The sequence below is a fragment of the Vipera berus genome, assembly GCF_964194415.1.
Source record: "Vipera berus genome assembly, chromosome: 2".
NCBI lineage: Eukaryota > Metazoa > Chordata > Lepidosauria > Squamata > Viperidae > Vipera > Vipera berus.
This window is the reverse complement of record NC_138203.1, coordinates 286,444,752-286,515,304: the sequence shown is the minus strand read 5'-3', so window position 1 is coordinate 286,515,304 and position 70,553 is coordinate 286,444,752. Positions and strand designations below refer to the sequence as shown.

General features: G+C 44.2%; 4 protein-coding genes and 1 long non-coding RNA gene across 8 annotated transcripts; all 5 read right to left on the bottom strand.

Annotated features, from left to right (window-relative positions):
- Positions 1–8,949: 8,949 nt before the first annotated feature.
- LOC308661743 (uncharacterized protein) lies at positions 8,950–17,906 on the bottom strand. Its single transcript, XM_081316916.1, has 3 exons — positions 17,580–17,906; positions 17,358–17,459; positions 8,950–11,572 (listed from the first exon to the last, which is right to left on the bottom strand). Exons 2-3 carry the CDS (start codon positions 17,407–17,409, stop codon positions 10,314–10,316), a joined length of 1,311 nt encoding a protein of 436 aa, XP_081173042.1. The 5' UTR covers positions 17,410–17,459; positions 17,580–17,906; the 3' UTR covers positions 8,950–10,313.
- Positions 17,907–18,216: 310 nt separating this feature from the next.
- Positions 18,217–20,675, bottom strand: LOC308661747. Its single transcript, XR_014025012.1, has 3 exons — positions 20,603–20,675; positions 19,231–19,357; positions 18,217–18,743 (listed from the first exon to the last, which is right to left on the bottom strand). It is a non-coding gene; the product is annotated as an uncharacterized lncRNA (long non-coding RNA).
- An 82-nt stretch (positions 20,676–20,757) lies between these two features.
- LOC308663060 (uncharacterized protein) lies at positions 20,758–23,433 on the bottom strand (the record flags this gene model as incomplete). Its single annotated transcript, XM_081319204.1, has 2 exons — positions 22,313–23,433; positions 20,758–20,937 (listed from the first exon to the last, which is right to left on the bottom strand). The coding sequence occupies exons 1-2, from the start codon at positions 23,018–23,020 to the stop codon at positions 20,758–20,760; spliced, it is 888 nt and encodes a 295-aa protein (XP_081175330.1). The 5' UTR covers positions 23,021–23,433.
- Positions 23,434–27,089: 3,656 nt separating this feature from the next.
- LOC308663059 (uncharacterized protein) lies at positions 27,090–41,394 on the bottom strand (the record flags this gene model as incomplete). The annotated part of the gene is made up of 6 exons (XM_081319203.1): positions 27,090–27,452; positions 28,530–30,215; positions 31,151–31,277; positions 36,246–36,322; positions 36,442–36,577; positions 40,171–41,394. 6 exons carry the CDS (start codon positions 41,392–41,394, stop codon positions 27,340–27,342), a joined length of 3,363 nt encoding a protein of 1,120 aa, XP_081175329.1. The 3' UTR covers positions 27,090–27,339.
- A 6,657-nt stretch (positions 41,395–48,051) lies between these two features.
- Positions 48,052–61,002, bottom strand: LOC308661718 (uncharacterized protein). Of its 4 annotated transcripts, XM_081316870.1 has the most exons (6): positions 59,034–61,002; positions 58,091–58,226; positions 56,614–56,723; positions 53,580–53,706; positions 53,354–53,391; positions 48,998–49,334 (listed from the first exon to the last, which is right to left on the bottom strand). In XM_081316870.1, exons 1-6 carry the CDS (start codon positions 60,978–60,980, stop codon positions 49,140–49,142), a joined length of 2,553 nt encoding a protein of 850 aa, XP_081172996.1. In that variant the 5' UTR covers positions 60,981–61,002; the 3' UTR covers positions 48,998–49,139. The 4 variants fall into 4 exon arrangements, with proteins under 4 accessions (XP_081172994.1, XP_081172995.1, XP_081172996.1 ...); XM_081316868.1 differs by lacking the exon at positions 53,354–53,391 and having other exon boundaries at positions 48,052–49,334; XM_081316869.1 differs by lacking the exon at positions 53,354–53,391 and having other exon boundaries at positions 48,052–49,334; positions 56,653–56,723.
- Positions 61,003–70,553: the final 9,551 nt, after the last annotated feature.

Below are 70,553 nucleotides of genomic sequence, written 5' to 3'. Positions count from 1 at the left end.
CTATTCTATTCTATTCTATTCTATTCTATTCATTTCCTGCCCACCTATCAAGCAAGAATGTCAAACTTCATAAATGTCTGTGAGTTGTGCGACCATCTTCTGCGTTTGAAAATGGCAGAGGAAATGTTGGGACGATTTTTCATAATCATAAACCATGATAAAACAATAGGGAAGGGCACCTTCACCCAGAAAGTCAACACTGATTTTTTTCTTCCAAAATAGTGAGCTGTTGGTGATTCTATATTTAGCTGGGGTAAATTGCATTTGACAGTCAACAGAACTTGTCTTTGGAAAAGTTGACTTCCCGGCCGATTGTGGTACATTCCAAGATGGGATAAAAGAATAGATGGAGCTATGTTTCTCATTCTTTTTTGTTTATTACATTGTGAAGCATACATAATATATTGTATTAGTTCAACACAGTAGAATTTGTGTAGGATCGACTAAAAATGATTAACTCTCTACAGTTTAGATAACTTAGATCATTGAGGATAGAGACATTTTATCAGTATTAATCATGATTTAAAATGTGAATGACCGTAAGATTATTTAGTTTTCATCCAAAGCATAAAAAAACCCCACTGCAGCTTCAGAGTATTTGTTATATAATAAAAGTTTCTCCACTGTATTGTTACTTAATGTTGTTTATGCATGGGGGGGAAGAAAAGGATGAACAAAGCAAATTTGAGGATTAAAATCCAAAGGAAAAACAGGAAGAGGAATAAATGGATGGGGGAGAGAGAAAAAATATATTTTGTTTCTAACTTCCCTGTTTATGCTTCTGCTAATTTACAACATTTATAAAGATCTGGATCCCTTTAGAAGCCAAACTATTAATGTTGATATTTGCCATGCTGTTTAATGTATCATATATATGGGAACCATTGTTGTGTATATTTGATTAAACTTCTATTGTAAATATATGGGGTGGGTGGTTGTTTTTGCCATTCCTGCACATTCTTAAACTTCAAGTTCCCAGGCAGATATTGTAGGAATTGTATCTTTCTTCCTGCATTGACCAACTTACACTGAGCATGTACTGTATCTCTCACCTATCTACACCAGGGGTCCCCAGCCCCTGGTCCTTGGACTGACATTGGTCCGCAGCATGCCAGAAACTGGGCCGCATAAACAAGCAAAGCCCCATCCACAGGATGTAGGCAGCACACAAAACCACACCCCCTCCAGTCTGGTGCCCAAAAGATTGGGGGCCACTGATCTACACACTAGATTAAAGTCAGGCTTAACCAATCAATGGATCTTCCTCTGCTTGCGGAGAAGCAACCATTGCTACAGAATCTTTTGTGGATGGCAAAAGATTAAAAATCAAAAAAAGATTTTAAAAAATTTAAAATCAATATTTTATTTATAACTATATTTAAAATACAGCTTTGTTCCCTATGCCATCCATCTAGTAAACTTAAGATTCATTTTTCTCGCCATGTATATGTATACATTTGAACTAGACTATTGTTTCTCTGGGCACACATATGTGGATATATGCATAATTAATTTTATTTATTTAACATGTTTATGCAGTGTATATTGGTTACCCTTTGACAGCTGCATGCAACAAAATCTCATTTTAATGTAAGCTGATTAATTTAAATTTAAAGTGACAATAAAGTTATTATTCTATTCTATTCTAAAAGTATGCCTGCCAAATGGAAAACATGAGAACCAAAAGGACATGAGGCAATGGGACGTCTAGGAGGCAGTATTTTCAATATTAAGCCAAAATCAAGAACACAGAGGAGGCATAACCTCAAACTGACAGGAGAGAAGTCTGAAAGTAATGTTAGAAAGTATTACTTCACAGAAAGAGTAGGCAAATGACCCGCTGTCTGAAAGGAATATAAATCCTTCCATTCCATCCCCCATCCAAGCTTCTTGGATGAAAAAGTGAAATGTCTTCAAAGAAAAACAAGGAAGTCCAATTGCCTCATGAAAAAGCATCTTTGAGTTTTCTGTTATCAGTTTTCTATGTTTTGCTAAGTGCCTGAATTGCACACGACCAAGACCAGAATATTGAGGACCAGTTGTAACATTCCTTATTGAGCATCACTGTAAGAAGTCAGTGAATTAACAGTTGTTAAGTAAGGACTAAGTAAGTAACTCAGTGAGCTACTGCTGAGTGAGGCTGGATGACTTTGTGCCAATAACTCCCTCAGCTCAAACCACCTCAGTCTTGTGGGGAAAATATTACTATTGTTTTTCACTATTGTTCAATCTGTATACCTACCTTACTCTGTACACCGCCCCGAGTCCCTCGGGAGAAGGGCGGTTTATAAAAACAAATAAATAAATAAATAAATAATAAATAAAATAGGAGGATTCTTGCGCATGTTCGCAAACTTGAGTTAAAGATTGTTAGAATTTTTCTTTCTCTGGTTTCCTGAGCTGGATCATGAATAAACACAAATGGCAACTGTTGGAAGTAGAATAGTTTAGTAATTCAACCACATACAGTGATTAAAGGCAGCCTACATTATTAGGAGGGGGTTTACCAATACAGAACAGAACAACAGAGTTGGAAGGGACCTTGGAGGTCTTCTGGTAGAGGTTTATATAATGACAAGCAGGTTTTGTTCTTTAGATGTGCAGACTGAGGTGCTCCTGCCGTAGGCTTTGATCATGAGATGCGTGTTGGATATCTATATTTGAATACAGGTAGTCCTTGACTTACAACAGTTCATTTAGTGACCAAAGTTACAATGGCATTGAAAAAGTGACTTATGACCAGTTTTCACACTTAACGACCATTGTAGCATCCCCATGGTCATGATCAAAATTCAGACACTTGGCTATTGACTCATATTTATGACAGGAACAACAAAGCCAATGGGAAAGCCAGGATCACTTAACAATTTTTCTAATTGAACAACTATGGTCATTCACTTAACAACTGTGGCAAGAAAAGTTGCAAAATGCGGCAAACTCACTTAACAAATGTCTCACTTAGCAACTGAAACTCTGGGACAATTGTGGTCATTAAGTGGATTACCTGTATTGTCCTGAGGATGTTGAAGTCCAGGAAGATCACCTTCAGATATGTAGATTCCTTCCTAATTCTGGATTTATTATGAGGTGGTCAAATTGACAATTATTAAATATATTTATTTAATTTACTTTAAATTATTTTAATTATTTTATTGTAACTTATTTTTATATATTTTAATTTACTTCATAAATTTAAATATCCCACTTTCATTACTTTTATAAATCAATCAAGACGGTGAACATATCCAACACATTTCTCCTATTTTCCCCATAACAACCCAGCCTGTGCTGAGAGAAAAGGACTGGATTCCTCCTTCCAATTTTTACTTGAGGGGATTCCGTTGCTTTTACTGGAGTCACTGAGGTATTCTTCATTTTAGGCCAAGTTGCCAAAGGCGAATCAAGGTGATGTCCTTTGTCCGTTTCTTCTGGAAGGCACGTCATCGTCTCTTGACTTCTAACTTTTAACTTCTAAGGCTATAAAGAAAGTGGGATCTAGTCGTCGTCATCATCATCTTAAACTGGAACTATCGCAATGGCAACTCGCAATATTTCCACTGTCTTCACGGCTGAGGCGCCGTTAAGGGACATCTGAGGGGACATCTAAGTTTCCCAGCTCTTCACTTACCTCAGAGACAGCCGTTGGCGCCGTTACTGCGCGCAGGCGCCCGTGCCGCCGGGTGACGTCACGAGCAACGGTTGCTCCCGCGCGCCTCCCTAACCGCCTGGGAGCTCCCAGCGGCAACGATCTCTCGCGCATGCTCTGTTTTGTTCTCTATTAATGCCGTTGTGCTTCTCTCCGGGGATTCTGCGCAAAACGCTCGGAGGTGCTGTGAGGTTATACTGGCTGTACGCTTCCCGAGGGAGGCAGGGCCAGAAGGGACTCGGCCCCTCCTCTTTCCCCGCCCCTTTTTCTCGTCCGTAGGAAAGTTGAGAGCAGCCGGGTCTTTTTGAACAGACAGCCCCGATGGGTTTCAGGCGGTCCTAAGAGGCTGGGGGAATTGGGGAGGGGGTGGGGAATAACTTGGTCTTTTCTTGGTCTCCCCTTTTGGCAGAGATGGGGAGGGTGAGGGGGGTGGAGTCTCTTTTGGTGTGTAAGTGCCGAAGATGGAGGGCAAAGGCACTGGTGCCCCTCCCCGTGGGAAAGGAGCGGTGGATTTTCCCACGCTTAGCAGGTGCACACCTGGCTACCGCAAATTGTGCCTTAGAATTATAATTAGTAGCCTCTCCAGCTGAAGTACCTAATGATGTTCCTTTTTCACATCGGCAGGAATCCCAATGGCTCTATTCTCAGCCAGTGCCCCCAAGTTGTAAAAGGGTGACAGTTGTTACCTAACTAGAGATGGGAGGGTCTGGGGGGGGGAAACTTGAAAACTTGGAGAAAAAACGGGGGGGGGGTTCCGTGTTTTACCTTTTTTTTCCAAAACCATTTGGGGGAAAAACCTGGTTTTTCCCCAAATTTTCCAAGTTTTTTCCCCAGACTTTCCCATTTCTATACCTAACCACATCTGGAAAGCTCTGGGACACCACCACCCCCAAACTTTTTGTAAAACAAAGGGGGACTTGGGATGTGGGCAAGGGAACTGAGAGAGGCTTGCAGCACACAAAGAGCTACCCCAAAGGTAGAACTCATATTTGGGAAAAGGTAATGGAAAAGGAGCTCTTTTGGGGGCTCCAACTTTGGAGGTTCTTAAAAAGAGATTGGACAACCATTTGTCTGAAATGGTATTGGATTTCCTGCCTGAGCAGGGGGGTTGAACTAGAAGACCTCCAAGGTCTCTTCCAATTCTGTTATTCTGGAGGTGACCCATACAGGCAGAAACGGGTCCCCTTGCACTCACCTTTTTATTCTCCCTAGCATAGCACATTTTGAAGTGAACGAATATGAGTTGTTTTGCACTGTTTGGGGAGGGACATAGGAATCAGAAGTCCAGAGTCTGAAATTATCTACTGACAATATTTTTTCCCTCTAAATCAGGAAATATTTACATGAGGGCTTCAGAGTTTGTGTGGGAAATTAACCTTGTTTTGATTTCTGTGTTTCAAATTAATTCAGTCATAAGACTTAATGGAGGCATTTAATGGCTCTAGCTCATAAGGGAGCTATTAGAGGTTTGTCAAGTGCTTAGGCATTAATTAGCCACCATTGCAAGCTCTTTCATCATCACATCTTGGAAAGTCACTACGTTTGCCCCTCACCAAGAAATTTCAGAGGACTTTCAAATCACGCAACCAGGTTTTGTTTACAGGCTCAGCTTCAGCTCTGCCTCTACAGTGGAGTTGTGACAGGCTTCACTTTTCTCCCCTATAATTATGAAAACTAGGGGGATTTCTTTTCTCACTGCTTTCTCTCTGGAGAGTTGATCATCTTTTGAGGCCAATAACAAACCGAATTAGTAAGAGGTGTCCTTAGATGCACAGACTTACAAAAAAGCTTTCAGCCATGCTGTGTTCTATCTAAAACTCTCTTGAGGTAACCCTTTTGCCAAATAGCAAGGGTAATGTTAGGCTAACATCCTATACTGAACCTGACGGCCTTAGATGTAAATAGCTCTTGCCTGTTTACAGTTTAACTGAGGCATAGGCTCAGGCAGATACAGAATCAGTGCTGGAAATGGCCGTTTAGAACTTTTGAGTGCAGAATCATGTCCAGGAAACTTAAGTTTAAACTGAAGGAAAGTTTTCTTTTTTTAACTTTCCTCTATGAAAATGTAATGAGTGAACAAAATAACAGAACAATATAGAATAGAACCGGACCTTGGAGGTCTTCTAGTCTTCCTAGTAACTATCTAGTCTCTTCTTAAAAACCTCCAGTGATGGGGCGCCCACAATTTCAGGTGGCAAGCTGTTCCACTGGTTAATTGTCCTCACTGTTAGGAACTTGCTCCTTAATTCCAGGTTGCTTCTCTGTTTATCAGTTTCCAACCATTGTTTCTTGTCCTGCCCTCTAGTGCTTTGGAGAATAATTTGACCTCCTCTTCCTTGTGGCAGCCCCTCAAATACTGGAATACTGCTATCATGTCACCCCTACTGCTTTTTTTTCTTTAGACTAACCAAACCCAAGTCCTGCAGCTCTTCTTTATATGTTTTAGTTGAGGATTGCAATGCTGGCTTAGCAACATTTTAAGTGAAAGAATGGCAATGGCAAGAGCACTTAGACTTATGGACCGCTTCACAGTGCTTTACAGCCACCTCCAAGCAGTTTGCAATGTCAGCATATGGCCACCAACAATCTGGGTCCTCATTTTACCAGTCTTGGAAAGATGGAGGGCTGAGTCATCCTTGAGCTGATGGGAGTCAAACTCCTGACAGTGAGCTGAATTAGCCTGCAATACTGCATTCTAACCACTGTGCCACCACAGCTCTTAATAAATGTCAAGAGAATAAATGTTCCTATCTAAAAGCTGAAAGTGGGCAGAAAACCAAAATCAAACACTATAATTTTCCAGTAGTGACATGGTGCCAGAATTGTAGACCGGGTTTTAAGCAGTCAGGAGTTAGTTGCAATCAGAGCCTTCAAGCTCAGTGTAGGAAGGTCATTGTTTCACGTGGAGTCAGTAAATACAATGCAAGGCATCACTGTGCAGAAGCCATGTTTTGCTACAGAGAGGATGAGCATACACCAGGAAATGCAACACAGGAAAAAAATACAATAGAGATGAATGATAGCGCTGCATATAAGGTAAACATAACACCCATAACAGTCATCTCATGTCACCTAAAGCACTTACACATCAGGATGATTCTACTTTTTTTTCTCACCTTAGCAGTTTTCCTGCAAGTCAAACACAGTATCTGCTTCGTTTTTGGATCAATCACTGTCTCGCTTGACAACAGAAATTTTAGGCTCAATTGTGGTCGTAAGTCAAGGACTACCTGTAGAGCCCACTTCTAGGATGCCACCGCACAGCCTCCATATAGGAAGGATGCGAGGCAGATTGGCTGTTTGCCATATGAGATCTGTAGAAAAATTGACCAAGCCTTGATGGGGTGGAAGGAGGATGTTGGACCCAGCAGGGTGGGAAATAGGCCCAAAGCCTGGGAGGACCCAATTGGCCAGGATGAGGGGGATATGGCAGTGTCCCCGCAGTTGGTTAAAAGAATGGATGGATTCCAAACACTCAAAATTTGTTCAGATGGCTGGGTGAACACTGCAGGGGTTACAACTTGGGGCAAGGTTCTTAAGTCCCTTCACTCAACGCTGTCATAATTTTGAATAGTCCCTGAGCCAACGGTCATTGCACACTGCAGTATAAATTGAGTTATTGATAGATGCAGTACTGGAGACCAATAGGCAAAGGCCTGCAAAGGGGAGAGGTTACAAGCCATGTTTATAGGTAGTGTGGGACAAACAGAGTACAAATCGTCCTTTGCAACCAACCAGGTGTTTGTCACCTTTCTACCAGGGTTTTCACTTCCACATTTGTGTTAATTTTTGCCATTTCTCTGTAACTTGTGATTGACCACTCCATCTATCTTGGACTTGGCTTTCATATCCATATTCTTTGTTGAAAGAATATATAATCAATCAAACATTTGCTGTATTTTCAACCAACAGTGCATCCTTTACATGTTCATGTGTCCCCAAACCATACATTTTTATAGTTAGTTAGAAAAAGCAAAGGCATGTATTCAGGGAGAAGCACGAAAAGGCACTTTTCTCGGTGCACAATCCCGGGAGCGCTCAACAGATCCCAGGCCAAGAAGTTCAGAGACAGGAAAGGGGAGGGGCATATTCCTCCTGACCCCGCCTCCCTGCAGGAGACTATTTTGCCTAGATCAGTGGCCCTCAACCTTTTGGGCACCAGGGACCGGTTTTGCGGACAGATTTTTCCACGGACTGGAAGGGGCATAGTTTCACATGCTATCTGCATCCCCCAGAAAGGGCTTTGCTTATTTGTGTGGCCCAATTTCTGGAATGCCAAGGACCAGTGTCAGTCCACAAACCAGGGGCTAGGGACCCCTGGCCTAGACCCAGCATCAGGCGAAGAATCCGTTGGAGAAGCCAAACATCTCTGCAGCTTCAGAGAACAAAGAAAGCGTTTGCAAGAGAACGTTGTCCATAATACAGGCAGTCCTCAACTTATGACCACCATTGAGCCCAAAATTTCTTTTTCCTAAGCAAAATATTTGTTAAGTGAATTTTGCCCCACTTTATGATCTTTCTTGCCATGGTTGTTAAGTGAATCACTTCAGTAGTTAGTGACACAGTTGTTAAGTGAAACTGGCTTGCCCATTGATGTTGCTTGTCAAAAGGTCACAAAAGGGGAATCGTGACTCTGGGACATTGCATAACTGTCATAACTAAGTAAATTGTCACGTGTCTGAATTTTGATCATGTGACCATGGGTCATAAATATGAAAAATGGTAATAAGTCACTTTTTTCAGGGCTGTTGTAACTTTGAAGGTCACTAAATGAACTCTTGTAAGCCAAGGACTACCTGTAACTCCTGGTGGCGGGGGGGAGGACAGATTTCCTCTTTGGAGGATGTATTAAAGGAAAGGCAGAAAGCCTGTCCTCATTTTTTTAATGTGTTTTAACTTATTGTAAGAGTTGTGGGCATTTTGTTTAATCTTTTTTAATTTTTGTATTTTGTCTTTTAACAAAATACACCGCCCTGAGTCCTTCGGGAGAAGGGCGGTATACAAATAAAATTAATAATAATAATAATAATAATAATAATAATAATAATAATAATAATAATAATAATAATAATAATAATAATAATAATAATTTCACCTCTAGGACTTAAACTCTGACTTTAACCTGTACATGGCACCTATCTTTCTGCATTAACAGAGGGAGAGAATCAAGATCACGTGAAGTGTTAATACCACTTTCTTATGCCTTGGTAAGGCCACACTTGGAATGTAAAAAAGATGTTGAGACTCTAGAAAGAGTGCAGAGAAAAACAACAAAGATGATCAGGAGACTGAAGACTATAACATACAAAGAAGGGTGGCTGGAATTGGGTACAGTATGTCTAGTTTAATGAAGAGAAGAACGAGGGGTGACATAGTAGCAGCCTTTCAATATCTGAGGGGTTGCCACAAAGAAGAGGGAGTCAAGCTATTCTCCAAAGTACCTGAAGGCAGGACAAGAAGCAACAGATGGAAACTAATCAAGGAGAGAAGCAACCTAGAACTAAGAAGAAATTTCTTGACAGTTAGAACAATTAATCAGTAGCACAACTTGCCTCCAGAAGCTGTGAATGCTCCAACACTGGAAGTTTTCAAGAAGAGATTGGACAACCATTTGTCTGAAATGGTATTGGGTTTCCTGCCTGAGCAGGGGGTTGGACTAGAAGATCTCCAAGCTCCTTTCTAGCCCTGCTATTCTATTCTATGAGGACTGATAAAGGATAGCCACCTCTAAAACTATTTCCACACTCTGTGCAGCTTGCCCCGTGTGCATCCTTTGATGGGAAGTAAGTTCAATACTTTTCCTGAAGCTCTTTCCACATACTATGCATCTATATGGCTTCTCCCCTGTGTGAATCATGTTATGTTTATTATGGGTAACCTTAAGAGTAAAGCTGTTTCTGCTTTATTTTCATTGCATTTATAAGGTTTCTCCTCTTTGTGAATTTTTTTATGGGAATTGAGATTACTGCGCTGGCTGAAACTCTTTCCACATTCCATGCATTTGTGCGGTCTCTCCTTTGTGTGGATTCTTTGATGGGAAGTCAGCTGAGTGGTCCACTGGAAACCCTTTCCACATTCTGTGCATTTATATGGTTTCTCCCGTGGATCCTTTTATGGTAGGTAAGTTGAAAGTTTTGAATAAAGCTCTTTCCACGCTCTTCACATTTATACGGTTTGTCCCGTGTGAATCTTTATATGGGAATTAAGATTACCCTTCTGATTAAAGCTCTTTCCACACTTTGTGCACTTATATGCTTTCTCCCCTGTATGGATTTTTTTATGGCAATTGAGATAGCTGCGCTGGGTAAAACTCTTTCCACATTCCATTCATTGATACGGTCCCTCTCCTGCATGGATCCTTTTATGGTATGCAAAGGAACCGCTCATACTGAAGCTCTTTCCACACTCCATGCACTTATATGGTTTTTCCCCCGTGTGGATCCTATGGTGGGATGTAAGCTGACTGCTTTTGCAGAAGCTTTTTCCACACTCCATGCATGGATATGGTTTCTCTCCGGTGTGAATCATTTTATGAGAATTCAGAGTAACCTTCTGAATAAAGCTCTTTCCACATTCCGTGCATTTATATGGTTTCTCCTCTGTGTGGATTTTTTTGTGGCAATTAAGATTACCCCGCTGGCTGAAACACTTTCCACATTCCATGCATTTATGTGGTCTCTCCTTTGTGTGGGTCATTCGATGGGAAGTCAGCTGAACGCTGCACCTGAAGTGCTTTCCGCACTCCAAACATATATACGGCTTCTCCCGTGTGGATCCTTTTATGATAGGTAAGTTGAAAGTTTTGAATAAAGCTCTTTCCACACTCTTCACATTTATATGGTTTTTCCCCCGTATGACTCATTCTATGGTAATGAAGATTACACTTCTGATTAAAGCTCTTTCCACACTCCGTGCACTTATATGGTTTCTCTCCTGTGTGAATTTTCTTATGAGTATTCAGATAGCTGCACTGACTGAAACTCTTTCCACATTCCATGCACTCATACATTTCCTCAGCTGCATGGATCCTTTTATGATATGTACAGGAACTGCTCAAGCTGAAGCTCTTGCCACAGTCCATGCATTTATATGGTTTTTCCCCTGTGTGGATCCTTTGATGGGAAGTAAGTCGAGCACTCTTCCGGAAGCTCTTTCCACACTCTATACATGTATATGGTTTCTCTCCGGTGTGAATCATTTTATGGGAATTAAGAGTAACCTTTTGTGTAAAGCTCTTTCCACACTCGGTGCACTTGTACGGCTTTTCACCTCTGTGGATCTTCTGATGGGAAGTAAGCTGGGTAGTCTTCCTGAAGCTCTTACCACATTCCATACATTTATATGGTTTCTCTCCTGTATGGATCAACTGATGGGAATTAAGAGTAACCTTCTGAGTAAAGCTCTTTCCACACTCCATGCACTTATATGGTTTCTCTCCTGTGTGAATTTTTTTATGGGAAATAAGATATCTGTGCTTGCTGAAACTCTTTCCACATTCCATGCATTTATACGGTTTCTCTCTTTCATTGGAAGCAAAGGAATTGCTCTCACTTAAATGTTTTCCATTCTCTGCACCTTTATGTGGTTCATTTCCCATGTTTGTTTCACCATATAAAGAAAGATTAGAAGTCCAATAGGAGCTTTTTTTATCCTCTTGGTATACATCCTCTTTTTCAATGCTAATTGTGTGATGTTCATATAAATCTGAGCCCTCTTCAAATGTTTCCACCCTTTCCACATTTATTTTTTCATTTTGATCTTTTATGGGAATTTGAATTTCAGTGGATGGGAAAGTTGATCTCTTACTCTCATTTTTTGACAGATTTCTTTCATGTTCTTTTAGTTCCATTGAATTTGCAAATTCTTCTCTTTTCTCTTCATGCCTGAACATTTTGAAGGCTTCCTTGTTCTCTTGAATGCAATTTCCTTAAGAGAAAAAGAATGAATGAAAAATTGAGGCAAGGTAGGAGAAGCAAAATAAGAATTCATAGCACAGGAAGCGAATATAAACTTCCTAGTGAAATTCTGCAATAGATTCTCCACTATTTTGAAAGAGGTTTATTCTGCTGACCAACATTAAATACTCTGATCTAAACCTTACAAATTTGGAATTTGAGTGACAGATTGTTATAATGTTCATATGTATAAAATTATGTAGTATAGAAGTAGATTACTTCTATTTTATGAGCTTCTTAAACCGTCAAAAAATCCATTTCTTTACATAGAGGAGACATTTGCACTATGACACCATTTCATTGAATAAATTAATTCTGCTTATGGATTGTATCAAGTCTCAGAGTTCAATTTTGTGGGTGGGGCAGGCTCATGTGCATGTACATGCACAAGCACCTGTGACATTCACAGTACAGCTTGCACAAGTGGGGCCACAAATGCCTGCGACAAGGCTCACATGAGTCGGGCCACAAGTGCCTTGACAACACTCATGCAAGTGGGGCCACGAGCTGCTGCGATGAGGCTCAAACAACTGGGACTGCAAGCGCCCAAGATGAGGCTCATCTGAGCGGGACCATGCACAACTGTGATGAGGTTCATGTGAGTGGGGCCATGAACACCAACAATGCTCACACAGGTGGGGCCATGCATGCCACTGGAGCCGTGTACATGCACGTAGACACACGAGCACCAGCTGGCAACTCACACGGCCCAGGGGCAATTAGGCCAGGGGTCCCTAACGCCCCGTCCAATGACTGGTACCAGGCCACAGCATGCCAGCAACTGGTCCACACAAACAACCAAAGCCCCATCTGTGGGATGCAGGTAGCACACAAAACCACACCCCCTCCAGTCCGCAGAAAAACCTTTCTCCATGTAACTGGTCCCTGGTGCCCAAAAGGTTGGGGACCTCTGGATTAGGCCATGGCCAAGTAATGGGCTGCGGCTCACAAGTTGAGGACCCCAGAACTAGAGGCCAGGGGCCTTCAGCAATCTTAGCTACCTGCTACCATCCTGGCCTCAATGTCAGCACTAGTATCACCACTGCCACTCAGAAATGCTGCCTCGCACCATCTTGTGGAGCCTTCCTGGAACTGTTGAAAGGACCGTGTTGTATACCGTAGATATATATCCCTCCCCCTTTGTTGAGGGCTGTTCAGTTTTGACATAGGTGGGCTCTATCTTCAGTATGCAACACAGTCCTTTCAGCAGTTCCAAGAAGGCTCCACACCCATTTATACTACTCGGGTGACCCTGATGACATAGATAAGCCTCCAGGTGGCATCAATGACTCTCTAAAAGAATTAAAATGACCAACTGTCGGCAAGGAGTATAAATCCTTCCATTCTCCATCCAGAGCTGAAGAAACTTCTTGGATGAGAAGTGAAACATCGTCAAAGAGGGGGGGGGGGGAAAGAAAGTCCAATTGCCTTGTGAAAAAGCACCTTTGGGTCACCCATGACCTGGAGACTGAGAATCTCCATAGCCACAGGTAGGAGAGACATGCATTTAAAAAAGGACTAGGGGAGACATAATAGCAGTGTTCCAATATTTGAGGGACTGCCACAAAGAAGAGAAGGTCAACCTATTCTCCAAAGCACCTGAAGGCAGGACAAAAAAAGCAACAGATGGAAACTCATCAAGGTGAGAAGCAACCTGGAACTAGGGAGAAATTTCCTGACAGTAAGAACAATTAATCAGTGGAACAACCTGCCTCCAGAAGTTGTGAATGCTCAAACACTGGAAGTTTTAAAGAAGAGATTGGACAACCATTTGTCTGAAATGGTGTAGGGTTTCCTGCCTGAGCAGGGGGTTGGACTAGAAGATCTCCAAGCTCCCTTCTAGCCCTGCTATTCTATTCTATGAGGACTGATAAAGGATAGCCACCTCTAAAATTAGGAGGCCTTAATTTTCTTTTCTCTTGATGGCTCAGAGGTGCCATTGTTCTTCAGTGGGAGCAGGGAAAACATATTTCATCAGCAAAAGATTATCTTTAAAATGTCCAGTATCTGAAATTAAATACAATATTACTGCACTGTATGTAGTGTGAGAAATTAAAATAGTAGCTGTAAGCTACCTTTAGATTAGAGTTGCTACTATCAGGCTAGCCTGAGTAGGCTATTACAGGTCATCATGTTTAGATCTCCCAAACCCAAGAATTGGGATTAACAATACAAGATTCAGAACAAAGCAGTTCAGACATCTTTTTCCCTTCAACCATCTTTGATTCAGTAATCAGTTTCTGTTATCCTTCAAAGAACTGAACATTTTAAACCTTTTTATTAATTTTAATAACATATGTAACAAAAGAAAGTGCAGATATTATTATAAACATAATATTGTACTACTGTGCAAAAAATAAGGTGCAAAATCAGATTTTACAACTGCCTGCTGTATAAACATACAATAAAGCTAATTTTGACATTGGATAGGTTGGCATAGCTGGTTGACGGCTGTCAATCTGTTCCTGTATATGGAAAAGGTAGTACAGTTGAGAAAGGAGTAACTTTCCTGAATAACCCAGTAAGCGTGATTTATATTTTTTTTGTTTTTAACCCTGGTTCATGATAGCATAGGATCTCATTAATTTCCCTATGCACTTTTTCAACCCCTTGTAAATTTGGATCTCTGCTTTCTGAAAATGATAAAGCTTGGTTCATGCGAGAGAAAAAAAATCAGTCAATGCTTTTGGACGTAACTTTTTCGGCTCAATTGCTACATTTTCTCCTCCTCCTTCAAATCTTCTTCCTCATCTTCCCCCCACCCTGTCTCGTCCTTCCTATTCATCTTGCAGTTCTATTATTCATTTGAAAGCTCTCCCTCAGTCTAGGCCAGGGGTCGGCAACCTTAAAACACTTAGAGCCACTTGGACCCCTTTCCCAGAAAAGCTGCTTCCTGCGGGGACGCCGCAAAGGCAGGAGCGCCACCCAATAAGCTTGTCAGCTTCTCCAAGAACAGCGTCTCTCTCTCTCTCTCTCTCTCTCTCTCTCTCTGTGTGTGTGTGTGTGTGTGTATGTGTGTGTGTGTGTGTGTGTGTGAGAGAGAGAGAGAGAGAGAGAGAGAGAGAGAGAAGGGAAGTGCAAGTGCCTCTGTCTCTCTCTCTGCAAATGGCTGGGAGCTGCAGAAGGCTGAAAGAGCCGCATGCAACTCCAGAGCCACAGGTTGCAGACCCGTGGTCTAGGCTATCAAATGTTTCAGCATGACCTCTAAATCAAGGGATTTTGTGAGTGACAAAACATCCTGAATGATGACTTGCCAATCTTCATCATGGTCAAAACTTTCCAAAATTAGACGGGCAAGCAAAACTTTTTAAACTGCTTTTTCCAAATGCCTTATGTACATTTTACAGTGATATCCTGCCAGGCTACTGCAACATTCATGATGCAAATGGAGGTTATTGTAGGCTTCCCCAAAGTCACACAACGCTACTCCATCTATGGCAAGCGTCGCACTCAAAATTGTAGGTTTTGAATGCTGCAGTGGCTCCCTGGTATATAAGCTGAAGGAGAGAGGTGGAGTTTTTAGTGGAAATAAACTACCTATGTATGTGGGTGGAGATATTGCCAAAAGGCAGGGGTATCAACTGTCTGAACCAGTGAACTCAATATTAAAGAATTTTCAAGGCTTTGGAGTGCTATAAAACATACTGAACACACATCTTGGAACTGAAGAAACAAAACCAGCTCTGGTTTTCCCACACAAAAAATTGCCTACCTAACATTAAGCTTCCCTTACCCCCACTCATCGGGTGCTCACAGTCTAATCATAGAACTTAGCCTTGCTATGGGAATGGTCCACTTCCCCCTCGAGCACTTGCGTTAGTGAGCTTGACATCCCTGCAGGCTCTCACAGTCCACAGATGGCTTCTTGAAATCCCGTTTCTTCCCTGCGCTTTCTACCCCTCTCTTTTCTATGGCACGTTGATTAGCAATTGGAGTTAGCAGGTCTCATAGTGATTCAGTCTTGACAAGGGGATGTCCAGGGATGTTGTCCAGGAGCAGGAAAATGTTGAAAGGAATTCAGTTTTCCAAGCATTACAGTATGTCTACACTTGAACTACAAAACGACTCATAAATCTGTCCTCAAAGAGGATTTGAGTCAAACCTTTTGATTGGCTCTGTAATAAATGCAGATGTCTGCTTGCTGATGTTTTTAAACAAGCTGTTTTATTCTGCCTCTGAACACTTTATATCCAGGTGTTGCTTTGGCCTTCTTTGCGTATATAGATCCACACTGACATTTTCTTCCAAAACACCTGAGTTTCATCCATGTTGAATTTCTGTTCAGGCAGAGAATTGCCTTTTGCAATGATGTCATCAAGTTCCTCTAGAAAGTGTTGGACAGCAGCTTCTTCGCCGGTGCTTGTGGCTTCACTTGTTGTGCATAGGTTGTGATAACTGAATCTTCGCTGAAACCACATAAATCGGCTACTGCCAGCAGGGAATATCTTGACACTCTGACACTGCTGTGTGCCTCAGCCTGAATGAGAAGAAGACTAATCAGAATCCTCTTTTAGTTTTGATCCTCAATCCAAAACAGAAACGGCTTTCTGTTCCATGATTGAGCCCCATTTGGCTTCTTGCAATAATAGCATCCATTCCAGTGCTCCTTTAATCACCTGATCCTTCCTTTATCCCTCAGGATAAGGTAACAGAGATGGCAGAATGGACCAGCTCTTCTCCTTGCACTATGTTCCTTTGCTTTTCCTCGTCACGTGTGTTGATGATCTTCATCTTCAAATCCAGACCGATGCTTTTCCTTTGCTTCTTGCCTCCTTGCTTGGCTGAAGGGGAACTCAGTCCCTTTTGATTTGAAGACACGTCCAGCCAAACTAAGAGAGAATTGCAAAGTATTGTTCTGTGAAAAGAAAGAGGGAGGGAGGGAGGGAAAGAAAGAGAGGTTCAGAATAATTTATCTTCAGTGTTAGGGTGAGGGAAGGCAGTACTGTTGTACAAGGTGTTTTTGTTATCTAGCAAAAAAAAATTTTTTCCTGGACAAAAGCACATGAATGGTCACTGCTAGCAGCAACACATTTTAAAATCATTTATTCATTGTATTAAATATTTGTTTGTATGATCCAACTTTTTTCTTAACGGGTTCCCCCATCCTGCTCTTCTTGATCATTTTTTTCCCCTTATAGGCTACAGCGTGTGCAAGACTGAATCTGATTTTTGAGAACTGAAGGGAGTCAACTGTGAAGGCCAGACGCTACATGCAGTCCATTTGTGAGGAAAAGCCAGGGTTCATAGGAAAGGATAAGAACCTCATAAAAATAATTAGCAAAGTTATCCCAAAGGTGCTTTTTCAGGAGGCAACTGGACCTTCTTGTTTTTCTTTGAAGACGTTTCACTTCTCATCCAAGAAGCTTCTTTAGCTCTGACTGGATGGTGGGGAGTGGAAGGCTTTATACTCCTTGCAGACAGCTGGTTGTTTGCGTTCTTTTAGAGGGTATACCATTTCAGACAAATGGTTGTCCAATGTCTTCTTAAAAACTCTTTTTTAAAAACTTCCAGTGTTGGAGCATTCACAACTTCTGGAGGCAAGCCATTCCACTGGTTAATTGTTCTCACTATAAGGAAATTTATCCTTAGTTCTAGGTTGCTTCTCTCCTTGTTTAGTTTCCATCTGTTGCTTCTTTTCCTGCCTTCAGGTGCTTTGGAGAATAGCTTGACTCCATCTTCTTTGTGACAACCCCTGAGATGTTGGAACACTGCTATCCTGTCACCCCTAGTCCTTCTCTTCATTAAACCAGACATACCCAATTCCAGCAACCACTCCTTAAATGTTTTAGCCTCCAGTCCCCTCATCATCTTTGTTGCTCTTCTCTGTACTCTTTCTATTATTCTCTGGTTTTCTGTTGCTGTTGGAAAACACAGAGAAAGCAGATGGGAATGTGTTGAAGACTCCAAACATTTTTCACTTAAAGCACTACTACAATGTTTCTAAAGTATTAGAAACAATTAAAAAAATACTGTAATACCTTGAGAGAGTCAAGCTATTCTCCAAAGCCCCTGAGGGCAGGACAAGAAGCAATGGATGGAAACTAGTCGAGAACAACCTAGAAATAAGAAGAAATTTCCTGACAGAACAATTAATCAGTGGAACAACCTGCCTCCAGAAGTTGTAAATGCTCCAACACTGGCGGTTTTTAAGAAGAGACTGGGCAGCCATTTGTCTGAAAAGGTATAGGGCACAGGTCTGCAACCCTGCGGCTCCCAGTCCTCTGCCATGTGCAGTCCAAAAAAAAAAAAAAAGTGGGACTAAAAAAGTTCAACCAATCAATTCAAATATGCAGGGTAGGCGCATATCTCGCCTTGGCTCCACTCTTCAGTCAAACCCTGTTCTGTGCATGCGCGCATGTACACGCATGCGCACACAGTTTTTGCGGCTCCCAGTTTTTCCTTTTGTGAGGGAACCGGTTCCGAGTGGCTCTTTCACTGTTTCAGGTTGCTGACCCCTGGTATAGGGTTTCCTGCCTGAGCAGAGGATTGGACTAGCAGATCTCCACTGTCCCTTCCAACTTCCTATTCTATTTTATTCTGTTCTGTTCTATTCTACAAATGCAGTATAGTAAAAAAAAATATCCTAGATCAACAACAACCACGAAGACTAATACACTATAGTAGATAAAATGCTTACCTTACAGCAATAATACGATGATGATGATGATGATATATAAACTGTTCAGTGGTGTCCAGTTCTCGGTGATTCTGTGGGCCAGGCCTCTCTACATCTTTCAATCCTGCACTAACTGGCGTTTTTCTATGATGTGGCTGGTGCCAGCTTTGACGATAAATAATACAGAAATATGTAGTTAGCCTGGCTGCTTTCTGCTTCTAAAGGAAGGAAAATATTGGAATAAAAAAAATTAAAGAGTAAACCAGCATACAGTGTTGTTAAATATAATTGAAAATTAGGACAAAAAGAGGATGCGACATGCATGGTGTCATACAAATCTCTACAAAAACTGGGAGGGTGGGGGAGGGGATTTAAAGCCAAGCATAAGTCAATGTGTAAAAAGTACTTACCTTTCTTGTAACGGCACACACAAGCTTCACTCCACTGCTTGTGCACGCAACAGCAATTGTGCACCAGTCTTGGATGTTGATCCCTCAAGTGATTTTGGCAAGTAAAGGCATGGTGGCTGCAAAGGCCCTGGATGTCACGTGCTCATGTCAAAAAAACCATGAACTTGCTTCCCAGTCCCTGGCTGCTGTGCAATCACATGAGCCTCAATACAGAAAATCATAAAAATGGGTAACTTATGAGGTACCAAAGGGCAACAAACCCCACAGGCCTTGTAAGGGCCCAAAATATTTACCGCTTCCAAAGTGGCTGACTCTTGGCGATGTAATCGCAAAGGTCTACAGGGCTGATAATTTCAGGGCACGATCAGAAATCTAATTTGGGGGCATTGTTAATATTTCAGACAGGCGTTAAGCAACTGGTTTATAAGTTGAGAATTATTTGTAATGCCACTTAATCAATCTCTTACCAATAAGATGACACAATCCCCTCCTTTTTCTATCCAGGAGAGGTTGTTTGGAGATTTTTTTAAAAAAGAAAAGCAGCTCTTTCTTGACCATGCAGTATTTCTTCTAGGCATCAAAAGACAGAGCAGGGGGCCTTACCCAAAAAGGCCACATTTCTGGTGTTTTCCAGCATAACTTCTCTGTGTAGGGCTTTTTGATCAGGATCTAACCAGGACCATTCCTCCTCGGAAAAATACACAGCCACCTCCTCAAGCAACACAGCAACCTACAAAAAGAAGTAGTCTGATGATTAGCAGAGAAGTTTTATTTAGAAATTCTTTTATTTTCTTTCAAGACCCCGTCCCACAAAGCAGAGATTTGCAGTGGGTTACATGGGCATCTGATTCAGGATTAATGGCACCCACCCTGTTGGCATTCCAGAAAGCCTGTTTTCCCAAGTCTTCAGTTAGGACAGTCAAATTAGGGTTATCTGGACCCACCATTTATTGTTCTTATTCTTTATTGTATTCAATTTCAATTCTGTTGCTTTTATTGTTAGTTGGTTGGAAATGGCTGGTGTATCAACTATACTGAATATGCAGGACTGTCAGGGCACTTCTGTGAATGTAAATGAAGATCTTTATTATTATTATTATTATTATTGTTGTTGTTAATAATAATAATAATAATCTTTGTGGGTCAATTCAGAGATAAGCCTATCACTAGTTCTCCTCCTAACTGCAAGCCTGAGGGAGAGAAGGGGATAGGAGAGGGGAGGCTTCTGTAGAGCAAGATTGAGGGAAAGGACAGGAGGAGAGGCTTCTGTGGAGCAAGCCTGAGGGAGAGAAGGGGAGAGGAGACAGGAGGCTTCTCTGGGGCAAGCCTGAGGAAGAGAAGCAGAGAGGGGAGGGGAGGCTTCTGTGGGGCAAGCCTGAGGGAGAGAAGGGGAGAGGAGAGGGGAGGCTTCTCTGGGGCAAGCCTGAAGGAGAAAAGGGGAGAGGAGAGGGGAAGCTTCTCTGGGGCAAGCCTGAGGGAGAGAAGGGGGGAGGAGAGGGGAGGCTTCTCTGGGGCAAGCCTGAGGGAGAGAAGGGGGGAGGAGAGGGGAGGCTTCTCTGGGGCAAGCCTGAGGGAGAGAAGGGGGGAGGAGAGGGGAGGCTTCTCTGGGGCAAGCCTGAGGGAGAGAAGGGGACAGCAACTGGCCCTTTGAGGGCAACCATAATGCTGATGGGGACCTCAATGAAATTGAGTTTGACACCTGTTTTAGCTGATGCACTGCAAAGTCTCCTGAGGGATCAATCCTGCCCTCCCTTAACAATGTTACAAAAGTGTAGAGAGAGCTCATCAAAAGGATTTGATTTGTGAGGCGCTATCATCATTCAGATGACAGACCAATTTTGGCTTCTGTCAGACCCAAAATTGTGCTGAGAAGCTGGATCCTGATTTCCTGTTGTTCAGAACCAGCAACATCGCATATAGAGCCCATAATAAGAGATCGTCAATTGATTTATCTTTCCTGACATTTCACTCCTACCTGAGTCGGAAGTTCAACTGTTCTTTCAACTCCACCAGAAAACAGAGAACCACTTATGAATGCCAGCTTTTCCTTCCCTGAGATAAAAGTGACATAAGTGCAATTTTTAGGAAACATAATTAACATATGAATAAGAATCACGCAAAAAGAGGGCCCTAACAATGAGAAAGAAGTGCCTTTTTTCTGAGGAAACTTCTCTTACCGGAGGTGTTCTCCCTTTGATCTTCATGAAAGATCCCCCTAAAGAGCAGCTCCTGGAAAGGAAATGACAGATCCCTCCTTTCCTCGGGATTTTCGGACACTGACTTCAAGTCAAGCCTCTGGACTTGGTGGACCTGGAGAAAGAAAAAAGAGCTTTAAATTGTTAAGAGGCTGTTAAGAGCTGGATGGGCAGCAATGGGCTGAATCTGAACCTTGACAAGCCTGAACGACTCTGGATTTTGGGTTCTTTGGTCCATACAGAATTGCCATCTTTGGCTTGGTGAGATTGCAGTGCCCCAGATGGACCCGGTACATAATCTGGAGGGTTCTCCTGGACTTGCAACTCAGGTGGAAGTTGTGACTTGGCGAACCCTTGTGAACAGCTGGTTATTTTTCAGTAATGCCCTTTCCTGGATCAACAGCCCTGCTCCAGTCACCCATTCTGTAGTGACCTCTTGATTACTGCAATTCATTCTACATGGGCTGCCCTTGAAAAATCCTCTATCCAGAGGCTTCAATTTGGTTTCAAAATGCAACAGCATGCATGGCTTAATGCAAATTTAGATCTGCACATATCTCATCTCTCTTGCAGGAGTTGTATTGGAATTTTATTCCAGGAATTTTATTCCAGGTCCAATTCAAGGTGCTGGTTTTCAACTTTAAAGCCCTTCATGGGCTGGTCCAAATTATTTGAAGGACTGTCTCTTACTAATTACATCTACCCAACCAACCATAATTGAACAACAGGGTATGTTATGGGTCTCATCTCTTAAGGGGAGTTGGGCCTAAGGTCTCCAGGATGACACAGGAAAGGAATAGGAATGGGGATGGAACAGAACAGAATAGACAGTTGGAAGGGACCTTATAGGTCATCTAGTCCAACCCCCTGCTTAAGCAGGAGACCCTACGCCATTTCTGACAGATGGCAGTCCAGTCTCTTCTTGACTCCAGTGATGAAGCTCGCACAACTTCTGAAGCCAAACGGTTCCATTGGTTGATTGTTCTGTCAGAAAATTTCTCCTAAGTTCTAGGCTGAATCTCTCCTTGACCCATTTCCATCCATTATTCCTTGACTGGCCTTCAGGTGTGTTGGAAAATAGGCTGACTCTCTGTGACAGCTCCTCAAATATTGGAAGACTGCTATCATGTCACCCCTGGTCCTTCTCTTCACTAGACTAGCCATGCTCAGTTCCTGCAACCATTCTTCATGTTTTAGCCTCCAGTTCCCTAATCATCTGTTGCTCTTCTCTGCACTTTTTCTAGAATCTCAACATCTTTTTTATAGTGTGGTGACCAAAGCTGGTTGCAGTATTCTAGGTGTGGTCTTTGTATTTGCAGTTTTACTTCTGTGAACTGCCCAAAGTCACTGTGAGTGGGGTGTCCGTATAAATTTTCTTAAGAAATAAATAAAATAAACATCTCTTTACTTAGCATATTTGCAACATGTAAGAATCTCAACATATGCTTATTCTTTGAGTTTCTTGATTTTGCCAAGTGACACCCTCTCACCTCCATCTCTCCTTGTTTCTTCTGCTCCTCTGCTTGGCTCAGGAGAAAACCTTCAGCAAGGGACACCACCTGGGAGCTGGTCTCTGCTCCACACTCCCGGACCCAGCTCTCCAACTCTGGGGGCAAGAGAGCCATCAACTGCTCTAGAATCAAGAGGTCCATCATCTGCCACTTTGTCTTCCTTTCCGGCTGCAACCACTGGTGACAAAGTTGGTGGAGACGGCTACACATCTTCCGGGGTCCCTGGTCCCACAAGGAGCAGGGCAGAGCCCCCATCTTTGTCCTGGTGGTTTCCCACAAGGCCCCTTGAAGGTCTTCTACCTTCCTCCATTGGATCCCTCTCAAAGAGGAAGCATGCAGCTCCACTTGCGGCCCATATGCCTTCTTTGCCAGGGGAGACCTGAAGTCAGCGGGCACCATCTTTTCTGGCGCAAGACGCTTTTGGGAAGGGCCTCTTGTCGAGTTCTTCCTCCACGGGACATCCTTCAAACAGGGAGTATCCATCTCCATTTGCAGCCCACATGCCTCCTTCACAAGGGAAGACCTGAAGTCAGTGGGCACCATCTTTCCTGGCACAAGATGATGCTGGTGGGGGCTTCTTGTGGAGTTCTTCCTCCATGGGACACCCTTCAAACAGGGAGCATCCATCTCTGCCAGCAGCCCACATGCCTCCTTCGCCGGGGGAGACCTGAAGTCAGTGGGCACCATCTGTCCTAGCGAAAGATGATGCTGGTGGGACTCTTTTAGGGAGCTCTCTGCGGGGACCTCTGAGGGAGACCTGTGACCCAGTCCAGCCTCCTCCAGGAGAAGTTTTGGCTCGGTCCCATTAGGGCAGCTTGGTGCTCTCCTCCGCGCCCTCTTCAGCAGGGCACCTCGGCTCGCTCGGGCCAGCCTTCCTCCCGCAGGGTCCGGATCAGGGACAGTAGGCGCCGTCGCCGCCTCGGCCGGGCGTACTCTTCCTACCGCGGCGGCTGCTCCAGCGACGCTTCCAGGGCCGGCTGCAGAGCGAGCGCGGCGTCCCTGGGCCAGCCTGCTACCTTCGCTGCGCCCAGCGCCGCTGCCGGATCAGCGCCCTCGACCAGCGCTTGGATGTCGCGCAGGAGAGCAATTTTCCAGCCGCAGCCGCCTCCGACAGCGCCGCATCCCGGACTGGAGTCTCCAACCGCCTGGCGGGAACTGATGTCCCCCCCGCCCCCACCCTGCTGGACGTTTATCCCAGAAGGGCGGGCCCGGGGAAGCCCCGCCCCTCTCTGAAGAGACCGTTAGAAGAGGACCGTTAAAGGGGGGCCTCGAAGGGAGGCAACTATTTAAATAGGCGGGAAAAGTTCTCTAGACTTCAGGAGTGGGAGAGGCAACTATTTAAATAGGCGGGAAATGTTCTCTAGACTTAAGGAGTGGGAGAGACGTGAAGCGGCTTCCCAGAAGTGCCACCTAACGATGTTTTTCCTTCTGTAAAAATACAAAAGATGATCTTGGGAGGCTAAAACATATGAAGAACGGCTATAGGAACTGGGCAAAGAAAAGAAGGACACGATAGCACTAGTCCAGCATTTGAGGGGCTGCCACAAAGAGGAGAGGGGCTACCTATTTGTCCAAAGCGCCTGAAGGCCAGACAAAGAATAACGGATGGAAACTGATGAAGGAGAGATTTAACCTAGAAATAAGGAGACATTTTCTGACAGAACAATCAAACGATGGAACAGAAGTTGTCTTCAGATGTTGTGGGAGTTTCATCACCATAGGTTTTCGAGAAGAGACTGGACTGCCATCTGTCGAAAATGGTGTAGGGTCTCCTGCAGGGGGAGGGGGTTGGACTAGATGACCCATAAGGTCCCTTCCAACTCTATTATTCTATTTTGTTCTATCTGGATCAAAAACAGTTAACAGAGAGTCCCAGTGGACAATCACTTAAACATGAGTCAGCCGTGTGCAGCAGCAGCCTCAAAAGCTCATACAATCCTTGGTTGTATAAACAGGCATAGAATAAAAAATAGTGAAGTATTAGTACCAGTTTATAAAGGCTTAGTAAGGCCACACCTGGAATACTGCATCCAGTTTTGGTCACTGCAACACAAAAAAGAAATGATTGAGACTTTGGCAAAAGTGCGAAGAAGAGCAACTAAGATGACTAAAGACCTGGAGACGAATACTGCTTTCCCCATTATTTTATTGACTATTTTCTTCTAAGGGATTCTTGCTCACATTAGTAGATACAATGGTCTTTTCTTCTTTACTTTCTCTTTTACCACTTCAAGTGTCATGGGAGATACAAAGTTCTGTTTCTTGAACTTCTGATAACCATTGTTATTTGATGCTGTTGTAGCATGTCTGATATTGTCTCTCCATTTTCTGAGCCTGCCTCATGTTCTTTGGCCTTTTTTGTATAACCCTTATATGGTATAGAATCCCAAGACTTTCTCTCCAGGTAAACAAACCATTTAACTTGCTGTTTTTGTACATAGTTTAAGACAGTTCTATTTCAATTATTTCTCTAATAATTTTTTATTTTATCCCTCCTGCTCACTCCGGCAGCTTTCTTCACATCTCATTTCTGTGGTGACTAACTTTCACTTATTCTTTATTGCAAGTGTCTATATTTAGAATAGAATAAAGTAACAAGAGTTGGAAGGGACCTTGGAGGTCTTCTAGTCCAACCTGCTCAGGCAGGAAACCAAATACCATTTCAGACAAAATATTTGACACTGGTAACATAATGGGGATGAATATGCTTTATATGAGATGCTTCTCTGGGATGCCTTAGTGGATCTCTACATCCATTTTTCCATTTTTCAGTGAATGTTATCCCTACATATTCTGATATTCGTTTTATCCTTGTCCCCTCTATTACCAAGTTTAAGGTGTGCTTTTTTCACATAGTGATAGATACAATAATTATCTGAATGAAATTCTCCCACTCCCGTCCACTTTAGTTTACTGAGTCCCAAGATACTGATATTCGATCTCACCATCTCATGTTTGACCACATCCAGCTTACCTTGATTCATAGAACTTACATTCTACTTCTACTGTCTGCTGTCTGCCAGCAGTTCAGCAGTTCGATTCTCACTGGCTCAAGGTTGACTCAGCCTTCCATCCTTCTGAGGTCGGTAAAATGAGGACCCAGATTGTTGGGGGCAATATGGTGACTTTGTAAACCACTTAGAGAGGACTTTAAAGCACTGTGAATTCCTGGATTCTGGACTTTTTCCAGGAACAAAAAGAATTCTGGAGCTCTGCTTTCCCCCTTTTCTGAACCATGCATGCAAAGGAGCAGCAGGGGAGCTGGGTTCTTCCCCTTCCAGGATTCAGGGAACCTGAAGAAATTTTTGCATTCATGTTTTAATTCCCCATGTAAACCCCCTTTGTTTTTTCTTCCCACAACTGAACAGTCATGTAGGAACCACCCTCTTGGCAAAACTTTCCCTGCAACCTCACTGCCTTCAGCAGTGCTGAAAGGGTTATCACAAGTGAGCACAAAGTCCTAGAAAGGTAAGACATTCAGGATGTCACACATTCCTGGGCATCCTCTGGATAAGCCAAGGAGGAAGGATCATATGCTTTCCAGGAAGCAAATGCTCAGGTGCATTGCTTTCCTTTGGAGGCTCTGGCAAGTATATAGAGGTAGCCCCCTGCTGGATTCTGCATGCAATGCAGGTGACCTGCAATGGAAAGAGGAGAGCTTTTTATTGTAGGAGGGGTTGGAATAGATTATGGGAATAGGAGGGAAGCTTACCAGTATTGTTCAGAGTAGAAAGCAGAAGATGCAGGGGAAAATAACCAACTTTGAAGAAATTATCTGTTTTTGGATGTAAAAGAAAGCAGAGATGATATCATAGCAAAGAACAAAAAAGGAAATGCCCATAAAATAGCAACCAAAAAGGCATGTTTAAAGCTACAAAAATAAAAACTAAGAGTATAGTGGTTACAGTTGTGGGAAGCCCATTCATTTCAGGCTATTCCTTTCATCTGTATTTCTTTGAGTTTGGTGATTATTTTTTAAACTGCTCTTCTGCAAATTTAATGTGATAAAAATACTGATGATACTGAACAAACCAGTGGCTTTTATCCAGTTTGAGCAGCAAATGTGGCCAAGCGCTCTTTGAGAAAACACATTCAAGCCAACCCCAACTCCAAAACCTTCAGGCTCCAATGGCTTTCCAAAAATTATTCATATTATTTATTTACAATATTTGTCAGATCTCTAGATTTCCAGTGTGACTAAACTGAGACATACTGACCAGAAATTAATCCTAACAAGTGTCTCAAATATGCTTTTTCATGAGGCAACTGGGCTTTCTTGTTTTTCTTTGAAGACATTTCGCTTCTCATCCAAGAAGCTTCTTCAGCTCTGACTGGTTGGTGGAAAATGGAAGGATTTATATTTCTTGTAGACAGGTGGTCATTTGCATACTTTTATTGCATTGTTCAACAGTGAAGGGACATGGCAGAAAACATCCTGGAGCCAAGAAGGCTCCACACACATTTACACTACTCAGGTGGCCTCAATGACTCTCTAAAAGAATCCAAATGACCAGCTGTCTGCAAGGAGTATAAATCCTTCCATTCCCCACCATCCAGTCAGAGCTGAAGAAGCTTCTTGGATAAGAAACAAATTTTTTTAAAGAAAAACAAGAAAATCCAGTTGCCTCCTGAAAAAGCACCTTTGGGACAACTATGACCTGAATGACTGAGAAACTCCATAGACATGTAACAAGTGTCTTCGACTATTTTAATATTATTTTAACGTCATTTTTGTTCTGGTTCTTGTCACACTACAGAAAGGCAGAAATGGCCCTACTGCTAAAATTGTTCCTTGCTATCTGTCTTCATTCTGGTTGCCTCTAGCCTCAGTTCCACTCTGTGGGAGTCTAATTTCTCTTTGATTTTTGTTCCGCACAAAAATAACTGCAAAAGGCAATTCTGTTCTTGTTCTTCTGTGATCTTATCAGACCAGTAGAAACTTCTGGGCCACATCTTCAGAATGTCTGCCAATGTTCTTTGAAAAGTATCCCTTCTTTCCATTTTCTCTATTTTGATTCCCCAGGACTTCCAAATCTCTCTTCTCTCATTTCATGTTTCACTATTTGCGATGTCAACCAGTTTGACTTCTTTTTGTTCTCATTCTCCTGCATATCTCTTACTTGGGACAAAAAGAAAAAAAACTTATTAGAAATGTAAAGCACAAACTACCAAGATACCATATATGAGATTCAATGTATCACACCATTTCAATTAATCGAAATAGTACACAATTTCAAATTTATCCAAAGATGAATAAAATGGCAGTTATACTGGTTTTTGAAGCAAAACTGGACATTCCAAGCATCTTCAACTCCAAACTTCTGAAAAAAGGATTTTCTCTTATTGATATGCCACATGGTTGGAACTGTAAAAATGATAAAACCTTTTTTAAAAAGGGCAACCATAACTGTGTGATATATGTTTTCTGGAAATCCATTCACATTCCCGCACCATGTACAGGATATCTCACATTTAGCTATGCACTTTGGGATGAAGACCCTTCAAATGGTATGGAAGTATGATCGGATTTCCAGAAAACACTGTAGACTACAGGAACTGTTTGCACTTCAGTTTGAGATGCAGACAACACAGAGTCATCCCCAACAACCTGCGCCTGTCTTCAACAGTGAAAGGACACAGGGCAGAAAACATCCTGCAGCCAAAAAGGCTCCACACACATATGCACTACTCAAGTGACCCTGAGGACAGAGGTAAACCTCCAAATGGCATCAATGACTCTCTAAAAGAATGCAAATGACCAGCTGTCCGCAAGGAATATAAATTCTTCCACTCCCCACCATCTAGTCAGAGCTGAAGAAGCTTCTTGGATGAGAAGCAAAACGTCTTCAAAGAAAAACAAGTCCAGTTGCCTCCTGAAAAAGCACTTTTGGGACAACCATGACCTGGATGACTGAGAGTCACCATAAACAAAAGAAACAAGCAATTTTGATTGTACTTTTTTGGCTATACTTTTTGGACACTCACATAGTTTTCAATCAGAACTTCACAGTGAGAAAAGTACCTTTACAGGAAAATACATTATATAATATATAATATAATATATAATATAATATATATAATATATATATAATATATAATATAATATAATATATATATATATATATATATATAATATATATATAATATATAATATAATAATATAACATATAATTACATATATATAATATATTCATACCTAAATGGATCCTCATATGGGATGTAAGATTACTGCTGGTCGTGAAGCTCTTTCCACACTCCATGCATTTATATGGCCTCTCCCCTGTGTGGATTCTTTTATGGGAGGTAAATGACCCATTTTCACGGAACCTCTTTCCACATTCCAAGCATTTATATGGCTTCTCCCCCGTGTGGATCCTTTTATGAATAGTAAGAGAAGTGTTTTCACGGAAACTTTTTCCACACTCGAGGCATTTATGTGGCTTTTCCCCTGTGTGGATTGTTTTATGGGAAGCAAAATGACTGCCCCGGCTGAAGCTTTTTCCACACTCCATGCATGTATACGGTTTCTCTCCAGTGTGGATCCTTTCATGAAGAGTGAGGGACCCGTTATTGCGGAAGCTCTTTCCACATTTCCTGCACTTATATGGTTTCTCCCCCGTGTGGATCCTTTTATGAGAGGTAAGTTGAATCTTTTGAGTAAAGCTCTTTCCGCACTCTTTACATTCATACGGTTTCTCCCCCGTGTGAATCCTTATATGGGATGTGAGTTGAATATTTTGAGTAAAACCCTTTCCACACTCTGTACATTTGTATGGTTTCTCCCCAGTGTGGATTCTTTTGTGACAGGCAAGGTTGCTGGTTGTATTGAAGCTTTTGCCACACTCGGTGCATTTGTATGGCTTCTCCCCGGTATGGATCATTTTATGAGAAGTAAGTTGAATGTTCTGCGTAAAGCTCTTCCCACATTCCATACACTTATATGGCTTTTCCCCTGTGTGGATCCTTCTATGGTAGGTAAGCGAACTGCTCATGCTGAAGCTCTTCCCACATTCCTTGCAATTATATGGTTTTTCCCCTGTGTGGATCCTCTTGTGGAAAGTAAGGGAGCTGCTCTCACTGAAGGTCTTCCCACATTCCATGCATTTATATGGTCTCTCTCCTGTGTGGATTCTTTGATGGGAAGTCAGCTGAGTGCTCCACCTGAAGCTTTTCCCACACTCCATGCATGTATATGGCTTTTCCCCTGTATGGATTCTCTGATGCGAAGTCAATTGAATATTTTGGGTAAAACTCTTTCCGCACTCTTCACACCTATATGGTTTCTCCCCTGTGTGAATCATTTTATGGGAGTTAAGATTGACCTTCTGAGTGAAGCTCTTTCCACACTCGTCACATTTATAAGGTTTCTCCTCGGTGTGGATTTTTTTGTGGGAATTGAGATTACCACGCTGGCTGAAACTCTTTCCACATTCCGTGCATTTATACGGTTTTTCCCCCAAGTCAGTCCTTTCACTGGGAACAAGAGAAGTGCTCCCACTTAAATGCTTTCCATTCTCTGTATTTTTATATGCTTTATTTCTCATTTTGGCTTCTCCACATAAAGAAATGCCAGAAGTCCAACTGTAGCTTTTTTTAACCTCTTGGCATAGATCCTCTTCTTTAATGTGAATTGTGTAATGTTCATATAAATCTAAGCTCTCTTCAAATGTTTCCCCATTTTCCACTTTTAGTTTTTCTTTCTGATCTCCTTTGGGAAGAAAGTCTTGAATTTCAATGGATGGGAATGTTGAGTTCCTCTGACTCCCATCTTTTGAAAGATTTCTTTTGTTTTCTGTTATTTCCATTGGGTATGAAAACTCCGCTCTTCTCTCTTCGTCCCTGAACATTTGGAAGGCTTCCTTGTTCTCTTGAACATTATTTCCTTAAGAGAAAAAAGAATGAATGGAAATTGAGGCAAGGTAGAGGAAGCAAACTAATTCATAGCATAGTAAAGTGTGAATTTCCTAGTGAAAATCTGCCAAGGATTCTCCACTGTTTTGAAAGGTGTCCTGCTGACCAACATTAAATACTCTGGTCAAAGCCTTACAAAAGTTGGTCTTTGAGTGACAGGTCGTTATAATCGTCATATTAGAAAACTGCATGGTATAATAATAAAACACTTCTATTTTATGAGCTTCTTAAACTGTCACAAAATCCATTTGTGCCTAAGCAGGGGGTTAGACTAGAAGACCTCCAAGATCCTTTCCAACTGTTATTCTATTCTATTCTATTCTATTCTATTCTATTCTATTCTATTCTATTCTATTCTATTCTATTCTATTCTATTCTATTCTATTCTATTCTAAATAAAGGAGTATACCTTTATGCAGTGGTGGGATTCAGCTGCTTCGCACCAATTCGGCAGAACCAGTAGCTAATTTTTTGTTGCCCAGGCCCAGAACGGATTTCCGGAAGTGGCATCCACACATATTTGAATCCCACCACTGCCTTTATGCTGTTACACCTTTTACTCAATAAATTAATTTTACTTCCGGAATTCTACTCACAGCTGGAATTCCATTTAAGAAAGTGAGGAATCAAGGAAAAGAAGTTTATAAAATGTTTTTGCTTATCTTGAAATATTTGCTATTAACTGGGAAAAGAACAAGTTTACGGTGAAAAGAGGGAGGAATCTGGGGCACAGAGACATCATCTAGTATCATTAAATGACTTTTTCCAACTGTAAGGTGATAGATCCCCTCCTTTTCTTAGCCAGGTAAGATCATTTTATGAACTTTTGCAAAGAGAAAAATAAGTGGCTCCATTTATTCATAAATATTTTTTCTAAGCATCTGAGGACAAGATAGGGGGCCTTACCCAAAAAGGCCACATTTGTGGAGTTCTCCAGCATAACTTCTCTGTGCAGGTCTTTCTGAACAGGATCTAGCCGAGACCATTCCTCCTCAGAGAAACACACAGACACCTCTTCTAAAGAGACAAGAACCTGCAAAAAAAGGCGTACCCCTATGAGCAACCAAATTTAATTTAATTTAATTTAAGAATGAATGAATGAATGAATGATTAAAGGTCTGGAGACTAAAACATATGAATGAAAGTTGCAGGATTTGGGTTTCGCTAATCAAGAGAAAAGAAAGACTAAGGGGGACATGATAGCAGTATTCCCGTATTTGTGAGGTTGCCGCAAAGAAGAGGGAGTCAACCTATTCTCCAAAGCACCTGAAGGCAGGAAAAAGTAGCAGTGGATGGAAACTAATCAAGGAGAGAAGCAACCTGGAATTAAGGAGAAACTTCCTAAGGTGAGAACAATTAATCAGTGGAACAGCTTGCCTTCAGAAGTTGTGGGTGCTCCAACCCTGGAGGTTTTAAGAAAAGACCAGACAGCCACTGGTATAGGGTCTCCTGCTTGAGCAGGGGGCTGGACTAGCAGACCTCCCAAGGTCCCTTCCAGCTCTGTTCTGATTCTGATTCTATGCAAATGCTCTCCTTTTGATTCCGGAATCCCAAAGCAAAGATTTGCAGTGGGTTAAATGGACACCTTCTGATGTGAAAAAAACTGTCAAGAGTTCACAGCATTTGAGAGAAGCAAGATTTGTGGATGAAGCTAATTCTCTAAGAAAAGGGAGTCTTTACATTTGTTTCAGTCAAGCTTTGGTTCGTACCATCTAGATCTGGAGATATTTACAGATAGGCCTTGACTTACAAGGTACAACCTACCTGAAAAAGGGGACCTACTGTACGACCCACATTTACACTTCTGATGCTCATGCCTCCACCACCACAGGGTCACATGACCACACGTTGGGCCCACAGCAACATGGCTGCATTTACTGCCATTTGCTGCATCCAGCAATCATGTGACCATGGTTCATGATGGTTTTTACCAGAAACCAGCCCTAACTTCGGTTTTCGACAAAACTGCATCCGTAGCAATGGGTTCACCCTTAAGACCATTGCAATCCACTTAAAAACCAGGCATTTGCTCTTGTAAGTGCAGTTATTCGCTTAACAGGGCCCCCCCCCACAAAATGTCATAAATTCTCCCTTTTTGGTTTCTAGAATCCCCAAAGGGTTGCAATGGATTAAATAGGCATGCTCTGCAGCATGTCAATGGAGATTCTCAGTCATCTGCGTCATGGTTGTCCCAAAGGTGTTTTTTTCAAAAGGCAACTGGACTTTTATTTTTTTCCTTGAAGACGTTTCGCTTCTCATCCAAGACGTTGGGTGAAGAACTGAGCTGAAAAAGCTTCTTGGATGAGAAGTGAAATGTCTTCAAGGAAAAAAAAATCCAAGTCCAGTCGCCTTTTGGAAAAACATCTTTGGGACATGTTCTGCAGGGTTAAAAATCTGATGTGGAAAAAAAACAGAGTTCACAGCATTCGACTGCTGTAACATTTGTGGATGAAGCACAATATCTGAGGAAACAGATTATCTAGATCTGTTTCAGGCCACAGCCACTCAGATCTGGAGATATTTCATCTCTGATCTTGGATGAGGTGGCACATCCCCTTTCAAGGTTGGTGCACAACCTGACTCTTGCTCAATGACCAGAAAGGACTTCGCAGAACTTCAACTGGTGTACCATTTACATCTTTTCCTAGATTGCGAGGCCCTTCTGTCGTCCCAAAGATGCGTTTTCACGAGGCAGGTGGACTTTCTTGTTTTTCTTTGAAGACATTTCGCTTCTCATGCAAGAAGCTTCTTGGATGAGAAGTGAAACATCTTCAAAGAAAAGACTCCACACACATTTGCACTACTTAGGTGACCCTGATGACACAGATAAACCTCCATGTGGCCTCAACCACTCTGTAAAAGAATGCAAATGACCAGCTCTCTGTAAGGAATATAAATCCTTCTATTCCCCACCATTCAGTCAGAGCTGAAGAAGCTTCTTGGATGAGAAGCAAAACGTCTTCAAAGAAAAACAAGAAAGTCCACCTGCCTCGTGAAAACGCATCTTTGGGACAGACACTTGTTAGGATTAATTTCTGGGAATGGAAGGAATTATATTCCTTGCAGACAGATGGTCATTTGCATTCTTTTATTGCATTCTTCAACAGTGAAGGGACACAGGGCAGAAAACATCTGCAGCCAAGAAGGCTCCACACACATTTGCACTACTCGGTGACTTTGTGGACACAGGTAAACTTCCAAATAGCCTCAACAACTCTCTAAAAGAATGCAAACAACCAGCTGTCTGCAAGGAGTATAAATCCTTCCATTCCCCCACCATCCAGTCAGAGCTGAAGAAGCTTCTTGGATGAGAAGCGAAATGTCTTCAAAGAAAAAATAGAAAGTCCAGTTGCCTCGTGAAAAAGCATCTTTGCGACAACTGTGACCTGGATGACTGAAAATCTCCCTACACATTTAGCGATGCACGTTGGGATGGACACCCTTCAGTCACTCACTCATACACTTGGGGCTGGCCTGCATTGCCACCTAGAAGTTTTAACTGGTTCAGAATGCAGAACTGGTTCTTGGTATGGTTCAGTTCTGTGTTATCTGGTCTTATGGGGGTAGGAAACTTGAACTGAATTGTTGTGACCTATAAAGCACTATATAGCAAAGGACCCAGATATTTAAGGAAACACCTATCTCCCTTGGTATCAGTCCAACTGTTTCAATCTATGAAAAGACTGCAAGTTATAATTAAACAGTGCCATTTATTGGTCACCAAGGGATGTGGTGGCTCAGTGGGTTAGGACACTGAGCTTGTCGATCAGAAGGTCGGCAGTTTGGCGGGTCGAATCCCAAGTGCCACGTAACAGAGTGAGCACCTGTTACTCGTCCCAGCTTCTGCCAACCTAACAGTTCGAAAGCACGTAAAAATGCAAGTAGAAAAATAGGGACCACTACAGTGGGAAGGTACCAGCGTTCCATGCGCCTTTGGTGTCTAATCATGCCGGCCACATGACCACGGAGACGTCCTCGGACAAGCGATGGCTCTTCGGCTTTGAAACGGAGATGAGCACCGGCCCCTAGAGTTGGAAACAACTAGCACGTATGTGCGGGGGAACCTTTACCTTTACCTTTATTTATTGGTCTCTCAGAAGCATTGTTTGGAAATGGCCATTGTATGAAACAAACTCTGCTTGCACAACTTTTATGACCATTCTGTGAATGAACCAAAGTATCTTTCTGGGTCAATTCACAGATAGGCATATCACCGGTTCACATCTTGCCTTGCCAGGTGCAGAAGCATGCGTTGCTGGGATCTTCTCTAAAATGTTAGCCAATGGACTGAGGGTCTCTTGAGGAATCAATCCTGTTCCCCCCCTCTCACATTTTTCCAAGAGAGCTCATTAAAACATTAGTGAGGGTCATTCAATATTTGGATGACACTCAATCCAATTTTGGCTTGTCAGACTCAAAATAATTTTAAGAGGGGAGCTAAAATATAAGTGGGAGCTTACGGAAGCAGAACCCCCATTTCCTGTTGCTACAAACAAGCAGTATTATATATAGAACCCATAACAAGAGACCGCATAAATATTTATCTTCCCTGACATTTGTCCTCCTACTTCCAGATTAGGGGTCCCCAACCTGTGGGCCAAGGCCCAGTACCAGTTCTTGGCCTAATTGTCACTGGGCCACGAGTGGCTGGCCAGTGTATGACTGTGTGTGTGCGCACAGCCCCACTGGTGCAAGCAGCGCTGCGAGCATCGGGGCATTTGTGGCCCCACTCGCTCAAGCTCAAGATGGGGAACTCATCAAATTTGCAGACAACACCAAGCTGGCAGGAATAGCCAATACTCCAGAAGATAGGCTTAAGATACAGAAGGATCTGGACAGACTCGAACACTGGGCACTATCTAACAAAATGAAATTCAATGGTGAAAAAAGTAAGGTTCTACATTTAGGCAGGAAAAATCAAATGCATAGGTATAGTATAGGTGGTACCTTGCTCAATAGTAGTAACTGTGAGAGGGATCTCGGAGTCTTAGCAGACAATCACTTCAATATGAGCCAGCAGTGTGCTGCAGCTGCCAAAAAAGCCAACACAGTGCTAGGCGGCATTAACAGAGGGATAGAATCAAGATCACGTGAAGTACTAATACCACTTTACAATGCTTTGGTAAGGCCACACCTGGAATACTGCATCCAGTTTTGGTCACCATGATGTAAAAAAGATGTCGAGACTCTAGAAAGGGTACAGAGAAGAGCAACCAAGATGATTAGGGGGCTGGAGGCTAAAACATATAGGGAACAGTTGCTGGAATTGGGTATGTGTAGTTTAATGAAGAGAAGGGTGAGGGGTGACATGATAGCAGTGTTCCAATATCTCAGGGGCTACCACAAAGAAGAGGGAGTCAAGCTATTCTCCAAAGCACCTGAAAGCAGGACAAGAAGCAACGGATGGAAACTAGTCAAGGAGAGAAGCAACCTAGAACTAAGGAGAAACTTCCTGACAGTTAGAACAATTAACCAGTGGAACAACCTGCCTCCAGAGGTGGTGAATGCTCCAACACTGGAGGTTTTTAAGAAGAGACTGGACAGCCATTTGTCTGAAATGGTATAAGGTTTCCTGCCTGAGCAGGGGGTTGGACTAGATGACCTCCAAGGTCCCTTCCAACTTTATTATTATTATTATTAAGCCTCATGGGCATTTACGGCCCCACTCACACGAGCCTTGGGGGCGTTTGGAGCCCCCTACTAACGTGAGCTTCTTTGTGGGCGTTCATGGTACCATTAATGCGAGCTCCATTGGGCTCGCGTCATCACGGGTGTTCGCAGCCCCTCTCGCGTGTGGGCATTTGTGGTCTCACTCGTGCAAGCATCGCCGGGAACGTTGCAGGTGCTCATGCACACAAATGCACCTGCCCCTCCCACAAAATCATCCCTTCTTTCCCCCCTCCCCCATTCAAGGCTGCCAACCCAGAAAGGTTGCGGAACACTGCTCTAAACGAAATGGGCAGCATGCAAATCTAGTAAATTAAAATAAAATAAATAATACCTGAGTTGGGAGTTCAGCTGTTTTTTCAACTCCATCAGAAAAAGGAGAAGAATCTACGAATATTGACTTTCCATTCTCTGCGAATAAAAAGTGACACAAGCAGAATTTTAAGACACTTCATTACTAACATAGGGAAGCAAAGGAGAACCAAAATAACGAGATACAACAGCTTTCTCCCTGAGGAAACTTCTCTTACCGCAGGAGGCGTCTTGACTTTGATCTTCATGGAAGATCCTCCTGAAAGGCAACTCCTGGGAAGGATCTGGAAGATCCCTCCTTTCCTCAGGGATCATAGAGATGGACTTCAAGTCCGGCCTCTGGAAATGGAGGATCTGGAGAAGCAAAGAAGTGCAAGTAAGAGAATGTCTACAGAGATTCCAGTTCATGGTTATCCCAAGATACTTTTTTCAGGAAGCAACTGGACTTTCTTGTTTTTTTTTTTTTTTTTCTCTGAAGACGTTTTGCTTCTCACCAAAGAAGCTTCTTCAGCTCTGACTGGATGGTGGGGAATAGAAGGAATATAGAAGGATTTATCCCCTTCATGGATTACTGCCTTGTCGTGGCGAAGGGGCTTGCGTAATTCAATGAAGCTATGAGCTATGCCGTGCAGGGCCACCCAAGACGGACAGGTCATAGCAGAGAGTTCTGACAAAACGTGATCCACTGGAGAAGGAAATGGCAAACCACTCCAGTATCTTTGCCATGAAAACCCTATGGACAGTACCAAAAGGCAAAACGATATGACGCTGGAAGATGAGCCCCTCAGGTCGGAAGGTGTCCAATATGCTACTGGGGAAGAGCAGAGGGCTAGTACTAGTAGCGCCAGAAAGAATGAAGCGACTGGGCCAAAGCCGAAAGGACGCTCAGCTGTGGATATGTCTGGTGGTGAAAGGAAAGTCCGATGCTGTAAAGATTTTTTCTCCATAGGAACCTGGAATGTAAGATCCATGAATCAAGGAAAACTGGACGTGGTCAAACAAGAGATGACAAGACTGAACATTGACATCTTAGGTATCAGCGAACTAAAATGGACAGGAATGGGTGAATTTAATTCAGATGACCATCAGGTATACTACTGTGGGCAAGAATCCTTCAGAAGAAATGGAGTAGCCTTCATAGTCAATAAAAGAGTAGGAAAAGCAATACTGGGATACAATCCTCAAAATGACAGAATGATCTCAGTTCGAATCCAAGGCAAACCATTCAATATCACAGTAGTCCAGGTCTATGCCCCAACCACCAGTGCTGAAGAGGATGAAATTGACCAGTTCTATGAAGCACTACAGCACCTTATAGAACTAACACCAAAAAATGATGTTCTTATCATCATGGGGGATTGGAATGCTAAAGTAGGAAGCCAAAAGATAACTGGAATAACAGGCAAGTTTGGCCTTGGAGTGCAAAATGAAGCAGGGCACAGGCTGATAGAATTCTGTCAAGAGAATACAATGGTCATAGCAAACACTCTTTTCCAACAACCCAAGAGACGGCTCTACACATGGACATCACCAGATGGTCAACACAGAAATCAGATTGACTATATGCTCTGCAGCCAAAGATGGAGAAGCTCTATACAGTCAGTAAAAACAAGACCAGGAGCTGACTGTGGCTCAGACCATGAGCTTCTCCTTGCAAAGTTTAGGCTTAAACTGAAGAAAGTAGGGAAAAGCACTAGGCCACTCAGGTATGAATTAAATCATATCCCTGTTGAATATACAGTAGAGGTGACAAATAGATTTAAGGAATTAGATCTGATAGACAGAGTGCCTGAAGAACTATGGACAGAGGTTCGCGACATTGTACAACAGGTAGCAACCAAAACCATCCCAAAGAAAAAGAAATGCAAGAAAGCAAAATGGCTGTCTGAGGAAGCTTTGCAAATAGCTGAGGAAAGGAGGGAAGCGAAAGGCAAGGGAGAAAAAGAAAGATACACCCAATTGAATGCAGAATTCCAGAGAATAGCTAGAAGAGATAAGAATGCCTTCTTAAATGAACAGTGCAAAGAAATAGAAGAAAATAATAGAATAGGGAGGACCAGAGATCTTTTCAAGAAAATTGGAGAAATGAAGGGAACGTTTAATGCAAAAATGGGCATGATAAAGGACCAAAATGGCAGGGACCTAACAGAGGCAGAAGAGATTAAGAAGAGGTGGCAAAATTACACAGAAGAACTATACAAGAATGAGCTTAACGTCCCTGATAATCACAATGAGGTGGTCACTGACCTCGAGCCAGACATCCTAGAATGTGAAGTGAAGTGGGCCTTAGAAAAGCTGAGCAACAACAAAGCTAGTGGAAGTGACAGTATTCCAGCTGAGCTATTCAAAATCTTAAAAGACAATGCAGTAAAAGTGCTACACTCAATTTGCCAGCAAATTTGGAAAACTCAACAATGGCCACAGGATTGGAAAAGATCAGTTTACATTCCAATTCCAAAGAAAGGCAGTGCCAAAGAATGTTCAAACTATCGCACCATTGCACTCATTTCTCATGCTAGTAAAGTCATGCTTAAAATCCTACAAGCTAGACTTCAGCAGTATGTGGATCGAGAACTACCAGAAGTGCAGGCAGGATTTCGAAGAGGCAGAGGAACTAGAGATCAAATTGCCAACATACGCTGGATCATGGAGAAAGCTAGGGAGTTCCAGAAAAACATCTACTTCTGCTTCATTGACTATGCTAAAGCCTTTGATTGTGTGGATCATAACAAACTGTGGCAAGTTCTTAAAGAGATGGGAGTACCAGACCATCTTATTTGTCTCTTGAGAAACCTATATGCGGGTCAAGAAGCAACAGTGAGAACTGGACACGGAACCACTGATTGGTTCAAAATTGGGAAAGGAGTCCGGCAAGGCTGTATACTGTCGCCCTGCCTATTTAACTTATATGCAGAGCACATCATGAGAAAGGCAGGGCTAGATGAATCAAAAGTTGGAATTAAGATTGCTGGAAGAAACATTAACAACCTAAGATACGCAGATGATACCACTCTAATGGCAGAAAGTGAAGAAGAACTAAAGAGCCTCTTGTTGCAGGTGAAGAAGGAGAGTGCAAAACTTGGGTTGAAACTTAACATTAAGAAAACCAAGATCATGGCATCTGGCCCTCTCAATTCCTGGCAAATAGATGGGGAAGAAATGGAGGTAGTGACAGATTTTATTTTCCTGGGCTCCAAGATCACTGCAGATGGGGACTGTAGCCAAGAAATTAAAAGACGCTTGCTCCTGGGAAGGAAAGCCATGGCAAATCTAGACAGCACACTAAAAAGCAGAGACATCACCCTGTCAACAAAAGTGCGTATAGTCAAGGCTATGGTCTTCCCAGTTGCAACGTATGGCAGTGAAAGTTGGACCATAAGAAAGGCTGAGCGCCAAAGAATTGAGGCCTTTGAACTGTGGTGCTGGAGAAGACTCCTGCGAGTCCCTTGGACCGCAAGGCGATCAAACCGGTCAGTCCTAGAGGAGATCAATCCTGACTGCTCTTTAGAAGGCCAGATCCTGAAGCTAAAACTCAAGTACTTTGGCCACCTAATGAGAAGGAAGGACTCACTGGAGAAGAGCCTAATGCTGGGAAAGATCGAGGGCAATAGAAGAAGGGGACGACAGAGAATGAGGTGGCTGGATGGAGTCACTGAAGCAGTAGGCGTGAGCTTAAATGGACTCCAGAAGATGGTAGAGGACAGGAAGGCCTGGAGGAATGTTGTCCATAGGGTCGCGATGGGTCGGACACGACTTCGCAGCTAACAACAAACAACAACAACAGAAGGATTTATATTCCTTGCAGACAGCTGGTCATTTGCATTCCTTTTAGAGAGCCGTTCCTTTAGAGAGTCTTTGAGGCAAAAGACCAGCTGACTGTTAAGAATCCCAACATATGGTTATTCTTTCATATCCCACTTTAAACTTGCCAGCTGAAGGTCTCTCACCTGAACGTCTGCCTTTTCCTCCATCTGGCTCAGGAGGAAAGCTTCGGCCAGGGCCACCGCCTGGGAACTGGTCTCTGCTCCGCACTCCCGTACCCAGCTCTCCATCTCCGTGGGCAGGATAGCCAGGAATTGCTCCAGGATCACCAGGTCCAGCATCTGACCCTTGGTGTTCTTTTCGGGTTGCAGCCACTGGCAGCAAAGCTGGTGGAGATGGCTGCACATCTTCCGAGGGCCCTGCTCCCACAAGCCGGATGGCAGCCCACCCGTTCTCCTCCGGGTTGTTTCACAGAGAACATTCTGAAGGCCTTCCACTTTCCTCCATGGAGCATCCTTCCAAGAGGGAGCCTCCATCTCCACCTGTAGTCCACAGGCCTCCTTCGGAAGGTCAGAATTGAAGTCAGCGGGCACCATCTTTCCGGGCGCAAGATGATCCTGGTGGCGGCCTCTTGTGCAGTTCTCCCTCCATGGGACGTCCTTCAAACAGGGGGCGTCCATCTCCACTTGCAGCCCAGATGCCTCCTTCGCCAGGGCAGTGGGCACCATCTTTCCTGGCGCAAGATGCTCCTGATGGGGATTTTTCGGGGTCCTCTCTGGGGGGGACCTGTGCCCCAGTCCCGCCTCCTCCAGGGAGACTTTTGGCACGGTCCCATTTGGAACCTCATCTTCATCACCATCATCATCATCATCCTCTTCCTCCTTCACCACCAACTCCAGCGGACCTGCCCGCCCGGCGGTCTCCAGCTCTGGAGCCGGGCAGCTGGGCGCTCTCCTCCGAGCCAGGCGCAGCGCCTTCTCCGGCAGCGCCTGCAGAGCGAGCGCGGCGCTCCCGGACAGGTCTGGTCCCTCCGCTCCTTCCAGCTCGGCCGCCAGCCCCAGCAGCGCCGCCCCGCCGGCCTTCCTTCTGCGCCTCCGTCCCGGTGTGGCGGCCGGGCCCGCGCCCAGCGCTTGGATGCCGCGCAGGAGCGCCATCTCCAGCCGCAGCAAGCCCTGCAGCCGCTCCTGCTCGGCCTCCGACAGCGCCGCGTCCCGGGCTAGCAGAGTCTCCCGGCTTCGCCGGGCTTGGCTGAGCTGCGCGCAGAAGCGCTCCAGGTCCGGCGGCTCGTCCAGCTTCACCGCCCAGCGCCAGCGAGCCTGGACCGGCTGGGAGACGCGCGCCGCCAGCAGCGCCTCGGCTTCGGCCAGCCTGCGCTCCAGCTGCTCCGGGGAGATGCCCAGCGCCGCCATCGCCTTGCCTGACCGCGATTCCTCCGCCCTCTCCGGGCGGCGCCTCCTCGCGTGGTCCGCCCGGACGCCCTTGTAACTGCCCCTTTGGTGGGGTATCCTCCGCTTGAATGGCAGCTGCTTGCTCCACCCTCTCTTCCAGAGGCGTGGCTTCAGTCTCCCCCCTACTCCGTGAATGAGGGGGGGGGGAGAGATTCACTTTTGTTCGTCTTGCAAGCGAGCGCCCGCGGGCGCCACCTGCATCTTATTTATTTTATTTTATTTATTTATTTTATTTTAATTCCATTTATATCCCGCCCTTCTCCGAAGACTCAGGGCGGCTTACAAGCTTAGCAGTAGCCTTCATTCTATGTATATGCCTGCTTGTTGGGGCTTTCACACACACACCCCCAAGCGGCATTATTACAAAGTCAGCTTAATTGCCCCCAACAATCTGGGTCCTCATTTTACCTACCTCGGAAGGATGGAAGGCTGAGTCAACCTTGAGCCTGGTGGGATGCGAACCTGCACTAATTGCAGGCAGCTGGTGTTACTTAAGGAGGCATTAGCCCACTGCTCCACCAAGGCAAGTCATAATAAATGACTTGCAAGGCAAGTCATAATAAATCTTATTTATTTTATTTTATTTATTTATTTTTATTTTAATTCCATTTATATCCCGCCCTTCTCCGAAGACTCAGGGCGGCTTACAAGCTTAGCAGTAGCCTTCATTCTATGCATATGCCTGCTTATTAGGGCTTTCGCCCCCCCCCCCCAAGCGGCATTATTACAAAGTCAGCTTAATTGCCCCCAACAATCTGGGTCCTCATTTTACCTACCTCGGAAGGATGGAAGGCTGAGTCAACCTTGAGCCTGGTGGGATGCGAACCTGCAGTAATTAACCTCTTTTGTCCCCAAAGGTGCTTTTTTTTTATTCACGAGGCACCTGGACTTTCTTGGGGTTTTTTTTATTCTTTGAAAACGTCTCTCTTCCAGGCCAGCGACTGGACTGCCATCTGTCAGAAATGGTAGGGTCTCCTGCTAGGGCGGGGGTAGGTGGGGTTGGACTAGATGACCTTCAAGGTCCCTTCCAACTATGTTATCTATTGTGTTATCATCCAAGAAGCTTCTTCAGCTCTGACTGGATGGTGTGGAAGAGCTTTTTTTTTTTTTGAAAGAGAGAGAGAGAGAGGCTGTCAAAAAGACGGGGTGGGGTGAGGTGTCAATTTATTTTCCAAAGCACCAGAAGGCAAGACAAGAAACAACAGATGGAAATTAATCAAGGAGAAAGGCAATCTGGAATTAAGGAGAAACTTTCTAACAGTGAGGACAATTAACCAGTGGAACAGCTTGCCACCAAAAGTTGTGGGTGTTTTACAGTGCTTTTTTTGTAAAAGAAAAAGGTGCCGGAACTCACACATGTCATACAACCCGCCTTGCCTACCCTATAAGGTTCTATCCAAAAAAGGTGCCGGAACTCCGTTCTGAGCGTTCTATGACAAAAAAAGCCCTGGTGTTTTATCACTGGAGGTTTTAAAGAAAAGACTGGATAGTCACTTGTCTGAAACAGTATAGGGGTCTCCTGCTTGAGCAGGAGGCTGGACTAGAAGACCTCCAAGGTCCCTTCCAGCTATATTCTGATTGAGTCTGCTTTATTTTGAATCTCTGATGTCTTCAGTAGCAATAGCAATAGCACTTAGACTTATATATTACTTCACAGTGTTTCACAGCCCTCTCTAAGTAGTTTACATCTTACCCCCAACAATCTGTTGTTGTTGTTAGCTGCGAAGTCGTGTCCGACCTATCGCGACCCTATGGACAACGTTCCTCCAGGCCTTCCTGTCCTCTACCATCTTCTGGAGTCCATTTAAGCTCACGCCTACTGCTTCAGTGACTCCATCCAGCCACCTCATTCTCTGTCGTCCCCTTCTTCTCTTGCCCTCAATCTTTCCCAGCATTAGGCTCTTCTCCAGTGAGTCAACAACAATCTGGCTCCTCATTTTACCGACCTCGTAAGGATGGAAGGCTGAGTCAACCTTGAGCCGGTGAGAATCGAACTGCCGAACTGCTGGCAGCCAGCAAACAGCAGAATTAGCCTGCAGTGCTGCATTCTAAGCACTGCGCCACTACGGCAAAGAAGAAAAAACAAAGTTGCCTTGTGGAAAACCATCTTTGGGACAACTATCACCTGGATGACTCAGCATCTCCATAGACACTCAGCATCCTTTAGGCCAAGATCAGCAAAAAAATCTCCCACCTGCCTCGGTTTGCATCCTCTGAGCCACTGGCATCCGGGGTTGAAATGGGGTGCACGGTGGACCTAAAACCCCAATGGCTTCCCAAACAACATCCGCTTTGGCCAGCTCTACTGAGGGAAGAGGGTGCTAAGTGCTTCTCCTTTCCATGAAATCACTCTAGACAGAAGCTGGAAAGTGGTTTATTTTGGGCCGAGCGAGACTTAAGCTCCTTAACTTGGATTCAATGGCTATACAGAGAAAATGGAGTCTCCGATAGATGAACCTGTCAAGAACCAATTCAAAAGTCCCAAAGGTGCTTTTTCACGAGGCAACTGGACTTTCTTTTTTCTCTTTGAGGATGTTTCACTTCTCATCCAAGAAGGTTCTTCAGCTCTGAGTGGATGGTGGAGAAGCTGAAGAAGCTTCTTGGATGAGAAGCGAAACGTCTTCGAAGAGAAAAAAAAGGAAGTCCAGTTGCCTCGCGAAAAAGCACCTTTGGGACGACCATGACCTGGATGACTGAGAATCTCCATAGACAACCAATTCAAAACTGAGCCTCTGGTGGACAAGAAGTGTTGGAAAAGATGACCTTCTCTCCAAAGGATCCTGAAGGAGAAAGTCTCCCCATCCGAGGAACAGGATAAATATTGTACTAAATACTGTGAAGCAGGATTCAGAAGCGCAGCATAAAGTTGGGTCATCCTTCTGGTAAAATAGCACATCCAAATGATCTTTGCTCTTGTGGCTCTTCTGAAGAACCAAAGGTGGTGTTTTCCAAAAGGCAACTGTACTGGCTTGGTTTTTTTTTCTTTGAAAACGTTTCTCTTCTCATCCAAGAATCTTCTTCAGTTCTTCAGTTCAATTCAGCTTCTTGGATGAGAAACGAAACGTTTTCAAAGAAAAAAAAAACCAAGAAAGTCCCTTTGCCTTTTGGAAAAAGTACCTTTGGGACAATCATGACTTGGATGATTGAGAACCTCCATAAACATCTCTCTGAAGAACTAAATTTATAACTTGTTTTTCGTTCTCTCTCTCCCAGCTTACAATCATAAAAATTCTCTCTTCGTACACACACACACACACAAAAAAAACACCACACACACATATCAAGGCAGTCCTCAGCTTGGAAGCATGATTGACCCCAAAATTTATGTTGCTAAGTGTTAAGTGAGTTTTGCCATATTTTACGACCTGTTTTGCGGCAGTTGTTAAATGAATCACTGCAGTTGTTAAGTTAGCAGCATGGTTGTTAAGTGAATCTGGCTTCCCCATTGACTTTGCTTGTTGGAAGGCCGCAAAAGGGGATAAAAATAATAAGTTGGAAGGGACCTTGGAGGTCATCTAGTCCAACCCCCTGCTCAGGCAGGAAACTCTATACTACTTCAGACAAATGGCTGGCCAGTCTCGTCTTAAAAACTTCCAGTTTTGGAGCATTCACCACTTCTGGAGGCAGGTTGTTCCACTGGTTAGTTGTTCTGTCAGGAAGTTTCTCCTTAGTTCTAGGTTGCTTCTCTCCTTGACCAGTTTCCATCCGTTGCTTCTTGTCCTGCTTTCAGGTGCTTTGGAGAATAGCTTGACTCCCTCTTCTTTGTGGTAGTCCCTGAGATATTGGAACACTGCTATCATGTCACCCCTCACCCTTCTCTTCATTAAACTACACATACCCAATTCCAGCAACCGTTCCCTATATGTTTTAGCCTCCCCCAATCATCTTTGTTGCTCTTCTCTGTACTTTCTAGAGTCTCGACATCTTTTTTACATCGTGGTGACCAAAACTGGATGCAGTATTCCAGGTGTGGCCTTACCAAGGCATTGTAAAGTGGTATTAGTACTTCACGTGATCTTGATTCTGTCCCTCTGTTAATGCAGCCTAGCACTGTGTTGGCTTTTTTGGCAGCTGCAGAACACTGCTGGCTCATATTTAAGTGATTGTCCACTAGGACTCCGAGATCTCTCTCACAGTTACTACTATTGAGCAAGGTACCACCTATACTATACCTGTGCATTTGATTTTTTTCCTGCCTAAATGTAGAACCTTACTTTTTTCACAATTGAATTCCATTTTGTTAGATAGTGCCCAGTGTTCGAGTCTGTCCAGATCCTTCTGTATGTTAAGCCTATCTTCTGGAGTATTGGCTATTCCTGCCAGCTTGGTGTCGTCTGCAAATTTGATGAGTTCCCCATCTATCCCCTCATCCAAATCATTGATGAAGATGTTGAAGAGCACTGGGCCCAGAACAGAGCCCTGGGGCACCCCACTACAAACTTCCTTCCGTGTAGATGCAGTTCCATTGAGGACCACACGCTGAGTACGGCCTGTCAGCCAGCTACGAATCCATCTCGTTGGGATGCTATCTAACCCACATTTTTCTATCTTATCAAGTAGAAGATTGTGATCTACTTTATCAAATGCCTTACTGAATTCTGCTTACATGACTCACATGACTCCGGGACACTGCAACCGTCATAAATGTGAATCAGCTGACAAGCATCTGAATTTTGATCTCGTGACCACGGGAGATGCTGCATCGGTCGTAAGCGCGGAAAGCGGTCATAAGTCATTTTTTTCAGTGCCATTGTAACTTTTGAATGGTCACTAAATGAACTGTTGTTAAGTCGAGGACTATCTGGAGAGAAGAAATTTTGATGATTGTAAGCCGCCCAGTTATTGTTCTGTACCAGCCTGCTACCGGCCCTGCAGAAAAGGCAGGGACAACCCCTTTACAAACGGCAAGAGGCTGGAATTATGCCTGCCAAATTTATAGCTACAAAAACAAACAAGACACGAACCAAGAAACAGGAGCTTTAAGAAACACGAACTATCCAAGCGGTTGCCTTCAGCAAACCAGCCCTCCCCACACATTCCCCTTATATAGAGTTCAGGGCGTGGCTTCTCTCTGCCTCCTTCTGAGAAGCCCCATTGCCTTCCTCTGTTTACTCCTAATTGACTGCCTCCTGCGTGGGGCGTCCTTGAACAGGGCCAGCTGTGGGTCATCTTCATCCACGCTGTCAGGCTCACACAGCTGGGTCTCCGTGGTGACCAAGTGGGAGGGGCCTGGCTGAGGGCTCTCATCAGCAAGATCTTCAACCCCCTCAGCAAGGTCTTCAACACCCCCTCCTCCTCCTCTGAGTCGTCCGACCCAACTGCCGAACCCACAAGCTGACCCTGAATCACAACAGTTATCCTGCAGTAAAATGGGCAGCCAATAAATTTAATAAATAATAAATAAACTGAGACTCAATTGGACATGGAACAGGTCTGAAGGGAAGTCTCCACACTTGAGGAATATGGCAAATATGAAGGGTTCAGAAGCACAGCATAAAACTTATTTCTTCTTGAAAATAATAGCACTTCTGAATGGTTGACCTCGTACTTCTTTTCTAAAAGGTTTCCCTCAGTGATTGTAAGATTATGAAGCCACGTTATTCAGAGGTTACCACAGATCCCGGGTAGATAAGAGATGGTGGCCTTGAGTTTGGGGCCAAAGGGTGTGGGTAAGGGACGAAAACTCTGAAGAAAATGACAAATATTTAAAGAAAGAGACCTGAAGGAGAGAAAACATGTATTTAAAGAAACACCCTTCTCAAAATTTTAGCTCAGGAATTACAGCAAGGTAGGGAAATGTAAGGCTGCAAGGGGCTAATTATAAGTAGTTTAAAAGAGGAATAATTTGAAAAGGAGAAACATCGACCTAATATTTTGAACACAAGAAGCACCCATCATATTGCTCCTTTAGGATGGCTTAAGAATATAAATTGATAAAAGAATAAAAAATAATGGGATTGTTCAAATATGGAAAGTCCCCTTTAAATCTCATGTGAATCTTTCCAGCCGCAGTGGCTCAGTGAAGAGAAGACATGCTCCAACAATGGAGGTTTTTAAAGAGATTGGACAACCATTTGTCTGAAATGATACAGGTCTTCTATTTGAGCAGGGGGTTGGACTAGAAGATCTCTGAGTCCCTTCCAACTCTGTTATTCTTTTATTTGGGATATCTGAACTGGTAGTGTGGCTTGTGGGTAAGCAGATAATTAGGCATCATTTACAGACAAGAATGGAAGGCAACAGAATAGGAATAGGACCGGACTGGACTAGAATAGAGTTGGAAGGGACCTTGGAGGTCTTCTAGACCAACCCCCTGCTCATACAGGAAACCCTATACCATTTCAGACAAATGGTAGTCCAATCTCTTCCTAAAAACTTCCAGTGTTAGAGCATTCACAACTTCTGGAGGGAAGTTGTTCCATTGATGAATTATTCTGTCAGGAATTTTTTCCTTAGTTCTAGGTTGCTTCTGTCCTTGATTAGTTTCACTCTGTGGTTTCTTGTCCTGCCCTCAGGTACTTTGGAGAATAGCTTGAAATGTCACCCCTAGTCCTTCTCTTCATTAAACTACTAGACTGTTGTGATTATTAACCCCAACAATTTCAGATAGGAAGTCCGTTAAGAATTCAAACAGACAAGTTTTTTTATTATTTAAAAATCCCGTTTGGAGCTTGCCAGGGGCGTCTCCCACTTGCAGCTTGTCCTGGTCCTCCACTTGGCTCAGGAGGAAGGCTTCGGCCAACACCAGACCTGAGAATTGTTCCATGTGCACCAGGTATAGCATCTGAAAATGTGGTTGCCTTCCTGGATTCAGCCACTTGATGGCAAAGGTAGTATAGGCAGGTGGAAATCTCTTCGGGCCCATTATTGTCCTGGAAGTGGACACTTCTGAAGCCCTGGACCTCTGAATTGATGGTTTCGTGGATTTTTGCAGAATTTCTTTCCATGTTCCAAGCATTTATGTGGCTTCTTCCATGTGGATCATTCTGGGTAGAGTTAAGGGACCCGTTTTTAATGGAGTGCTTTCCCACACTTCTTGCATTTATGAGGTTTCTCCCCGACGTGGACCCTTTTATGGGATTTAAGGTTACCCTTCTGGGTAAAACTCTTTCCACAATCCGTGCACTTATGCGGTTTTTCCTCGGTGTGGATTTTTTTGTGAGAATTAAGGTTACTGCGCTGGTTGAAACTCTTTCCGCATTGCCCACATTTGTACGGTTTCTCCCCGGTGTGTATCCTCTTATGGGATGTAAGTTGAAAGTTATGGGTAAAATTCTTTCCACACTCCCCACATTTGTATGGTTTTTCCCCTGTGTGATTCATTCTATGAGAATTAAGATTAGCCTTATGGTTAAAGCTCTTTCCACAATCTATGCACTTAAATGGTTTCTCCCCCGTGTGGATTATTTTATGGGAAGTAAGATACCTGCGCTGACCAAAACTCTTTCCACATTCCATACATTTATATGGTTTCCCCACTGAATTGATTCTTTCATCGGGAGCAAGAGAACTGCTCTGACTGAAAAGTTTCCCGGTCTCTTTATAGGATTTATCTCCCCCATCGGTTTTTCCATGTTTAGAGAAGATAGCAGTCCTATTATTGTAGTGTTTTCCATCCTCTTGGCATGGATTCTCTTCTTTAGTTCGAACTGGGTATCGCTCGCATAAATCTAAGCCTTCTTCAAATGTTTCCACACTTTCCACTTTTAGTTTTTCTTTCTGATCTCCTTTGGGAAGAAAACCTTGCCTTTGGGAAGATGGCGAAGTTGAGCAAATCTTGCTGTCATTTTCTGACAGTTTTTCCCCGTGCTCTTTTGTTTCCATTGGATTTGCACACTCCTCTCGCCTCTCTTCATCCCTGGACGTTTGGAAAGCTTCCTTGTTCTCCTTAGCGTGATTTCCTTCAGAGAAAACGAAGGAGTGAAAATTTGAGGCAAGGTAGGGGAAGCAAAATTGAGAATTCAAAGCACGGGAAATAAAATTTTCCTAGTGAAATTCTGTCAAGGATTCTGCACTGTCTTGAAAGGTGTTCTGCTAATTAATGTTAAATACTCTGGCCTACTCCAGTGGTCCCCAACCTTTTCTGCCTTGGCGGCCTGAGAAGGGGGGAGAAAGAGAGGAGAGTTCTATGAGAATGGCGAGCGCGCACCTGTTCAAATAAGTGGAGCTGTGCACATGAGCGCAAGCAGCCACTGCTCGCCTGAGTGGAGCTGCGTGCGCATGTGTGCTTGCCCGCCGCTTGCATTGCCCGGTTCCGAACAGGACACAGCCCAGTAGTGGCCTGCGGCCCGAGGATTGGGGACCCTTGGTCTAAGCCTTACAAAATTTGGACTTTAATTTAATTTAATTTAATAACTTTGACAGGTTATTGTAACATTCATATGAATAAAACCGCCCAGTATAGAAGTAGATTGCTTCTATTTTATGAGCTTCTTAAAAGAAAAATAATTCACTTTTTTAAATAAAGCACATGCATTTATTTATATTCACCCCACCCCTCCATCATTTTTGCAAATAACTCAAAAGTGGCGAACATATCCAACAGAACGTCCTCCTCCTCCTCCTCCTGTTTTCCCCACAACAACCACCCTGTGAAGCGAGTTGGGCTGTGTGTGTGTGACTGACCCAAGGTCATTTGCACCGTTACCCCATTTTGTTCAATAAATTAATTCTACTTATGGATTCCTATCGAAGGCATAGCTGGAATTCAGTTTAAGGAAGTGAGGAATCAGGGAAAAGTTTGTAATATTTATTCTGGAGGAGGACAAGGAGCCCCACTCAGCCAGTCCACTTCTTCTGGGGCCGAAGTTCTGCAGCTGCATTCGGGCCTGCATTTTGCAGTCAGGCCTTTCCAGAAGGCCTAAGCAGCCGAGTACCAAGCTATGGATTGAATCCATAGCTCAGTTCTTGGCTGCAGAGGCCTTCCGGAAAGCCCTGTGACTGAGAAATGCAGTCCTGGTTGCAGATGAGGCCTCAGAAGTGGGCCAGCATGGAGAGGCCTGGCTGCAAGGTAAGTGGGTGCAGGGCGGGTGGTGCAGCTCCACCTTCCACCCCCGAGCTAGCTTGATTTTTAGGTGTGTGCCTTACCCCAAAACTAGGGCTTATTTTTGGGATAGGACTTATTTTAGCCCCCCCCAAAAATCAAGCTAGGGATTATTGCTGATGTAGGCCTTACTTTTGGGGAAACACGGTACCATATTTCCCCAAAAATAAGCCCTAATGCGTCTTTTGGAGCAAAAATCAACATAAGATCCGTTCTTATTTTTGGAGTGGGGCTTATATTACGAGTGTCCTGAAAAATCATGCTAGGGATTACTTTCCAGTTGGGGTCTTATTTTAGGGGAAACACGGTAGTCCTAGACTTATGACCACAATTGAGCCCCAAATTTTTGTTGTTAAGTGATAAATTTGTTAATTGAGTTTTTGCCCATTTGACAACTTTTCTTGCCACAATTGCTGAATCATTACAGTTGTTAAATTTTGGGAAAAGGCAGCCACGGAAGCACTCGACCGAGTTGTACCCATGCGGCCCCTTACCCGGTGCAGATCCCAGTGGGCTCCATGGTTTTCTACGGAGCTCCGGGAGATGAAACGTCGGAGACGGGGCCTAGAGAGCTGTTGGAGATCCAGCCGATCCGAATCCGACCGATCGCGACTAAGGTCCTTTACGAGGTCTTATCTCGCAGCGTTGAGGAGGGCAAGGTCTAATTACTTTGCTACCCTTATTGCGTCCGCAGATAATCGCCCGACCGCCCTGTTTAGGGTGACCCGCTCCCTCCTTAATCAAGAGGTGAAGGAGGATCCCTTACAGGGTCGTGCCGAGGAATTTAGCCAACATCTGCTGGACAAAATCGCTCGGATCCGGACCGGTTTGGATTCCAACTGGGCAGAATCTGACGATGAGAATATGGACAGTCTTGTTGATGTTATCTGGGAAGAGTTCGATCCTGTGACTCTGGACGAGGTAGACAAGATCATGAGGAAACTGAGCTCCACTACGTCCTTATTGGACCCGTGCCCCTCCTGGCTGGTTTATGCGGCTCGGGATGGGACACAAGGCTGGATCCATGCAGTGATAACTGCTTCATTGAAAGAGGGCAGTTTTCCCGCCGCCTTGAAAGAAGCGGTAGTGAGACCCCTCCTCAAAAAGCCTGTCCTGGACCCAGCTGTTTTAAACAACTTTCGCCCGGTCTCCAACCTTCGCTTTCTTGCGAAGGTTGTTGAGAGCGTAGTGGCACATCAACTTCCTCTGTTCCTGGAAGACGCTGATTATCTAGACCCGTACCAATCGGGTTTCAGGCCCGGACACAGCATGGAGACGGCATTGGTCGCTCTGATGAATGATCTCTGGCGAGCTCGGGACAGGGGTTGTTCCTCTGTCCTAGTCCTATTAGACCTCTCAGCGGCTTTTGATACCATCGACCATGGTATCTTACTGCGGCGTCTCAGGAGGTTGGGAGTGGGAGGCACTGTTTTTCAGTGGTTCTCCTCCTACCTTCTGGAACGTTCGCAGTCGGTGTTGGCGGGTGGGCAGAGATCGACCCCGAGACCTCTCGTTTATGGAGTTCCTCAGGGGTCGGTCCTCTCACCTCTCCTGTTTAACATCTATATGAAGCCGCTAGGTGAGATCATCCGTGGTTTTGGAGTGGGATATCATCAATATGCTGATGATACCCAGCTTTTCATCTTGACCCCAAACCACCCCAGTGATGCCCTCGACGTGATGTCCCGTTGCCTGGAAGCGGTCCGGGTCTGGATGGGGAGGAACAGGCTTCAACTCAACCCGGACAAGACTGAATGGCTGTACATACCGGCATCTCAGGAAATTCAGATTATTCCATCTCTTACTATTGGGGGTGAGTTACTACCCCCCGTAGATAAGGCTCGCAATTTGGGTGTCCTCTTAGATTCACAGCTCTCCTTAGAAGATCATATAGGAGCTGTGACTAGAGGGGCCTTCGCCCAGGTTCGTCTGGTGCGCCAGTTGCGACCCTACCTAGACCTGGATGCCTTGCGTACAGTCACTCATGCACTTGTGACCTCTCGTTTAGACTACTGCAATGCTCTCTACATGGGGCTGCCCTTGAGGACCACTCAGAAGCTTCAGCTGGTACAGAATGCAGCCGCGCGAGTTCTTTTGGGGGTCTCCCGATACTCCCATGTTACACCTCTGCTCCGTGAGCTGCATTGGCTTCCAGTTGCCTTCCGGGTGAAATTCAAGGTGCTGGTGATGACATACAAAGCCCTACATGGCATGGGTCCGGATTACCTACGGGAGCACCTACTGCCGGCGTCAACTTCCCTCCGTCCTGTACGCTCCCACAGAGAGGGCCTCCTCAGGGTACCACCGGTCAGAGAATGTCGGCTGGTGACCCCCAGGGGGAGAGCATTCTCGGTGGGCGCACCAATCCTTTGGAACCGCTTACCGGCTGAACTACGGATGGCCCCCGACCTTCGCTCCTTCCGGCGTGATCTAAAAACTTATCTATTCGAACAAGCCGGCCTGGTCTGATGGGTTTGGGGTTTTAACATTATTTTTAACTAACTTACTACATTGGGCACAATCATTTAAATCTAAATCTTGTATCCTGTATTCTTATTTTTATTGCCCTGTACACCGCCCTGAGTCCTTCGGGAGAAGGGCGGTATATAAATCAAATAAATAAATAAATAAATAAATTGGTAACACGATTGTTAAGTGTATCTGGCTTCCCCATGGACTGTTTGCTAGAAGGTTGCAAAAGGAGATCACATGATCCCGTCATAAAGATGAACCAGCTGTCAAGCATCTGAATGTAAATCACAAGACCCTGGGGATGGTGCAACGACCGTGTGAAAAAAATGACCATAAGTCGCTTTTTTTAGTGCCGTTGTAACTTTGGAACGGTCTCTAAACGAACTGTTGTAAGTCAAGGATTACCTGTAATTTGTTGCTTGTCTTGAAATACCTGCCATTAACTGGAGAAAAACAATTGTTGATAGTGAAAACAGGGATTAGGGATTTTGATAATGAATTAGCAGTCAAAATAATAACAACGTTGATATCTGTTGCCATTTAATCAATCTCTCACCAAGAAGATAAAAAAAGAGTTGCATTTTCCCAACCATTTCTTCTAACCATCAGAACAAAGAGCAGGCGTCCTTACTCAGAAAGGCTAAATTTCTGGAGTTCTCCAGCATGATTTCTCGGTAGAGTGTTTTTTGATCAGGATCTAGCAGAGACCATTCCTCCTTGGAAAAATACACAGCCACCTCTTCAAAAGGCACGAGAACCTGTGTAAAATAGTAGACTTAAGTTTTATTTGCGAGTTCTCTCCTTTTGGTTCAACAATATGTAAAACAGAGATTTGCAGTGGGTCAAACGGACATTGAACATAGGATTAAGAATTATGGCATGGCATGGCATGGCATGGCATAGCATAGAATAGAATACTTTATTGTCACTTTAAATGTACACGGATCAGCATACATTAAAATGAGATTTCATTGCATATACCTCAATGCAAGAATGTCACTTCACGGATTTTGATTAATATCAATATTTGTGCAGAAAGCACATTATATGAGAAAGTGGAAAACATTATGATTAAAGGTCTGGAGACTAAAACCTATGAAAAACGGTTGCAGGAATTGAGTATGGATACTCTATGGCAGACATGTCAAACACAAGGCCCGGGGGCCAGATCCGGCCCGCGAAATGGTTTCATGCGGCCCGCGAAGCCATCCTGGAAACAGTGAGGGAACGGCCCCCACTGCCTTGGCCCTGGCCCAGAGACCCTCCTCCTGCCAGAGACCCTCAGATCTGTCCCACTCCTGCCCAGGCCCCCATAGGCACCCTTGATGCCAACGATGTAGAGCTGGCCACACCCACCCAGTAGGCCATACACACTCTAGCCACGCCCACACAGTAGGCCACACCCACCCAGGCCACACCCACCCGGCCCCCTGAGGGCAACCGCAATGCCGATGCGGCCCTCAATGAAATTGAGTTTGACACCCCTGCTCTAGGGAAAAGAAGGACTAGGGGGGAGGACACGATAGCAGTATTCCAATATTTGAGCGGCTACCACAAAGAAGAGGGAGTTAACTTATTTTCCAAAGCACCAGAAGGCAAGACAAGAAACTAATCAAGGAGAGAAGCAATCTGGAATTAAGGAGAAACTTCCTAACCATTGGAACTCCTTGCCTCCAGAACCTGTGGGTGCTTCATCACTGGAGGTTTTTAAGAAGACTGTCAGCCACCCATCTAAAATGGTATAGGTTCTCCTGTTTGAGCAGCGGGTTGGACCCATTTCCAGCAACCGTTCTTTTTTTTTAATTTTTTTTATAAATTTTACTAAACAAATTTTAAATAAAACAACAAGAATATTATTACAAAGTACTGAAAAGTGCATCAAATAGAAAAACACCAAAACATCCTAGACACCAAAAAAACAAAAACAACAACATTAGACAGGACCGGGGAGTGTAATACTACCCCTAATTTCTTTTTCTCGTGCATCCCAGGCTAAGTAACCTTTAATTACCAAATATTAGAAATCTATAATTGTATATATCTCCAGATTCTATACCTCAAATAATAATACACAATCATCTGGTATTTCCCCCGTTGAGATTAAATATTCTATTTTGTAACCATGAATACCAGGAGTCCCAACTTTTATTGAAAAGTGATTCACTTTTCCCTTTGAGAATATATGTCATTCGATCTGACTCTGCGCATAGTAATACTTTCTCTATTACTTGATAGTCCGTTGGGATTTCCTTCATCTTCCAATATTGCGCATAAGTCATACGCACCGCTGTTGTAATATGTATTACTAGATACCAAACATTTTTTGGTACTTCTTGTGGCTTCATCCCCAAGAGGAAAATAGCTGGGTCCAATTGAAGATCATATCCTGTTATTTGAAATAACCAATTTTTATATTGGTCCAGTAATGCCTAACCTTTGGACAAGTCCACCACTGATGCTAGAAAGTGCCCCTGGCAGAATCACATTTCCAACATTTGTCATTTGCATTGGGAAACATTTTTAAAATTCGTGCGGGAGCTAAGTACCATCTATACAACATTTTGTACATATTTTCTTTAAATGCCGTTGCTAACGTTAATTTTATATTTTTCTTCCAAATTTGTTCCCACTCTTCTAATCAACTTCCCTCCGCCCAGTGCGCTCCCACAGAGAGGGCCTCCTCAGGGTGCCACCGGTCGGAGAATGCCGTCTGGTGGCCCCCAGGGGGAGGGCGTTCTCATTGGGAGTGCCTGACCTGTGGAACCATTTATCGGTTGAGCTCCGGATGGCTCCCGACCTTCGCTCCTTCTGACGCGACCTAAAAACCTATTTGTTTGAACAAGCCGGCCTGGTCTGGTGGGGTTTTTTTTAATTATTGTTTTAATGTAATTTATTTTCTGCATTTGGGCACTAGGGTTTAATTTGTTTTTAATTTCTGTATTTTGGGTATTTTGGTATTTATGTCCCTGTTCACCCTGAGTCCTTCGGGAGAAGGGCGGTATACAAATCAAATCAAATCAAATCAAATCAATAAATTAATTCTATAGTAGGACCAATATTTCTCCCCCAGGCAACCGTTCTTTATCTGTTTTAGCCTCTAGTCCTCTGTTTGTTGTGAAGCGCTAGCAACATTCTGAATTTCAGTTTCTTGCCAGACTAACAACAGTTCTGAGAGGGGAATTAAATATTACTGATTGGCCATTCTGAACCTCTATTTCATGTTTTTTTTCAGAACCAATACTATCCTATGTAGATGCATCAAAAGTGGCTTTTATTTTGAAAAGGCAACTGGAGTGATTTTTTTTTAGGAAAAACAAGACATTTGGCTTCCCATCCTGGAAGATTCATCAGTTGTACCGGATCCTGTGGGAGATGGAAAGACAGTTACTGACAGTTGAGATTAGTTGATGGGAAGGGGAAGAGTTCTGACAGGATGGCGGGGGGATGGAAAGATAGTGTTTCCTTTGCAGTCAACTGATCTTACCACTCTCTGAGAGACCGTTGTAGTTACTAATTCAACTGATGGGAGCTTCCAGGATCTCATTTTCCCTCAAAGTCAGTCCAGTTTGCCTTTTCAAAATAAAAACTCACGTTTGATACAAACTAGGACCTGGATAACTGAGAATCTTCACAGACATCGTACGTAGAGTATATGACAAAATCACCTCCAACTGATCTATCATTGTTGACATTTTGGCTCCTACCCGAGTTGGATGTTCAACTGCTTTTTCAACTCCATCAGGAAAAGAAGAAGAATCTACGAATACCGACTCCCCTGTGAGATAAAAGTGAGAAATATTTATTTATTTGGAAAATTTATTTTGCCGCCTACTCGCACTGTCAAGTTTCCAACGTATGGGCTTTTCAAGTGACTCTGAGGCATTGTTTACCTTTATTTAGCCTAATACACTGGGCAAATGCTTGCTCGAAGGAAGCTGGAATCTGAAATCTCCGCCCCTTGCACAATATATTAAACACAATTCTCCACCTTTCTAATTTTGTCATTAATCATATTCTCCAATTAAAGAATCAGTTTCCCTTGTTAGAAAACCCACCAAGTTCTTATCTTCTTTAATTTCAGATGGCCTTGAGGTACAATCCTCCTCTTCCCCCCTCCCAGCCTTAATCCAATCTCTTAAAGCAATACACAAGTTCAACATATGAAATAGCTACTTCTTCATCTCTTGTCAAGCAATAACATTCGATGTTAGCAGCGTTGACACGCGCATGGCGACTCAAGGCGGCTTACATGGATATAAAAACACCATTTTTTAAAAAAGTAAAAATAATAAGAAAAATAATAAAATAACCCCCCCACCCCTGATGAAAACACACGAAATATTAGCCATTTAATAGGCTCCATCCCGCTCTGGGTTCCCCAGGCCCGCTGGCAGAACCACATCTTCAGCACCTTCCGAAAGAGTGTTAGAGTGGGGGGCCAGTCTAATCTCTGGGGCGGGGGGAATGATGTTCCAGAGAAAGGGAACCATCACGGAGAATGCCCTTCTTCTGGGTCCCACCAGATGTTGCTCCTTAGGGCAGGGGTCCCCAATCCCCGGTCCGTGGACCGGGGCATGGCATGCCAGCAACCGGGCCACACAAACAAGCAAAGCCCGATCCACAGGATGCAGGCAGCACACAAAACCACGTCCCCTCTGGCCCACAGAAAAACCTCTCACCGGTGCCAAAAGGTTGGGGACCTCTGCCTTGGGGAAGGGACCCAGAACGTTCCTTGCCTCCCCGCTCTAGTGGGTCAGGTGGATGTGACCAGCAAGAGACAGTCCCTCAGATAACCTGGTCCCAAGCCATGAAGAGCTTTAAAGGGGACAACCAGGACCTTGGATTGCAAATCAGTAACCAATGCAGTTCCCGCAGGAGAGCTAATACATGTGCAACCAAGGTCGGCACAAAACCATGCGGGCTGCAGTGTTTTGCACCAACTGGAGCTTTTGGATGCTCTTCAGGGGCAGCCCCATATAGAGCGGGTTGCAATAGTCAAGACGGGAGGTGACTAGGGCAAAATTTTAAGAGATAAAATTTTCAGAAATGTAGTAATTACATTATTGGCAAGGGTTCTGCAAAACAGGGTCCAGAGAATGAGGGGGGGGGGAAAGTGCCTCTTTCTGAGGAACTTTCTCTTACTGGGAGTGATGTCCTGACTTTGATATTCATGGAAGATCTCCCTGAAGAACATCTCCTGGGAAGGCTCTGGTGGATCCCTCCTTTTCTCCAGATCCTTAGGGATGGTCTTCAAGTCAGCCCTCTGGAACTGAAGGACCTGAAGAAGCAACAAAGTACAAATAATGGAACCTACAAAAAAGGAAGCAGATGCTCACAGGAACAACTGGCCTTAAACATCTCCTTTCTTTAATATCTTCATAACACTACAAGTAGTCCTCAACTTACAACAGTTTATTTAGTGACCGCTCGAAGTTTCAACAGCACTGAACAAAGTGACTTATGACAATTTTTCACAGTTACAACTTTTACAGCATCCCCAGGTTCATGTGATCAAAATTCAGATGCTTGGCAACCGGCTCGTATTTATAATGCTTGCTGTGTCGTGTGTGTGTGTGTGTGTGTGTGACGTGATCCCCGTTTGTTACCTTCTGACAAGCAAAGCCAATGGGGAGGCCACATTCTCTTCATGACTGGCTTAATAACTGCAGCGATTCGCTTAACAACTGTGGCAAGACAGGTTGTAAAACAGGGCTGTAAAACTCACTTAACCAGAGAAATGTTGAGCTCAACTGTGGTCGTCAGGCCGAGGACTGTCAGTATTCAGTTATAGCTGATGTACCCACCGTTTCCAATGAGCTCAACAGTACACAACAAAACCCAACAGGACTAAAATAGAACGCAGTAAAGAATCAACCGGCTTACTGACCTAACTCTTTCAGTGATTCACTTAACGTCGTGAAACGGGTAAAACTCACTGAACAAATGTCTCCCTGAAGAACAGAAACATTGGGCTCAATTATAGTCATAAGCCGAGGACTACCTGTGTAAAGTAAGCCTGTAAGAATCTTAACCTGTGGATATTCTTTGACGTCCATTTTGAGCTTGCCAAGTGAAGGCCTCTCACCTGCATCTCTGCTTTCTCCTTCTCCTCCTCCGCCTGGCTCAGGAGGAAGCCTTCAGCCAGGGCCACCGCCTGGCAGCTGGTCTCTGCTCCACACTCCCGCACCCAGCTCTCCATCTCCGGGGGCAAGAAGCCAAGGAACTGGTCCAGGACCACCAGGTCCTGCATTTGAACTTTGGTGTTCCTTTCGGGCTGCAGCCAATGGCGGCAAAGCTGGTGGAGACGGCTGCACATCTTCCGAGGGCCCTGGTCCGACAAGGAGCAGGACAGGGCCCCCATCTTCTTCCTGGTGATTTCCTGCAGGGCATGTTGAAGATCCTGCCCTTTCCTCCACGAAGCATCCTTCCCAAAGGGGACACCCGTCTCTGTCCGCAGCTCGCAGGCCTCCTTCGGATGGGGAGAGCAGAAGTCGGGGACGCCAGCCTTTCCTGACTCAAGAAGCTCCTGTTGGGGATCTCTGGTAGCCTCTTTCCTCCACGGGACGTCCTTCCAACAGGGAGCATTGTCCATCTCAGGTGCCTTCTTCGCTAGGGGAGGCCTGAAGTCAGTGGGCACTACCTTTCCTGGTGCAAGGTGCTCCTGGTAGGGTCCCCTCATGGCTTTCTTCCTCGACGGGACGTCCTCCCAACAGGGAGCATTGTCCATCTCAGGTGCCTCCTTCGCTAGGGGAGGCCTGAAGTAAGTGGACACTACCTTTCCTAGTGCAAGGTGCTCCTGGTAGGGTCCCCTCATGGCTTTCTTCCTCGACGGGACGTCCTCCCAACAGGGAGCATTGTCCATCTCAGGTGCCTCCTTCGCTAGGGGAGGCCTGAAGTCAGTGGGCACTACCTTTCCTGGCGCAAGGTGCTCCTGGTAGGGTCCCCTCATGGCCTTCTTCCTCGACGGGACGTCCTCCCAACAGGGAGCATCGTCCCTCTCCGCCTGCATCCCGCCGGCCTCCTTCGGATGGGGAGGGCAGAAGTCGGGGACGCCAGTCTTTCCCGACTCAAGACGCTGCTGGTGGGGACCTCTGGCGGCCTCCTTCCTCCACGGGACGTCCTTCCAAGAGGGGGCATCCATCTCAGCAAGGAGAGACTTTAAGTCAGCGGGCACCGTCTTTCCGGGCATCCGACGCTTCTGATGGGGGTCTTTGGGAGAGCTCTCCCCGGAGGCCTCTTGGGGGGACCTGTGACCCAGTCCCGCCTCCTCCTCCTTCGGGGACTTTTTGGGCACGGTCCCATTGTGATCCTCTTCCTCCTCATCCTTCTCCTCCTTCACCCCCGCCATCTCCAGCGGACCTGGGCAGCTGGGCGCTCTCCTCCGGGCCAGGCGCAGCGCCTTCTCCAGCAGCGGGCGCAGCTCCTCCAGAGGCAGCTCGTCCGCCCGCTCGGCCCAGCCTTCCTCCTGCAGGGCCTGGAGCAAGGCCAGCAGCCGCCGCCGCCACCACCCTAACCGGGCGCTGCTTTTTTCCCGCGGCAGCGGCTCCAGCGCCCGGAGCGCCTCCCGCGGCCGCTTCTCCAGCAGCGCCTGCAAAGCGAGCGCGGCGCTCCCGGATAGGTCTGGTCCCTCGGCCGCCTCCAGTTCCACCGCCAGCCCCAGCAGCGCCGCCCGGAGCGCCGCCACGCCGGGCGTCCTGCCTCGCTTCCTTCCCGCCGGGGCGCAGGCCGGAGCCGCGCCTTGGCCCAGCGCTTGGATGGCGCGCAGGAGCGCCATCTCCAGCCGCAGCAAGCCCTGCAGCCGTTCCTGCTCGTCCTCCGACAGCGCCGCGTCCCGGGCTAGCAGCGCCTCCCGGCCACGCCGGGCTTGGCTGAGCTGCGTGCAGAAGCGCTCCAGGTTCGGCGGCCCGTCCAGCTTGACCGCCCAGCGCCAGCGGGCCTGGATGTGCGGGGGCACGTGCGCCGCCAGCAGCGCCTCGGCTTTGGCCAGCTTGCGCGCCAGCCGCTCCGGGGAGAAAGCCAGCGCGTCCGCCATCGCCCTCGCTTCGCCTAGCCAGGCCTGGCCGCTCCAGACCCCGCCCTCTTCCGCCCGAGGCCCCGCCCTCTTCCGCCCGAGGCCCCGCCCTCTTCCGCCCGAGGCCCCGCCCTCTTCCGCCCGAGGCCCTCCTTCCGAAAGGCGGAGCTCTGTGGGCCCCGCCCCCTCCCGGCCGTGCTTGGGAAATCTCCTGGGCAGGCCCTTCAACCGGGAGCCCGCGGGCTCCACCTGCCTGAGGAATAGAAGAGTAGAATATTTGTATTGATTTTTATTGTGTTTATTTTAATTCCATTTATATCCCGCCCTTCTCCGAAGACTCGGGGCGGCTTACAAGCTTAGTAGAGTAGAGACTAGAAGAAAGTATAGAATAGAATTAAGAAATAGAATAAAGTATAAAATAGACCAGACCAGAACAAGAGAATAGAATAGAATAGAATTTTTATTTTATTTAATTTATTTTAATTCCATTTATATCCCGCCCTTCTCCGAAGACTCAGGGCGGCTTACAAGCTTAGCAGTAGCCTTCATTCTATGTATATGCCTGCTTATTAGGGCTTTCATAGAATAGAATAGAATAGAATAGAATAGAATAGAATAGAATAGAATAGAATAGAATAGAATAGAATAGAATAGAATAGAATAGAATAGAATAGAATAGAATAATAGAATATTTATTTATTTTTATTTATTTTAATCCCATTTATATCCCGCCCTTCTCCGAAGACTCAGGGCGGCTTACAATCTAAGTACAAATCAAATGTGCTTAGCAATAGCCTTCATTCTATGTATATGCCTGCTTATTAGGGCTTTCAGAATAGAATAGAATAGAATAGAATAGAATAGAATAGAATAGAATAGAATAGAATAGAATAGAATAATAGAATATTTATTTATTTTTATTTATTTTAATCCCATTTATATCCCGCCCTTCTCCGAAGACTCAGGGCGGCTTACAATCTAAGTACAAATCAAATGTGCTTAGCAATAGCCTTCATTCTATGTATATGCCTGCTTATTAGGGCTTTCATAGAATAGAATAGAATAGAATAGAATAGAATAGAATAGAATAGAATAGAATAGAATAGAATAGAATAGAATAATAGAATATTTATTTATTTATTTTTATTTATTTTAATCCCATTTATATCCCGCCCTTCTCCGAAGACTCAGGGCGGCTTACAATCTAAGTACAAATCAAATGTGCTTAGCAATAGCCTTCATTCTATGTATATGCCTGCTTATTAGGGCTTTCATAGAATAGAATAGAATAGAATAGAATAGAATAGAATAGAATAGAATAGAATAGAATAGAATAGAATAGAATAGAATAATAGAATATTTATTTATTTATTTTTATTTATTTTAATCCCATTTATATCCCGCCCTTCTCCGAAGACTCAGGGCGGCTTACAATCTAAGCACAAATCAAATGTGCTTAGCAATAGCCTTCATTCTATGTATATGCCTGCTTATTAGGGCTTTCGGCCCCCCCCCTCCCCAAGCGGCATTATTACAAAGTCAGCTTAATTGCCCCCAACAATCTGGGTCCTCTTTTTACCTACCTCGGAAGGATGGAAGGCTGAGTCAACCTTGAGCCTGGTGGGATGCAAACCTGCAATAATTGCAGGCAGCTGGTGTTACTTAAGGAGGCATTAGCCCACTGCTCCACCAAGGCTCCTTGGAATAGAATAGAATAGAATAGAATAGAATAGAATAGAATAGAATAGAATAGAATAGAATAGAATAGAATAGAATAGAATAGAATAGAATAGAATAGAATAGAATAGAATAGAATAGAATCTGGAAGGGACCTTGGAGGTCTTCTAGTCCAGCCCCCTGCTCACCCAGGAGACCCTATGCCATTTCAGACAAGTGACTCTCCTGTCAGGACCCACCCCAATCCATGTCTTAGGAAGACAAAAACTCTTGGAGTCAGTTCTAGTCCAAAAGGAATCTTTACTAGGACATGCTTGGTTGTGGGAATACAAGACAGGACTTAGTATTGTTTTACAAATTGAAATTTTATAAAGGGTACCCGGTTCAACCCCCAGTTCCTTCAACCCCATTTGGTCAGCTCCCATCCTTCTACTTTATGTCATCCCTTTCGTGGGGAAAAAAAAGGAACTTCAAATCTTAATGGTTATTGCTTTCTTCCTCTCCAGAATTAAAAGAAGACACAAGCCAGATGCCTTCTTCTCTAACCCTCCCTTTTGTTCCCCCCAGTTCAAAAGGTTCCCTTGGCATTTGAAATAACCTAAGGCAGGCTGAATCCACATATGCTCCTCCTTCCTCGGGAGATGGCAGAATCCATAGGGAGGATATAATGTTTTAAACATACATTTATGAATGTGATATAAATGGATTCTGAAACCAGAACAATAGAATACTGTAGAATAGAATAGAATAGAATAGAATAGAATAGAAGAGAAGAGAAGAGAAGAGAATAGAATAGAATAGAATAGAATAGAATAGAATAGAATAGAATAGAATAGAATAGAATAGAATAGAATAGAATAGAATCTGGAAGGGACCTTGGAGGTCTTCTAGTCCAGCCCCCTACTCAGCCAGGAGACCCTACGCCATTTCAGACAAGTGACTCTCCAACCTTTTCTTTAAAAACTCCAATGATGAATCCCAAAAGTGCTTTTTCAGGAGGCAACTGGCCTTTCTTGTTTTTTTCTTCGAAGACGTTTCACTTCTCATCCAAGAAGCTTCTATGACCTGGATGACTGAGAATCTCCATAGACCCCAGTGATGAAGCACCCACAACTTCTGGACGCAAGTTGTTCCACTGGTTAATTGTTTTCACTGTTAGGAGGTTTCTCCTTAATTTCAGGCTCATTCATGCTTCACATTTTTCAAAACCCCGCCCACACACACACACACAAAGGGGGGGGCAGGTCTGATGGATGCACAACATAATTAATAAAATTAAACCTTAAAATCAGAATATTTTAGGATTGGAAAAATTAAAATTATAAAACATTATAAAAATTGAAAAGATGAATTCCAAAGTGGTGGATTAATACAGGTGGGGGGGTAAGTTCTCATGAGGTCAGCCAGCTCCATGCGGTGGGTGCCCGTATCCCCCGCTCAAGGCCACACACAGCTAATTTTTCATCGCTTTGCAGAAGGCCAAGAAATTGGGGGCTTTCCTCACCTCCGAGGGGCAAGATTGCCACAAAGCAGGGGCAGTGGCAGAAAAGGCCCTCTTCCTAGACCCCACCAATTGAAATTCTTTGGTTAACATGGCCTGTAGCATGCTTTCCCCGCCTGAACTAGTGGAATGGGCTGATGTGATGGGGCGAAACCAGTTCCACAGGTAGTTTGTCCCTATGCCATATAGGGTTTTATAGGTAATAACCAACACCTTGAATTGGATCTGGAAGCAAACTGGCAACCAGTGCAATTTGCAGAGCAATGGTGTTATATATGTCCTTTTTGGGGCACCCAATATATTTATATTTATATTTATTAAATTTTTATACCGCCCTTCTCCCGAAGGACTCAGGGCGGTGTACAGGGCAATAAATATCTAATACAAAGTACAAAAGTTTAAAAAGATTAAATAATTATGCCCGATATAATACAATAGTTAAAAGCTGTGTTAAAGTCCAAACCCAAACCCCGAACCCATCAGACCAGGCCGGCTTGTTCAAATAAATAGGTTTTTAGATCGTGTCGGAAGGAGGAAAAGTCGGGGGCCATCCGGAGCTCAACCGGCAAGCAGTTCCACAGGTCTGGCGCGCCCACAGAGAACGCCCTCCCCCTGGGGGCCACCAGTCGACATTCTCTGATCGGAGGCACCCTGAGGAGGCCCTCTCTGTGGGAGAGCACTGGACGGAGGGAGGTTGACGCCGGCAGCAGGTGCTGCCGTAGGTAATCCGGACCCATGCCATGTAGGGCTTTATATGGCTCATGCTGCCCCACTGCACCAGCTGAAGCTTTTGGGATACTTTTAAAGTATAACCCTGTAGAGATCAAGCCAAATATAATATTTTATGTATAATCAGTCTTTAATGTATAGCATAGCCCAGCAAATCTAGACAGCACACTAAAAAGCAGAGATATCACCCTGCCAACAAAAGTGCGTATACTCAAGGCCATGGTTTTCCCAGTTGCAATGTATGGCTGTGAAAGTTGGACCAGAAGAAAGGCCGAGCGCCAAAGAATAGAGGCCTTTGAACTATGGCGCTGGAGAAGAATCCTGCGAGTTCCTTGGACTGCAAGGCGATCCAACCGGTCAGTCCTAGAGGAGATCAACCCTGACTGCTCTTTAGAAGGCCAGATCCTGAAGGTGAAACTCAAATGCTTTGGCCACCTAATGAGAAGGAAGGACTCACTGGAGAAGAGCCTAATGCTGGGAAAGATTGAGGGCAAGAGAAGAAGGGGACGACAGAGAATGAGGCGGCTGGATGGAGTCACTGAAGCAGTAGGCGTGAGCTTAAATGGACTCAAGAAGATGGTAGAGGACAGGAAGGCCTGGAGGAACGTTGTCCATGGGGTCGCGAGGGGTTGGACATGACTTCGCAACTAACAACATAGCCCAGCTTTTGTTCATTTATTTTTGCTTGCTTCCTGTATGTGCTCCATTGTATTCTAAATTGCGCTGACCAAAGAAAATGTTTTTGTTACTTTAAACTCTGTTATTTCAAGAGAAAGCCTAGCTAAGAAACTGCAACACTTTGCTTGTCTCCCACCCCTTCTCTCTCCTTGGATCTTAAAAGTGTCATATTCCCTTCTGCTTCTCTGCCATGGTTTGCCTCTCTACCGGCCTGCGAAGTAACAAAGTTAATGGGCTAAGTGGCAGCTATGGAGCTATTGCGTAGTCAAGTTTAGAGATGCAGAAATGCAAGCTAGGATAGATAAGGAGATTCAAAGGAATTTTTTAGATGCTGAGGAACCTTGCAATGTGTATTAGTTATATAAAAAAAGAACTTTTCTGATTAGGTGCCCTTCCTTTCTCTGCTGTCTCACAGCAGTGCCTGCGTGTGACAAGAGATTGAAGCGCCCAGCCTGTAACTTTGATCAAAGGAATAAAGCTGTGTTTATTTCAGAATGCCTCGTGTTCAGAATCTCATTGGGATTTATAATAATAATAATAATAATAATAATAATAATAATAATAATAATAATAATAATAATAATAATAATAATAATAATAATAATAATAATAATAATAATAATAATAATAATAAAAAAAAATAAAAAGTTGGAAGGGACCTTGGAGGTCATCTAGTCCAACCCCCTGCTCAGGCAGGAAACCCTATACCATTTCAGGCAAATGGCTGTCCAGTCTCTTCTTAAAAGCCTCCAGTGTTTATTAAGATTCTGAGCTGAAAAACCTTACAACCCCCATGTAGGTGCATTAGAATAGTCCAATCGGGAGATGATCAGGGCACGAGTGACCGAGTGATTATTTGGATGCCTGTCTCTTCAAGTTCAGAAGACTGACACAAAAACAGTCAGATCTCATCTCTAGTGCTATAGGTATGAATCTTGAAAGCCTAAATTTCTCTTTCCCTCCCTCTTTTATCAAAAAGAGTCAAGGCAGGGCAAACTTGAGTTTCTTCCTCACCCCCTCTTGTCTTCCTGGGCTAAGCTGATGTTTATGTAACAGCTGCCGCATACTTTCTTCAAAACCATCCCATGCAAACCTTCAGTCCCTCTTCCTTTAGCTTAATGGGCCACTGGCCCAAGACCTGTTTTCAGGGCAAGGAGGGAGGCATGGCAGAATTTGCACCCAGTCCTTTCTCCTTGCAGCTTCTGTTTTTCACACTGCATTTCCTAGGAACACAAAAAGGGTTTGGGGGTGGGGGGGGGAGAGAGAGCTAGACTTTTTCTTCAGACATTTACACTTTTTGATCATTTCTGATCTGAATATCATAGGTATACCAGTTGTACCCACCCACTAGTATTAACATACCTCTGGCTAGGCTGGGCTCAATGCTTTGTAAACTCACTGCTTTGTGAACATTATTACATTTGACCCAGGAAAGAAAACTGTCACACAGAATTAATAACACTTGGGCAATAAATCAAAAATGACAGACTCTGTTCGATTTTGGACAAGTGACTCCATCCCAGTCTAAATGTCAGGAGATAACCCTTGTAAACAGTATTATCACAATGAAGTAGGAGTTGACCTGGTTAAATCCTTAGCTGGGAAGAAACATCTGGGCCTCCATAACCAAAAGACAGGAATACAGAAAAAAATTAAAAAAAATTACTTAATTTATTTTCCCCTTTCTTTTAGAAGCTTATGGCAATGTTTACTTCCAAATTTTTTCCCCAACAACCTCAGTGATGAATCTAAAATGACCCCATAATAGGATCCAACAGACTGAGATTTGAGGTTTAAGGCAGTTAAACTGTCCTTGATTTGGTTTTAGAGGAAAGCTGCGTGCAATCTTGCATCTTCGATTTTCACTGTTGCTCGGGGAAACCTCTTCTTCAAGGACTGAACTAAAATAAGAGCTATGTGGTTTATTTATCACTTAGTATTCTATAGGGACCACTACGGTGGGAAGGTAACAGCGTTCCGTGCGCCTTTGGCGTCTAGTCATGCCGGCCACATGACCACGGAGACGTCCTCGGACAAGCGCTGGCTCTTCGGCTTTGAAACGGAGATGAGCACCGGCCCTTAGAGTCGGAAATGACTAGCACGCAAGTGCGGGGGAACCTTTACCTTTACCTATTCTATAGGGACACGGTGGCTCAGTGGGTTAGACATTTGTTCACATTAATGAACATGTATCTAAGTAAGATACACGTTCATTAATGTGAACAAATGCTCCTTCCACACACCATACATTCATATCATTCTTGTCACATGGATCTTTTTATGGAAAGTAAAGGAACTGCAAACACCGAAACACCTTCCTTACTCCATGCATTTATACGTTTTCTCCACTTCGCCCCCCCTTTTATGAAGAATAAAGGACATTTTCTGAGTGAAGCTCTTCTAATATTCTCTGTGTTGGCAGGATTTCTTCTTCTGTTCTCCGTTTTTTTGGTTTGAGTTGTTAAAACTTTTTTTTTTCTAGGACGCTTTTTTGCATGAATTCTTTGGGTTGAGTAAGATTTGCACTCCACATTGCATGCGCTTATAACGGTTTCTCTCTTGGAGATTCTTTTACGGGAAGTTAGGTCAGCTCTTTCCACACTCTGTGTATTTGTACGCTTTCTCGCCCAGATGGTTTTTTTTGTGGGAGGCCAGGAAACTGCTCAACCTGAAACACTTCCCACACTCCAGACAGAAATAGGGTTTCCCGCCTGTGTGAAGCCTTTTATGAGAGGTCAGGTTACTACTCTGACTGAAGCTCTTTCCACACTCTGTGCATGAGTATGGCTTCTCCCCTGTGTGGATCCTTTTATGAGATGTCAACTGGCTGCTCAATCTGAAAGTCTTTCCACACTCCACACATTTGTACGGTTTCTCCCCTGTGTGGATCCTCTTATGAGATGTAAGCTTACTGCTTTGTTTGAAGCTCTTTCCGCACTCCATACACTTATATGGTTTCTCCCCTGTGTGGATCCTTTTATGTAAAGTAAGAGAACTGCTCTTGCTGAAGCTCTTTCCACACTCCATACAAACGTACGGTTTCTCCCCCGTGTGGAGCCTTTTATGGGAAGTAAGGTGACAATTCTGGCTGAAGGTCTTTCCACACTCCATGCATGTATATGATCTTCCCCCTGAATGGATCCTTTTATGCAAAGTAAGTTCACTGCTCCACCTTAAGCTCTTTCCACAGTCCGTACATTTATATGGTTTCTCTCCTGCGTGGCTCCTTTTATGTGAAGTAAGTTGGCTACTCAGCCTGAAACTCTTCCTACACTCCATGCATTTATAAGGTTTTCCCCCCCGTGTGTAGCCTTTTGTGGGAAGTCAGGGAACTGCTGTCACTGAAGCTTTTTCCACACTCCGTACATCTGTATGGTTTTTCACCGGAGTGGATCCTTTTATGAGAAGTCAAGTTATTGCTCCGGTTAAAACTCTTTCCACACTCAGTGCATTTATAGGGCCTTTCCCCTGAATGAATCCTTTCATGGGATGTCAGGTTACTGCGGTTGCTGAAATACTTTCCACACTGTGTGCATTTATAGGGTTTTCTCCGTATCTGGATTTGCTGGCATAAAGTAAGAGGAAAAGTTTGCCTGAAGAACTTTCCGTGCTTTCTCCATTCATACTGATCATTTCCTGATTCGGGTCCATGCTGATTATACAATTCTGACCTATCTGTCAGTGTTGTCACCTCTAGAAGGCAATTCCCTATTCTGTTTTCCAAGTGATCCTCTTGGGTGAGGAACTCACGGATTTCACCACACTGAGAAGTGGACAATTTCTTGTCCAGATCTTTAGAGTGGTTTTCCTGCAGTGTTTCTGATCTGTTGTCTGATTCCTGGTCATTCTCATTTTCCTGGTTAAATCGAGAGAGAGAGAGAGAGAGAGAGAGAGAGAGAGAGAGAGAGAGAGAGAGAGAGAGAGAGAGAGAGAGAGAAAGGGAGAGAGAGAGAGAGAAAGGGAGAGAGAGAGAGAGAGAGAGAGAAAGGGAGAGAGAGAGAGAGAGAGAGAGAGAGAGAGAAAGGGAGAGAGAGAGAGAGAGAGAGAAAGGGAGAGAGAGAGAGAGAGAGAGAGAGAGAGAGAGAGAGAGAGAAAGGGAGAGAGAGAGAGAGAGAGAGAGAGAGAGAGAGAGAGAGAGAGAGAGAGAGAGAGAGAGAGAGAGAGAGAGAGAGAAGAAAGTATAAATCTTTTTTTAAATTTTTAGAACCCGAGGGAAGCAACAAGGATCAATTCCTATCATTTGGCTGTCAATTCTGGGAATTCATCATAATTTCCAAGATGTTCTGCTTTTTTCTCTACACGCTTTGTCGTAACTACATTACATTTGGTTATGCTAAAAATCTCACAAGTGATTTCTTTGCTTGGTCATTTTATGCTGATTTCATGAAGCAAAGATCTGTGGGTTTTCCCCCCCTTAAAAATGAAGACAAAGGAAGACAAATGAAACAGGAAGAATAAGAAAAGAATTCCATTTTTTGGTTTGGGGAATTGCAATGTCTCTGGTGGCCTGGACTGATTTGTAGATTGGGCAAAGAAGACTTTTTATGATCATTTCTTTCCATAGTGGAATAGTAGGACCTCACTACCGTAGCACATGTATGTTGGATGCAGATTAATGTGCAAAATGTTTGTCAACAGGATCGTATGTCTTCTAATATCCGAAGAACAGCCCCAGGTAAATGGCAAAGGTTTGCAATTTATGTTTATAAAAATCTATCCAGAGAAAATACCCTTGTTTAATATCAAAAAAAGAGAAATAACCATTAGGGAGGAGTGAAAATAAATCTCCAACAACAGATTTAATGTTAAAAAAACAGTACATCTCTCTCTCTCTCTCTCTCTCTCTCCCTCTCTCTCTCTCTCTCTCTCTCTCTCTCTCTCTGTGTGTGTGTGTGTGTATTTCAAGGGATCTGTACTCTCTAGGACAGACATGTCAAACACAAGGCCCGGGGGCTGGATCCAGCCCGCGAAGTGGTTTCATGTGGTCCATGAAGCCATCCTAGAAACAG

What these genes read in the sequence shown, in the direction of transcription:
- LOC308661743 (XM_081316916.1), bottom strand. Translation starts at nt 17,409, where the DNA reads ATGATGAGGGGACTGGAGGCTAAAACATTTAAGGAGTGGTTGCTGGAA. An exon ending in GGAGTGGTTGCTGGAATTGG is followed by an intron (nt 11,573 to 17,357) that starts GTATGTCTGGTT and finishes TTTTCTCTTAAG; the next exon opens with GAAATTGCATTCAAGAGAAC.
- LOC308661718 (XM_081316868.1), bottom strand. Translation starts at nt 60,980, where the DNA reads ATGGCGGACGCGCTGGCTTTCTCCCCGGAGCGGCTGGCGCGCAAGCTG. An exon ending in CAATGATAGATCAGTTGGAG is followed by an intron (nt 53,707 to 56,613) that starts GTGATTTTGTCA and finishes TATTTTACACAG; the next exon opens with GTTCTCGTGCCTTTTGAAGA. An exon ending in CAGAAATTTAGCCTTTCTGA is followed by an intron (nt 49,335 to 53,579) that starts GTAAGGACGCCT and finishes TTTTCTCTGAAG; the next exon opens with GAAATCACGCTAAGGAGAAC.